This window comes from Pseudophryne corroboree, chromosome 6 (genome assembly GCF_028390025.1).
Source record: "Pseudophryne corroboree isolate aPseCor3 chromosome 6, aPseCor3.hap2, whole genome shotgun sequence".
In the NCBI taxonomy this organism is placed as follows: domain Eukaryota; kingdom Metazoa; phylum Chordata; class Amphibia; order Anura; family Myobatrachidae; genus Pseudophryne; species Pseudophryne corroboree.
Genome location: NC_086449.1, coordinates 367725226 through 367797314, shown reverse-complemented (window position 1 = coordinate 367797314; position 72089 = coordinate 367725226).

Genomic DNA, 72089 nt, shown 5'->3' with positions numbered 1-72089 from the left:
ATGGTGGCTTACAGCCAGGAAGATATCTGGCTTGCCAAGCTGAGGCATGCCGTGGGCACAGAGGTTAGCATTGCTTCCTCCCACAGTCCTACTTATAGTATGAAATTATTTTCGATTGTATAGTTGTAAGCTCCACTAGGGCCGGGGCTCAATAACAAAAAATTAATTGCACGGTCCTGCATAGTACTGTACCGAACCCACCCGAACTCAACTTGCCCCATTCAGTGCTGCTTTGAGGGCTCACAAGGGGCTGCTAAAATATCTAATGGGCTGCTTTATTTAACAATGAAATATGAAAAAAATAAACAAGACACACAGGTATGCTCACGTGCATTTAACTGGGTCACACAGGTATGCTCACATGCGTGTAAATGGGACACACAGATATGCTCACATGCGTGTAACTGGGAGCTGTGAAAAACAAAAATAAGGCATCTGTCACAAAATATGTAAATAAAAATGCATTAAAAAATGGAAAAAAGGAAACCCACAAGATTTTCGCAAAATTAGTCTCCGTGCTCCGTGGAGGGGAAAATATCCAGTCTTGATCCTGTGGTATACACCAGTTTATTTGCATCCCAGCATTAAATCTGAGATTATCTTAATCCCTGAACATGGAGAAGAAGGTACAAATTTGAAGGCTTTGGCCCCTAGTTTTTCAGTTTGTCCAGAAATGTGGTAATAATTAATAATTATATATTTGCTTGGTTGAAGTCCTTTCTGTTCCCCACCAATATAGGAGTGGAGGTAAAAGCCTGTGTGTTGTTCCTGATTGCGTGTGCCTCTCTAATTTTTAATCACATTCATGAAACTGTCCTCTTCCTTTTGCCTCTTCTCATAACGTGAAAAGTCATCAAAGACGGAGGTGGTATGTTTGTAGCTAGGTATGATTCAGAGACGTTGGCGAACTTTATCCAGGGGGACCAACTGTTGCTGAAATGATGGGTTTATTAAACTGTGCATGTCCTCTTTAAACATCATAAGGGTGGGTGGGAGGGCCTGGGTGTGTGGGAGGGCCCAAGACAAGTCTATCTTGCACCTCTTTTTCTTTGCATTATGTGCTCTTTGGGCCTATTTTTTAAAAGTGCCATCCTGTCTGCCACTGCAGTGCCACACCTAGATGGGCCAAGTGTTTGTGCCAGTTGTGTCGCTTAGCTTAGTCATCCAGCTACCTTAGTGCAACCTTTTGGCCTAAAAATAATATTGTGAGGTGTTCAGAATAGACTGAAAATGAGTGGAAATCAATGTTATTGTGGTTAATAATAAGTGGGGAGAGACCCAAAATTTCCCCCAAATTCTGTGATTTTAGCAGTATTTAAGTTTTTTTTTTAAATCATCCAGATCCAAAACCAAAACCAAAGAATCTACTAAAAAGTAGAACTAAAATTAGTCGTTGCAAAAGTCTTTAATGTTTTTATGCATACATTAAACATTAAACAGTGAAGACTTTTTTAACTACTAATTTGAAAAGTGCCTTTGTTATACTGGCTAGTAGATTCTTTGATATAATTGGGTTGACCCAATCTGAAGTGCACCCCAATGGATTACTCATTATTAGATGTGAGTGCCAGATAACATGCAAGTTTTATATATATATATATATATATATATATATACTGTATATATATACTGTATATATCTATCCATGCATTACATACATGTACGGAAACCCCCCTCAGGAAAATCATGTGTTTGCCACTGCTATTTTACACCATTGCAAAGCAAAAATTCTTGGTTTGGAAAAGATTGGGCAAATAGTGGCTGTACTATCTATCTCATCAGGTCTGAGGAATAGGAAGTACCCTACTGTATACACCTAACCCATACAGACTAATACAATTGGGGGGATGTTTACTAAAATGCGGGTTTACAAAAGTGGAGATGTTGCCCATAGCAGTCAATCATATTCTATTATATTGTAGAAGGTGCTAGATAAATGCTAAGTAAAATCTGATTGGTTGCTAAAGGCAACATCTCCACTTTTGTACACCCACTCTTTAGTAGGGTTCAGTATGGTATGCCGGCGGTCGGGCTCCCGGCGACCAGCATACCGGCGCCGGGAGCCCGACTGCCGGCTTACTGATAGTGTGGTGAGCGCAAATGAGCCCCTTGCGGGCTCGCTGCGCTCGCCACGCTATGGGCGCGGTGGCGCGCTATGCACGCCACGCTATTTTATTCTCCCTCCAGGGAGGTCGTGGACCCCCACGAGGGAGAATAAGTGTCGGTATGCCGGCTGTCGGGATTCCGGCACCGGTATACTGTGCGCCGGGATCCCGTCAGTCGGCATACTGAAAACCACCCCTTTAGTAAATATACCCCTTCAATGTGCTCAGTGTGGTAATGCTGTCAGTCTTTTTTTCTTACTGCACCCTGCTTGACTGCACACTGCTTACCAACTACTACAACAACAACAACACAATCAGCACTGCCCTAACAACTAATAATGATATAGCCAGCTATGGCACAATATAACAATTAGTGTCCTTTAATATCCAAACTAGCTATGCACATTAAAACCAGATTACAATGCAATCAGCAAAACAATCAGACAATAATATACTTAGTCTACCTTTAACATGATCTAAAAAGGGATTTTCTAATTGCAAAGGTAAAGCAAAGAGGATTTGGTACACTAGATTTGGTCCAATTACTTAAAAGGGGCACCCAGTTTTAGCAGGAAAAAATAGATTTTTTGTGGGAAGACAGGTATGGGACATTGCCATTGATGTAAGGAGCCCAGTCACAAAACAATTGAGGGACAACCTCTTGACATGCTCCAGGCCTAAATGCCTTTACCTGAGCAGTAGGCTCCATGCCTACTGTGGGAAGCTAGCGTACTGCATGTATTACAGTGGCTTTGGACAAAGCTGTGCATGCAGACTGGGGGAGCACAGTCACATTCCTCTGTGTTGTATCAGCAGTACTAGCATATGCAGAGGTTATGCATGTAACCTATACTGTAGATGTACAAAGAGAAAAAGCAGTTGTAACATGGGCCAACATTCCTCTTTACAACCATGCATGGACCTCTATATGATGCAAATTTCACGCATCCAACTTCATTAAAAAAAAATAACATAATAAAAGTACACATTGTGTATGGGAATCATTAACTTGCTTTTGTAAACCATATATAGTCTTTATTACTGTAACTGGCAATTCTACCTATGTTCACTGATTGTTTAGAGATAAAGTCAAAATAGTAAAGAATACATTCATGGGTATAAACTGCAAGGTGGACCTTAGCCCTACACAGCAACCTTAGAAAATCCAGTTAACTCAGATAATAGACCTCAGGCATTGTTAGAACACACACACAACGCCTTCATGCACAGCTAAATTGACAACCTTTTCCATTCCAGAACACAAAACGACTGCTCTGTTGCTTGTTTAGTTACAGAGAATGTTCCCGCTGATATGACTTAGAGATAGACAAGCTGTATGTTCAAGCACCAATGAGTGTCAATTTTGTAAAGCGTAACTTTCTTCTAAATCTAGAATAAAAATACTAGTGTAGTATGTATATATGTAGTAAAATGAATATATGTGTATTCTAGATATGGGCATTGTCTGTTATACGCAGTGGTTCCACGACTATGGAGTAAATTTACTAAAGCTTCTAAAACAGACAATTGGTAATGTTGCCCATAGCAACCAATCAGATCCTGTCTATCATTTCCTAAAAGATAAAAGAGAAATGATAGACAACATCTAATTGGTTGCTATAGGCACCATCAACAATTCTCTGTTTTAGGAGCTTAAGTAAATGTACCACTATGTGTCTGTCTGTCTGTCTGTCTGTCTGTCTGTCTGTATATATTTCATATACTGCCTTGAAATAAAAGAAGAAAGCTTCCGAAAATAAGTTCAAAGTACACGATTTCAGTAAAATTGATTTTATTTGATCAGTACATTTGTTTTGTGATGTTGCTATACTTTTAACTAGAGATGAGCAGGTTCGGATCTCAGAGATTCAAACCCCCTGAACTTCATGATCCGAGCCGGGAACTGAGTCCGGCTTGGGACTTCCCACCAGACTCGTATCCCAGAATGAGGCAAAACGTCATCATCCTGCTGTCGGATTTTCGCAGGTTTTGGATTCCATATAAGGAGCCTCATGTAACTGCCATTTTCACTCTGGACTTGGAGAGTGAGGGAGACAGACCATTGTCTCTCTGTGGGTGGTGGCATCGGGTAGGGTCAGTGTGTGCTCTTTAGGGGTGCTGTCCTGTGTTATGTTATGGGTGCTGTCCTAAAATAAAGGTACACTGCCCTGTCTTGTATGCTGTAAAATTACAGGGATGCTGTGAAAATAAATGTACACTGGCCCTGTCTTGTATGCTATAAAATTACAGAGGTGCTGTGAAAATAAAGGTACACTGGTCCTGTCTTGTATGCTGTAAAATTACAGGGGTGCTGTGAAAATAAATGTACACTAGCCCTGTCTTGTATGCTGTAAACATGTACACTGGCCCTGTCTTGTATGCTGTAAAAATACAGGGGTGCTGTGAAAATAAAGGGGCACTGTTCTGTGTGCTGGGTGGGTGGGAGGGCCTAAGGACAATTCCATATCTCATGTCTTTTCTTTGTCTGCCACATCATTCCAGCGGTGCTGCCCTATATGGGGTGCTGCCCCTCTACCCTATCAGTCCAGGGGTGTTGCCTCACTAACTTTTAAGTTCAGGAGTGCTGTTGCCTGTCTGCTGTGCTGTGTAATTTTCCAGGGGTGCTGCCTATGCTATATAAGTTCAGGGGTGTTGCCTATCTGGTGTATAAGTCCAGGGTTGCTTGCCTATCTACTGTATAAGTCCAGAGGCACTGCTATATAATTCCAGGGGTGCTGCTGTACTTTATCCTAGGTCTAAATTAAAGCCTAAAGAATATGAAACAAGCTTCAACATCACAGCCAGATTTATGAAAACAAATAGCCGCAAGGGTGGAAATGGAAATTGCAATTATGACTAGGTGTTTTTCAATAAATTGGAGCGAGACCACATTTGTGGCCAAAGTCAGTCAGACTCAGAAGAGACAGAATCATAATCCAGTGGAACGTGACATGGCAACATCTCCTACTTCATTTTCTCGGGCAACTGCCGGAGAAAACTAAATTTTCCAAACACACCTACGTCTATATGTTTGCCATATAATTCCAGTGGTGCCCTGTCTGAACCCGCTCATCTCTAGTAGATATATCAAGATATATCATCTAGAGTGCACTGTGTACCCAGCATTAGAGAGAGGTTCTTCACAAGTATTTCATGTTAGGGACTTAAATGAATCGCTCCAATTAGTCAACCTTAATTTTGATTTATTATTAATGTTCCGCATTTTGGGATTATTTACAAGATGCACATTTGTTGTACAGGGATCTTTTCCTTTATTTTGTAAATGTTTTCTCCTTAATAATTGTACAATGTAAGGACAATTCCATCTTGCGCCTCTTTTTTTTCTTTGCATTTTGTGCTCTTTGGGGCCTAGTTTTTAAAACTGTCATCCTGTCTGACACTGCACTGCCACTCCTAGATGGGCCAGGTGTTTGTGCCACCCACTTGTGACGCTTAGCTTAATCATCCAGCAACCTCGGTACAACCTTTTAACCTAAAAACAATTTTGTGAGGTGTAAAGTGTTCAGATTAGACTGGAAATGAGTGGAAATGAATGCTATTGAGGTTAATAATACTGAGGATCAAAAATACCCCTAAATTCTCTGATTTTAGCTGTTTTTATGTTTTGTTTTGTTTTAAATCCAGATCCAAAACTAAAACCAAAACCCGATAGGGTGGTTTTGGCAAAACCAATCCAGATCAAAAACACGAACGGAGACCCAGATCCAAAACCAAAACACAAAAGTGTCCGACACACATCTCTACTTTTAATGTTTGCAAATAGTTTGGGTTTTGCCTGTATGAAAGTATTACAAATAATTTGAAGAAATGCAGAGTGCTGCTAATATTATGGTGAATGTGTTTAAATAGGTCTGAAACTCAGCCTACAGTATGAAGTAGATTGTGAGTTTACTTTGACACCAATGTTTACAGTTATTATGGACAATATATGGTTGTTTTCATAGAAGAATATCAGTGGCTGTTGTGGCTTGACACTGTACAGTAGGTAGTTCTACTACTTTTAGTATGTCCCTTCCCCTACTGTTATAGAATTCAGTTTCCCTTACCCCCACTACCTCCACTACAGCATCTCTGAATAAAAAGTCAACTATATGAAAGGGAGCACAGGCTGACCAGTGGGCGCACCGTTGCCACACGCTCACTGAACAAGTAACCCATAAACCAGGGGTTAAAGGAAAAAAAAAATTATCAAGGCTTTATTCACATCAAAAACCAGCACATGCAGGAGAAAGTGGCACACAATGTTATTACATTTACCATATCAGAAACCAGGGTATCTCGCTTTCTATCATATGGGCACCTCAGCAATGCTCCAGGAAATAGCATCTGTTGCAAGAAATGGAATCAGTTTCCATTGTAGCAGGTGCAGGGCATGCCGCTGCATTTCCTGGAGTGTACATACTTACTTGCTATAACTCGCTTCCCTTTTTCTTCCTCCAAACAATGATATTATGCCACCTCCATTATGACCAAAGTCCCCCCAGCTGTGCTTTGACTGAATAAGCACAACACTGCCTCCAGCACCTTCTGCATGGCTTTGGTGAACAAATCTAAGGCAAAGTCTGACAGTTGTACAACATTGATGCTACTGTATACAGTATAAGCATGCACACTTTGGGCCTAATTCAGTAAGGATTGCAAATTCTGCAAATTTAGCGGAATTTGCAATCCTTTTGTTCTCATGCTGGGGGCCGCTCATCGCAGGGCAAGGCCATCAAGCATGCCGACCGCTGCCTCCCCCTCCTCAATCAAGCAGAAATTGTGATCTCAATCCTGCCGGCACAGCTTAGCTGCGCCCACAGGAGGCCTGCTGCCATGTTTCTGATCACGGCGGCTGCATGTGATGCCAGGCAGCTGCCGCTATCACTCCCACACTACACCTCCTGTTTCACCGATGCCGCCCACATTTGGCCACCTCCACCCCCGCAGTGGTCCGTCTTATTCCCACCCTGCGCCTCCGCCCCCCGCCCGCCTCTGCCTGATTGACAGGCAGAGGCTATCATATTTTCTGTGGCTCCCCGCAGAAAATGCGGGCACATGCGCAGGAGGGTCTGGGACTGAGGGTCGACAGCACAAAGGTCGACACACCTTAGTTCGACGCCAATTGGTCGACACACCTTAGGTCGACATGGACAAAAGGTCGACAGGAACAAGGTCGACATGGAAAAAGGTCGACATGAGTTTTTTATGGGGGGGTTTGTGTCGTTTTCTTCGTAGTGCCCGGGAACCCCAATTAGTGCACCGCGTCCCCTCGCATGGCTCGCTTCGCTCGCCATGCTTCGGGCATGGTGCCTTCGCTCCGCTACCGCTTCGCTCGGCACACTTTACCGTTCCAATCTTAGTCCACGTGGATCGTTAAGTATGAAAAGGTACAAAAAAAGAAAAAAAATCGTGAAAAACTCATGTCGACCCTTTTCCATGTCAACCTTGTTCCTGTCGACCTTTTGTCCATGTCGACCTAAGGTGTGTCGACCAATTGGCGTCGACCTAAGGTGTGTCGACCTTTGTGCTGTCGACCTGGAGTCCGGATACCGCGCAGGAAGGGCACTGCGCATGCCCCCGCACCCTTTTAGCAATTATTGCGGTTGGATCACTTACTGCGATCCAACCTGAATTAGGCCCATTGTAAAAATGTTGCTGTGTACTGTATGCATGCAGTACACAGCCAGAGGAAGCAATGAGTTTGCTAATGGTTAACTCTTTTTCTTTTCCCTTTTCAAAGCCCAAACCCCTTTTATATCTCACCTAGACAATCTTGAAATGATATTTGACAATATTTAGGTAACAGTACTTCAATGCTTCTTCATGCACACTACATCCTACTGGATGCTCTTAACCAATTCCAGGTATTTTGTTATTTTGCCTCATCCCATCTAAAATCTTGAATGCAACTATTGAATGTTTCTGTGAACTGATATCTAATCAATGGAGATGCACAAGGAAAACCATATCCCCTTTGTTCTGGAACCCATATAATGATCCAACACTGCTACAGGTCATACTATTGTATCTGAATTTTTTCCACTGTCACTTGCTTGTGAGCAACTACATTTTGGATATCATTCCTGGTCCAACTAATCATTATAGTGTGCACTATAAAGCCTTTGTTACATGTGCCTTGCAATGCAACCTGGCCATGAATGCCAATAGTGCTTGCAGGGAGTTCTTACTCACAATGACCTTATGGACATAATTTTAATGTATCTTTTCCAGGCTTAGCCACAGGCTCTCCATATGTTTGGCACCATGGACTCAATGCTAACTCCCTGACTGTCTTATCTGAATAAGATATGAGGATTAATGGTATTCCCAAACATTGCAGAAGTGCGTTCTTCTAAATGTAAAGCTATGATTCAGGCATCTCACCACCAATCACCTCAGAAACTTGATGACTGCTAGGGATTATGGGGGACAGATTGAGAATGGTTTGCACCACCTTTTAAATTGGATCAAAATCTGGTGTACATTTTAGCTACCCTGTGCTGTCTAATTTGTATAGCCAATGTTAATGGAAACAACACTGGTCGGCCCACTTGCATCCATTTTAATTTTTCCACCATTGATTGCACCATTCCTGGTCTAAATATACCACTAAAATGTAGCCCCATCATTAGGGAATAGGTGCAACACCAAGTTAGGTGGTGTTGTGCTAGGCTGTGTACAAACATCTTTGAACTGCAGGAGGAAACTCTCCCAGATAAATAGGTCATCCATAGACTCCCCACTGATAGATATCAAGTAGTGCCTTCTTTTTAAGACCACCATGGCCCTATTCGACTTGGAATCATTCTGCAAGCAAAATTCATCAGCTGCAGTTAAAATGATATCTTTTCTAGTATGGCCTTTCTCGAACCTGACCATCTTGTCCAGTTTTGTCAATTTATAAAATGGGAATCTGTATTCTAGATTATCCATTTCAATCCCAATGCCTAGGTAAGACATGAAAGACATTAGGCCCTTTAAACTTGTTCAATGATAACTTCAAATTCCAAAAGCATGTGCTCAAGTTATTAACCTCATAAAAGCAATTGCCTTGTCTGCACCAAGTAATGCATTAAATATCTCAAATGTGCATGATACTGTGCAACTGATGAGCATGCACTTATCCCTGAAGGAAAACAATTCAAAACTGAAATCCATGAAATAAGTGTAATAATAAGAGTAAGAAGGATGATTCAATGTCCAATTTTGTCTTAAGGGCCCTTTTTATTTCATTCTAGTTGTACTTACAAAAATCATTGTTCTCAAATGAGATCATTGTTAACTGATGCCACTTCCAGGAAGGACAGATGATTAATAAGTCTGAATTTCACCACCACAAGGAGGTCTGCTTTTGTTGTATAATGGTTTGTATTTTAACCTTTAATTACAAGTCTTTAAGAAAGGAGAGGAATACAACCCCACACCACCCCCACAGTTGTTGTTTTTTTTTTTTTGGATTGATGTTAACCTATTATCAATTGGTTCCATTCCCCTACCTGGCTTTGACACCTTTGCCCTGATTTGTACTTAGAAATATCATTGTTCCATATTTTCATTTAAACATTGATAGAAATGTATGTGTTGAACATTACACAGAAAAAATAACAAGATTTTGAATTACAAACAAGTATCAAAAACTTAAAAGACTGCATGTACCCTTCAATCACCCAATCCTCTTTCTTCCTGTCACGTTGCTCATTCCAATCTCATCAAGAGATGTGTAGCCCTGCATTGGCTGCTTGTATGTTCCAGTTTTTTCTTTATGCTTGTCCAGATTTCTTGTTATTTACAGAAGCTAGTTTAATATCTTACTTGCTAATCAAATGTGTTTCCTAACTTCCCACTGTATGACACTGGTAAATAGTGTGATCGCCTATAAATATATATCTGCTGTTGTTATTATTATTATTATTATTATTATTATTACTACTACTACTACTACTACTGCTACTGTTACTACTACCATCAATAATTTTTGTTTAGCAATTTTACAAAATGGATACAATAGCCACTATCACTACTTGTCACCAATTCCTGGCATAATAAGCATTCTGCAGTAATGAGCTCTGAGTTTAATTATGTAGCAATTAGCAATGGGTAGTGATCTTGAAAAAGGTTATGCACTGTCTAGTTGCAGAATTGGAAGGCATGTGGTACAGAGTGGAAGTCTCCCACATTTGGGGAAAGGGTAAACCTTATCTGCCTCAGAAAAGAACTACACCCTTTCCTCAATTAAGAGGAGCTATGGTGATCTGTATGTCCTCCAGATTTTATCCTGCTAGTTAAACTGACATGGAAAAATTTGGCAAACAACTAGGAGTCACAAAACCTCTCTATAATCTCAATGCCCAAACTATAATCTTTGCCCTAGGCCAGGCATTCCCAACCATGGTCGTCAAGGTACGCCAACAGTGCAGGTTTTAGTGATATCCAGGCTGCAGCACAGATGGTTAAATCAAAATAACTGAGCTACTAATTAAGTGACCTGTGCTGAAGCCTGGATATCACTAAAACTTGCACTGTTGGTGCGCCTTGAGGACCGTGGTTGGGAATGCCTGCCCTAGGTGATAAAATCCTTTTATCGTTGTTTACCCAGGGAAGAAAGTTTCTAGTGAAGTGGCAAGGGTCATTTGAAGTAATCAGGAGGGTTGAAATAATCTATGAGATTGCCCAACCTGACTCCCATAGAGGTAGACGGATCTACCATGTTATTTTTTTTTTTTAATCATGGAAGGAACAGGAAGGTTTTTTTGTGCATCCTGGTAGTAGCAACACTAACTTTGGTCCACAGTTTCCCCAGTTAGATAGTAACCCACCTCCTGGATATCTTATGTGCACAAAAGGAGGCTCCCTTGGGAGATGTTTCTTCTGATATGTCAGGAAAGACCAGCATACTGCAATCTTGCATGACATAGTCTTGTGCAAAAAAGAACATATAAGCTTCTGCAGGAGAAACAAGAACAGATATTTAAGGAGGTGCAGGACATGTTGAAATTAGGGGTAACTATGTGTTATCGAGTGACTGGTCTTGCCCCATTGTTCTTGTTCCAAAACCAGATGGCTCAACAAGATTTTACATAGACAATTGCAATGTTAATGACATATTAAAATTTAAGGCCATTTAAGAATTTAGAAAAGGTTCTGTAGTTTGCTGAGACCTAAAAATAAATTTTAAGCCAAAATTCAAAGTGATTTGGGTGCTGCAAACCTAGCATTGCTATTTTCTACAATGAAGTATGATGGTGGTAGCTGTGGATGTGCTGCTCATCAGCAGGGACTGAGAATCTTATCATAAATGACCCAGTCAAAATTCTGGCCTCAATGAATGTGAAAAAAATACTCTATTTCTGTAGGTATGTAATCAAGGGGACACCTACTTAAAAAAATTCTTATTTTGTACTTGACTACTTTGCTGGAATGTCCAGTAGGCATTCTCCCAGACTCACAAAGGAGCAGGCCACCCTCCTGCATCCCAGCCATGTCCTTACTTCCATAGAAAAGTGGGCAGGATGGGGCATTATGTGATTATTGTCATCATGGTCCCTTCCCCCCAGCTACAATTGTGACCTGGACCTACACTCCAGGATAATACGGAGGGTAGGTAAAACATATTGGCAAGCATGACTTAATTATTTATATAGCCTATTGAGATGGTGATCACCAAGGTGCACAGCAGATGTTAAAGTAACTGTTAGGCTACAGAGAGAGTCCTTAACCTGGCTGCTACTATAGGTGCAGTATATTGGTAAACAACAGTAATAGGTTATGCAGAAACACAATGTTAATGCAGGGGTTAAAAACAGTGGTCATAACAATGGTACATGGCAGGTATTAGATGTCTTATCTAAGATGATAAGTACTGTGTCTCTGCACAGCACTGTATCACTCTACACAGTAAAATGGCTGCAGTCTGCACATGTGCAGTAGCACACTAGGTCGTAGGTTGCAACTGCCTGCAGACTATGGGTCCTAGTGCCCATAATGTATTCACAGAGACACAGTGCTGTTGTTTCAACATTTATGTGGTTGTTCACCTTCAGACTGTTGGAGATGGAATTAATAAATAATGAATTACTGGCTGACAGTTTTATTTTCCTAGTAATATTATATTCAGTAGTATAATCTAAGACTTGCAGCAAATATAGTTGTAAAAGTGTGTTCTTCACAGTTTTTTGGCCATTTTATGCAGGTACATTTATACTCAATACGGCCCATTTCATCATTTAAAAAAAGTTTGCATTCAAGCTCTTCAGACAACTCCTACTTACAAGGGCCTGTGTTTGCCCTTGATATGCTGTCATGTAGATCATTAGTAGAATTTACTGAGAACAAAGGGGCAGATGTATTAACCTGGAGAAGGCATAAGGAAGTGATAAACCAGTAATATGTGCAAGGTGATAAACGCACCAGCCAATCAGCTCCTAACTGTTGATTTACATATTGGAGCTGATTGGCCGGTTAGTTTATCACCTTGCACTTATGCCTTCTCCAGGTTAATACATCTGCCCCAAAGTCCCTATTGTTATGAATTGAAATAATATCTGCTCAATGTCATGTTTGTAAATCATAGTTTGTCTTTATCAATTGCAAACCCAAGCTAAGTACAGTATGATTTCAAATGCTAGGACCAAGGTTTGTATTTAGAATATATTTGCTAACAACAAATACCCTATTGTTTGAAACAATGTATGAAACCTCCATTAAATATGAAGCCTCCATTAAATATACAGAAACTGATTTGTCTTTGTGAGGCAAATGTTTACTGAAACTATATACAGTTATTTTGTTCATTATCTACATAGATGACTCTGATTTATTATAGAATACAGAAAATTTAAGTGGCTCTATTGGATGTGTTTGCAGCCTAAATATCCCCCAGTCCTACCCTTGAAACAAAAAGAAGATAACCAGCAACATATTATGGGTAATATTCTAAGGTGCTCACATTCATGTATAATACATATATATATATATATAAAATATAAATTCTGAAAATATATACTATATCAAAAACCTTCCCTTAAAATCTTTCTAGTCGGTCACTTATTCAATCACCAATCCATATAATAGAAAATAGAATATAATCAACAAATACCTGTAGTGCAATACTGTTTTACCATTTTATATTATAATACATTTTATGTATATACTGTAGATGAAAATAGGACTTTTCTGATAAGCATCCCTTCAATAAAGACTTATAATCAACATGATGTTATACAGTAGTTCTTTTGATGAAAAATGGTCTCAATTTCTGTTCCAAATTTTCACAAAAATGTATGTACATCTATAAAGTTTTCAAAAGGATTATGTGATGTGGTAGGGCATATTTAAGGCATCTTGACAAAACTTAGTTTCCTATCTGTTTGGGTTTTGCTACTCAAATGTAATGTAAGATATTTTTCAATTTGTTTGGTGTATCCAATAACAGGTATAATTTTGTTGGAAATGAGGTTAACCATTTTGGGTAGGGTCTTTTTCTTATACTGTACTTCGCCCTAAAAAGGGAAATTTTTTACATAGTCATCTTCCTCCAGATATATGTATATGTTAGAGGTTGCTTTTGTAAATGTACTGTGTCTTCTCTCATTTCTCAGATTCCTTCTTTGGAATTATTTAGAGTAAACCATTCTTTTTCTTCATTATTGTACTTATCCATACCACAGCTACTGTATAGCGTCACTCTCCATTTTTTTGAGACTCAAAAGGGTATTTATTTCTACATGTTCCTAAATCTACTTCATATTCCTCATTATCACTCCTACACATTTTCTTATTTTTTTCCAGAGATTTAGGTTCAGTTTCATGTTGATTGTCAGATTTTTGTGTTTATTTTTGGTTTATTTTTCTCCTGTCTTTTCTTGTTCAGCAAATCTTTAGAAATCATAATATCTTTGTGTTTCTTTGTTTTTTTTTCTATTAGTTTGTTTGTGTTTCTTTTCATTTTTAGTTATATTCCTATTTGTAAAATAAGAAATTCTGGCATGCTCTCAAATGGCTGAATTAAAGTTTTAGATATTTCAGCTTGTTAATTGTCGTCACTTAAATTTTTTCTCCTTTCTTTTACAATGATTTTGAAAATATAAGGAGCACAAATGTAAAATATTACACCATTATTTTTTAAAGTCCTCACTGGAATCATTAAAAAAGGGAGCTTTTTTATTCTAAATGACGTTGGGATTACTTGGTCGGAGAGACACTTTTTCAAAGTGGCCATATCCCATCACAATTGATTCTCTTTAATTAGCCATATTGCCTTGCAGCATTAAATATTTAATTGGTCAAACTAGCTTTACACTACTGCTATTGATTGAGCAGTTTAGTGCTTTTCCCATGAGATTATATGAATATATGCTTTTATGTTATTTATTTATTTATTTATTTAACTTGATTTGAGCTATTCTCTTCTTAACCCTTTAAAATTAAAAACACCTCTACCAATTATTTATGGGACTGTACATAATATACCAAAGCATTTTGTGACATATATATTTTTAGTATGACCTTTGTAATTGTATTTTGTTACAATTTACCAGTTCTCTAAATGGGATTACACTGTACTTATTGGGGAAAGAACTGTCTGGTTGCTTCGCAACAATATATTTCTTAGGCTGATGTAAACTATGTAACACATGTATGTGCTATATAATCTTTGTGATGTATTTTATGTCACACATATTTCATCAATCCCCTTGTAATTGATAATCAACCCATTTTATTGGCAAAAGAGCTGCATGATTGCTAGCAACAATCTGTATCCCTCAGGTCTATGTTTGTTTTTTATAAGTAAATATCAACTACAGTATGTCTTATGTGCAATGTGTCATTTATTACTAAACTATACCTTCCCCTTTTGGACATTCAGTAAAATAACGAAAGGTTTTGGTCTCAGACCCACTTGCTTTTAAACAAACCCATGTGAATGCAGGTCTTTCAGTTGCTTAGCATAACTGACATAACTGCCACTGATGGAGCTGTTCATTTCTCTCCCACACTGCTATGACTGCATAGGATAATGGAAATGTTGTTGCCTAACAGCAGTAAATATTGAATTGGTCAAATTAACTTTACACTACTGCTACTGATTAAACAGTTTAGTGCTTTCCCCACTGCCACATAGGATGTCGGGCTTAGCAACAGAAAACATGTTACCTGATTGGCTAAGCTGGCCCTGTACTACCTCTATTGATAAAGTGGTTTAGTGTTTCTTCCACTACCTGAATGTCTGTTAAAAGAGCACAGTTACAAGTAATTTCTTAAACAGTCACTATTAATGATGACTTCTGTGCACAGATTAGTTACCATTGAAAGTGCATATAAATAAATATCCCTGACCAGATGATCACTCTAGAAGCTATGTTTTTATTGCTTTAAATATACATTATAATTAGTAATTAATAAAAGTCCTTTGAGGTTTATTTCCCATATGAATATTTGTTTTTAAATGTATTTTTCAACTTTTTAGTACAATTAATCTATAATCACTTTTAGTAAAATTAATGTATAATCACTTCTGTTTCATCCACAAAGAGAGAAAAGAGGAAGTACATTCACAGGGTTTAAAGGGAGACTTGGCAGATACAGACCACATTGCCTTGAGGATGAGCCCACATGGAGGCTTGAAACATATTGGATGTTATGGCCTTTATCTGCCACATTGGACAGCACAAGAAGGTTCCAATATTGGAAAAAATGATTTTTTTTTTTTATATTTGTTCTATTAAAAAATGCATTTTATAAAATTTAATGTACTATGCATCTTTTCTATTTGCATGAGAAACATCTGTAACAGAAACAGAAATTTGCATCAAAAGAACTATAAGACCTCTGCAATTAGAAGTCTTTATGGAAGTAAGCTTATAATGCTAAGGCATTTATTTATGTGTCACAGAAAAAGTCCTATTTTCCTCTATATACATTCAGTGATAATTATTATATAGATTGTTAAAACAGTATTACACTATTTGTTGTTTATTTTCTATTTCATATTATCTGGATTGGTGACTGAAAAAGACTAGAAAGATTTTAAGGGACGTTGTTTGATATAGTATTATTTTCATATTTTATATGTATATGTATTGTATATGAGTGTGAGCGCCATAGAATATTACCCATAATACATTGCTTTACTTTAATTTATTAGTTTCTATATGGTTGCATACTAAATTTCTAAAATACCATAGATTTCTAAATTCATTCTGTGTATTTCAGCCTTGTATTTAGACTTCCCTTAGCAGATGCACTCAGCTCCCACAGAGGAATCTCATGCTCTCTCTCTCTCTAGTGGTCCTGTATTCCATAGACTGTAATGGCTAATGAGATGACTATAGTATCAGCGCCAGGCTAAAAGCTACGTTTTTTCGGAGTTTGATCACTTGAACCACTGCATTCCCCACTGACAAAAAATGGGGACTGTGGTCTGCAATGTTTTCCTAATGCAGGAAATAACTCATATCGCCTGTATTCAGACTTGCTAGTTACTTAAATCATGCTGTTTCCACACGGGGAAAACAGGTTATTAAAGCAGAGCTGTTAAATGTCTTTATATTGCCAGAAGTGACAGCATATCTCTGCTGTTTTATCTGAATTTCATATAGTCGGATACAGTAGTAGTCTCAGAGTAAGGAAAATTATGATATAAAGGTATGGCTGAAGAACATAAGGAATCAAAGTGACAAATAACAGTGTAGTTTATACATGTTTCAGGTCAGTAAGTGTAATTCAAGTACCTCATATTGACTAAATGCTTTAAAATTGTACTGTGACAAATATTACTTATGGGATCTGAATACATTTGCAAGGACCATACTTCAGTTTTCTCAGATTATTTAAATGCTGACAATTAACAAATATATTCAACAGACATTCAAAATTGTATGAAAGTAACATTTGTAATCCAGTGACATTTGCAACCTTTCAAAGAGTGACTGTATATTTTAATAACTAGTCTAGAATATATCCCAAACTTACTCAACATTAATAAAACATAGCACTAATTCTGACTTTAGATAGTTGCCATGGTATGTGGTTTAAATGTGCTATTTAATGCTCCTTGTCCATGAAGAAGTTAGAGAAGCTTGTTTGGAGGCCAAAAAATGGATTTTGAAGTCTCTTGCATTAGAATTATACGCTTGACATTCTAGATAATTGCAAAGCTTTTCAAATAAGAAATTAATAGTGCCAGTTTTGCTGCCTATACCCATTAGGTGTGCTGACTTGAACTTCTGCATCACTTCCTCAAACTACCTAATCGTCCTACCTTTTCATGAAATTATTCTAATGCTTACACTGTCTTCATGAATTTATCTTTGCTTCTGCAGTTGATCAGGCAGTGCAGACACAGTGATACAATTTAAAAGGGATGAAGATATTTCGAAGGCGCTGGAGAAGACAGATACAAATATAAGCAAATATTTAACAACCTTAATTCTTCTTAAGGCGATCCTTTTTTATTCATATAATTGAAATACATATTAATAAAAGGGATATATATATAATGTGATGTGTGATTCTGTTATTTGTTGTAAAATGTTGGTAAATTTTGAGTCTACAAAAGCATGGAATACGCCGATGGTTCATTGTCCCTGATGTAGGAGTTTCAGACAGTTTCAGTTGACCCTTTGGTGTCCCCTAGTAGGGAATCTAGTCCATAGATGATAAATAACAATCATGGTACAGTGATACAGGTAACCAGTAATGAATTAATTCATTTATTAACACCTGTAAAATGTATTAACACATACAGACACTAGTATATTCACACTCTCATACTCACTTATAGCCATAATTAATTTAAACTCAGTCTAATTATAGTTGATTAAGTTATAATTAAAATATGAGGTTTTTACACTTAGCAAAAGATAAATAACAGTTTATAGGGAATAATTTAGTAATTTAATAATCACACACATGTACATAAAGTTCACAAGCATGGTAAAAATAGAAAACCATGCACTTAGGAAACTTAATTTGTTACTTATTGTATGAGGATCAGTCTAATCACATTATTATTATTATTATTATTATTATATACTATGTTAAATTGTAAGCATGGGGAACTTAGAGCACAAAGTTGATAATGCACTTCTTTCTTTACTAATATTCATTTATTAGCATCCAAATGTGTTTACTATTAGCACGGTCGCACTATGTGGTGAATTACTAAGAAGCAGGCCCTGTAGTTAGAATGCATAATGGACCGCAAGTGCCGTTAAAAACATCACAGAGTATCTGGCAAACAGAGAGCCACACCATGCATGCACCGACCTGAGAGGCGACAATAAACACAATAGAATTCAAGGTCATATAGATGTGTGGAATATACCACAGAAGCGTGTGGGACCGCTCCTGGAATGCACACCAGATTTATGTACTTAAACTGATAGAGGGGAGTTAATATCCACCTAATACTTCCATAATACAGTCAGTGCTAATATACCTTTATCACAAGTATTGTGAAGTTGAGCCGTCATGCAGTATAGATATGATATGGTGATTTTGAGCAGGTAATTGAACAAGAAGTGATGTAATGAGCTAAGGGGGGATAAAAAGGAGAACCTGAGCTCATCAGCTCATTCATCACTTGACCTGAGAAGCAAGCAGAAGCGCAATTTACCTTCAGAGTTATCTTGAATGAGTAAGTACTCTTTGACTTCTGCTGGAAATATTTTTATACATTTGTTTGGAATAATGGAATCCTTTTCATATAATTTACATGTTACTTTAATTGTTTAATTAAGAATACATGAAGGTCATTCAGACAAGACTGGTAAAAATTGGTGATCTATTTGATTTAAGTAAGTACGCTAATGATTGCATATATTTAGATAAAAAAGAATACTTAACCCCTATTCAATTTATTGTATAGGCTTCAGAGGAATCCATATCATCCTCTGATGTAAAGATTATGGGGTTTATTTACTAATATTCATGTTTGAGTCTGTTTGTGTAGAGTTTCAACTAATTTTTTATCGGGTGCATTTTCCTGCAACTTTTTTAATCCTGATACGGTCATTTACTAAGCTGCCGAGTTTTCCACATTCGTATTTTCCGATGTCGATGTGATTCGTAATGTCAGGCAGTGTTTTACGGCAGTGATTAGTAAAACACTGCCTGACGAAACACAAGGAAACCCGGCCGGATATGTGAGATCCGTGCAGGGATTCATTGTGTGCATTCTGAGAAGTGCAGAATGGGTTAAAAATGTAAAAAAAAAAAAATGCGGGGGGTCCCCCCTCCTAAGCATAGCCAGCCTCGGGCTCAACTAGTCAGAGAGATAATGTCACAGCCGGGGGACACTTTTATATTGGTCCCTGAGGCCCTGGCATTAAATCCCCAACTAGTCACCCCATGCCAGGGTACCCTGGAGGAGTGGGGACCCCTTAAATCAAGGGGTCCCCCCCTCCAGCCACCCAAGGACCAGGGGTGAAGCCCGAGGCTGTGCCCCCCATCCGTGGGCGGTGGATGGGAGGCTAATAGCCTTTAGTGTAAAAAAAAGAATATTGTTTTTGTAGCAGAACTACAAGTCTCAGCAAGCCTTCCCCACAAGCTGGTACTTTGAGAACCACAAGTACCAGCATGCGGGGGAAAACGGGCCCGCTGGTACCTCTAGTTCTACTACAAAAAAATACCCAAATAAAAACAATACACAGACACCGTGAAAGTAAAAGTTTAATGCACATACATGCACACTTACATACACACATACTTACTTATATTGACACGAAGCACTCGGTCCTCTTATCCAGTAGACTCCAGGTGTACCTGTAAATAAAATTATACTTACAAAGAATCCAGTGTAGATCGGTCCTCTTCTTAAAAGTTATAATCCACGTACGTGGCAAAAAAACAAACTGCTCACCCGAACCAAGAACTGAAAGGGGATCCATGTTTACACATGAATCCCCTTTCCCCGAATGTAGGGACCCCCCATGACTGCTGTCAAAGAGGGTCCCTTCAGCCAATCAGGGAGACCCATGTCATGGCACTCTCCTGATTGGCTGTGCGCGCCTGAACTGTCAGTCAGGCGGAGCACTATGGATACAATGTAGCGCAGTGGCGCTATATTATATCCAATGGTGGGAACTTTGCGGTCTGACCGCAAGGTTAAATGGGGCCAACCACAAGAGTGACCCCACTTAACCTCGCGATCTACCGCAGACCACAAAGTTCCCACCATTGGATATAATGTAGTTCAGGCGCGCACAGCCAATCAGGAGAGTGCCATGACGTGGCGCTGCCTGATTGGCTGAAGGGACCCTCTTTGACAGGAGTCACAGGGGGTCCTGACATTCGGGGAAAGGGGATCCATGTGTAAACATGGATCCCCTTTCAGTGGCAGATTTAGTGGGGGGGGCGATTAGGGCGAACACCCCCCCCTACACATACCGGCACCAGGATGGAGGCCGGGTCCCATCGCGGTGTTGGGAACGGGGTGGAGAGCGGTGCAGCGTGGCGGTGGAAGGGGAGAGAGAGAGAGCGTCCTGATGTGCATACAGCGGCCTCTGTTCTGACCACGCCCCCTCCCTCCTGTACGCGCATCAGGACCCTCTCTCTCTCCCCTTCCCCCGCCGCGCTGCACCGCTCTCCACCCTGTTCCCAACACCGCGGCGGGACCCGGCCTCCATCCCGACTCCTCATGCTGCTGCGGACTCCAAAATACGAGTAGGTGTTAATGTATGCCATGTCTCCTCTCCTCCAAGCTAAAGTGTGTGTGTGCCATATCTTCCAACCCCCCTTCTCCTCCTAGCTAAAGCGTCTGTGTTCCATGTCTCCCCCCTCCCCTCCTAGCTAAAGTGTCTGTGTGCCATTTCTACCCCCTCTTCTCCTAACTAAAGTGCATGATATGTCCCCCCTCCTAGCTAAAGTGTGTGTGTTCCACGTCTCCCCCCTCCTCCTAGCTAAAGTGTGTGTGTGCCACATCTCCCCCCCTCCCCTCCTAACTAAAGTTTCTGTGTGCCATGTCCCCCCTCTTCTCCTAGCTAAAGTGTGTGTGTGCCACGTCTCCCCCCTCCTCCTAGCTAAAGTGTGTGTGTGCCACGTCTCCCTCCTCCTAGCTAAAGTGTCTGTGTGCCATGTCTCCCCCCTCTTCTCCTAACTAAAGTGCGTGTGCCACGTCTCCCCCCCTCCACCTAGCTAAAGTGTCTATATGCCATGTCTCCCCCCTCTTCTCCTAACTAAAGAGCGTGTGCCACGTTCCCCCACCTCCTAGCTAAAGTATCTGTGTGCCATGTCTGTTCTGACCATGCCCCCTCCTCCCTGTACGTGCGTCAGGACGCTCTCTCTCTCCCCTTCCCCCGCCGCGCTGCACCGCTCTCCACCCTGTTCCCAACACCGCAGCGGGACCCGGCCTCCATCCCGACTCCTCATGCTGCTGCGGACTCCAAAATACGAGTAGGTGTCAATGTATGCCATGTCTCCTCTCCTCCAAGCTAAAGTGTGTTTGTGCCATATCTTCCAACACCCCTTCTCCTCCTATCTAAAGCATCTGTGTTCCATGTCTCCCCCCTCCCCTCCTAGCTAAAGTGTCTGTGTGCCATTTCTACCCCCTCTTCTCCTAACTAAAGTGTATGATATGTCCCCCCTCCTAGCTAAAGTGTGTGTGTTCCACGTCTCCCCCCTCCTCCTAGCTAAAGTGTGTGTGTGCCACGTCTCCCCCCCTCCCCTCCTTACTAAAGTGTCTGTGTGCCATGTCCCCCCTCTTCTCCTAGCTAAAGTGTGTGTGTGCCATGTCTCCCCCCTCCTCCTAGCTAGTGTGTGTGTGCCACGTCTCCCCCCCTCCTAGCTAAAGTGTCTGTGTGCCATGTCTCCCCCCTCTCTTCTCCTAACTAAAGTGCGTGTGCCACGTCTCCCCCCTCCTCCTAGCTAAAGTGTGTGTGTGCCACGTCTCCCCCTCCCCTCCTAGCTAAAGTGTCTGTGTGCTATGTCTCCCCCCTCTTCTCCTAACTAAAGTGCGTGTGCCATGTCTCCCCCCCTCCTCCTAGCTAAAGTGTCTGTATGCCATGTCTCCCCCCCTCTTCTCCTAACTAAAGAGCGTGTGCCACGTTCCCCCCCGCCTCCTAGCTAAAGTATCTGTGTGCCATGTCTCCCCCCTCTTCTCCTAGCTAAAGTGTGTGTCTGCTCTTGTACCGTCCCAGGCCCAAGTGTGTATGTCACCATGCACCTCCTCCCCCAGTATGTTTGTCACCAAATCCCTCTCCTGGCCCCCGTATTTGTCACTATGTCCCTCAAAGCCCCAGTGTGTATGTCACCATGTCCCTCCAAGACAGGGACAGCTCGACGGCCATTTGAGTGGAGTGGCGGGACACATGACTGATCTGGCAGAGGACCTCCAGTCCAGAAGCGGACCTCGGACAGTGAGACATGGGACAAAGATCCGCAGGCCCGCAGCTTGGGGTGAGATACTGTTTAAGCCCTTAGGCTGCAATACTCGGAGTAAAGTAGGGGGCAGGCTCCCCTGTGTTTTTTTTTCTCGCTGCCCCAGTGTAAGTTAATAAGGGGGTAGGTTTCCCCTTGCCTTTAGTGCCTGCATTATTTTGGCTCATTCAGTGTACTGTAATGTGAATTTCGTCTCATTCTGCGTGCTATAATGTGAATTTTGGCTCATACAGTGTGCTATAATGTGAATTTCGGCTCATTCTGCGTGCTATAATGTGAATTTCGGCTCATACAGTGTGCTATAATGTGAATTTCGGCTCATACAGTGTGCTATAATGTGAATTTCGGCTCATTCAGTGTGCTGTAATGTGAATTTCGGCTCATTCAGTGTGCTATAATGTGAATTTCAGCTCATTAAGTGTGCTACAATGTGAATTTCAGCTCATACAGTGTGCTACAATGTAAATTTCGGCTCATTCAGTGTGCTATAATGTGAATTTCAGCTCATTCAGTGTGCTACAATGTGAATTTCAGCTCATACAGTGTGCTATAATGTGAATTTCGGCTCATTCTGTGTGCTATAGAAACATAGAATTTGTCGGCAGATAAGAACCACTTTGCCCATCTAGCCTGCCCCTTTTTTTTACATTATTTTTTATCTCTAACCTTATTGATCCTTATTTATTTTTAAAGAGATCCTTATGTCTATTCCATGCATGTTTAAATTGCCCTACTGTCTTAGCCTCTACCACCTCTGATGGAAGGAATGGCGATTCGCCAGTCTGTATCACCAGTGCGCAGGGTTCTCTCCACTAACTGACAACATTTTAATAGTAATGGCAACAATAGGAAATTTTAGAAGCGAACGGGAAGGGCATTACTAAGTGGGAGGGGCTATGATTAGGGGGAGGAGTCATAATTCTTAAACCGTCCCCCCTAAAAGTTAAGTCTGGATCCGCCACTGTCCCCTTTCCTTTCAGTTCTTGGTTTGGGTGAGCAGTTTTTTTTTTTTGCCAAGTACGTGGATTATAACTTTTAAGAAGAGGACCGATCTACACCGGATTCTTTGCAAGTATAATTTTATTTACAGGTACCCCTGGATTCTACTGGACAAAAGGACCAAGTGCGTCGTGTCAACATAGGTAAGTATATGTGTATATAAGTGTACATGTATGTGCATTAAACTTTTACTTTCACAGTGTCTGTGTATTTTTTTGTAGTAGAACTACAGGTACCATGGGCCCGTTTTCCCCCCGCATGTTGGTACTTGTGGTTCTCAAAGTACCAGTTTGTGGGGGAGGCTTGCTGGGACTTGTAGTTCTGCTACAAAAAACAATATTCTTTTTTTTTACACTAAAGGCTATCAGCCTCCTATCCACCGCCCATGGATGGGGGGACAGCCTCTGGCTTCACATCTGGTCCTTGAGTGGCTGGAGGAGGGGACCCCTTGATTTAAGGGGTCCCTACTCTTCCAGGGTACCCCGGCCAGGGGTGACTAGTTGAGGATTTAATGCCAGGGCCACAGGGACCAATATAAAAATATACAACAAAAAATGGACAAAATCTGACTTTAGTAAATATACCCCTATGTATACACCACCACCTAATAACAAAAGAAGATACTGAGTAAGACCTAATTTGAAGGATTAATTTATCTACTTAAGGAGCTCTACAATTTACTAATGTTCATTTTATATATACTGTCATGTATATTCTGGATGTATATATTTGTAGGTATTTTTTATATATACAATGCTATAATGAATCAGTTTAATGTGTAACAATTTATAAATGATTAATGATATTTACTTTACAGAGGTAAAACAATTATGTATATTCAGTAATGACCTTCATGAAACACCTGTTTTCTTTTTTAAGACACCACTGAGTAAGTCGCTATCAATGAAATGCGGTGAAATGCTAAGTTTGACCAAAGTGGGCAGAACAAACTGTTTTAGTGAGCTCTCCTCTTTATAAAGGGTGACAACAAGGGCAATTAACATCTGACCCACAGAGGCCATGATTAATGATGATTAATGAAGACCTCTTTTAATGTTCTAATAAAGATTTTTAAGCTTTTGTTGTTTGAATAAAACTATGGATTGTTGCAAAGAAAACTAATTGATTGATTGACTGATTTATGATTTATAGGTGCATTTAGGTATGACGGTCTCATCTTAGATGAATCAGAAGGACTATTCTCCTACTACCTTATCTACATTGATTAGAAAAATAACTATTATTCCAAAGTCATTACCATTAACATTTGGCAGTAAATATATCTTTGTCTCCTCCCAAGGCTACCTTGTGTGTGTGTGTGTGTGTGTGTGTGTGTGTGTGTGTTAAATAATGAAGTATATATACATGTAAATAATGAACAGGACTCTAGTGGCAGCACCATAGCTGCCACATGGCCCCTGCATTTGGATGCAGGGTACATGGAATCCCAAAGTGCAGCCAGCATCTTTGTTGAAGAGCTGCCCAGTATATCCTTTAGATCAGGGGTGGCCAACCAGTCAGAGGCAAAGAGCCAGAAAAGATCTGTAGTCAAGGGTAAGAGACACTATCATACACGCGCCTAAGGTGGACATACAAAAATGGGGGCATGGCATAGTTGTCACATAGCCACACCCCATTTTTATGTGCACACCTTTTGGTATAACATTTGTAGGAGTATGACCTTGTGGCATAACCCCATTTTTAGTCATGTTGTACAGTGTCACATACAAATAATGCCCCTGTGGAGTGCCACGTACATATAAAAACACCAAAAAAATTAGTGCCTCCACTTGCTAGAAGCAAATATGCCCCCACAGTGCCAGATACACATATGTCTCACAGTGCCAGATATATATATGCCCCACAGTGCCATATACATTTGTGCCCCACTGTGCCACATACATATATGCCCCCAGTGCCAGATACACATATCCCCACGTTGCCAGATACATATATTCCCCACAGTGCCAGGTACACACATATGCCCAAAGTGCCAGATACACATGTCCCCACAGTGCCGGATACATATATGTACCCAGTGCCAGATACACATGTCCCCACAGTGCCAGATATGCCCACAGTGCCAGATACACATGTCCTCCACAGTGCCAGATACATATATGCCCCCCAGTGCCAGATACACATATGTCCCCACAGTGCCAGATACATGTATGCCCCCCAATGCCAGATACAAATATGCCCACCAGTGGCAGATACATATATGTCCCACAGTGCCAGATACATATATGCCCCCAGTGCCAGATACACATGTCCCCACAGTGCCAGATAAATGTATGCCCCACAGTGCCAGCTACACATATGCCCCCAGTGCCAGTTACACATGTCCACACAGTGCCAGATACATATATGCACCCAGTGCCAGATACACATATGTCCCCACAGTGCCAGATACATATATACCCCCAGTGCCAGATGCACATATGTCCCCATAGTGCCAGATACATATATGCCCCACAATGCCAGGTACACATATGTCCAAGAGTACCAGGTACACATATGCCCCCAGTGCCAGATACACATGTCTCCACAGTGCCAGATACATATATGCCCCCAGTGCCAGATATACATGTCCCCACAGTGCCAGATATGCCACAAGTGCCAGATACACATGTCCCCCAGTGCCAGATATGCCACAAGTGCCAGATACACATGTCCCCCAGTGCCAGATATGCCCCTAGTGCCAGATACACATGTCCCCACAGTGTCAGATATGCCCCCAGTGTCAGATACACATGTCCCCCCAGTGCCAGATACACATGCCTCCAGTGCCAGATACACATGTCCCCATACTTTGCTCCCCCCCAGTGCTGCTCACCGCTGAGCTGCTGCTCTGCTGTTTGTGAGTGGAGAAGAGCACAGCGTGAGCCTCTCCTGCCCATCAGTTTCTTGCGGCATTGTATCTCTCTAATTATGCGCAGCAAATCAGGAGTCTTAAGGCCCGTACACACTGGTCGATATATCGCGGGACCGTTGGCCAGTGTGTACGGCCGATACGTCTGTGAACTCCATCGTTCACAGACGTATCGCGTCGGCCGCACAGCACAGCCGACGGCCAATATATCTACCGATATACTGGCGCATCGCTGTGTGTGTACGGGGCGGTCGGCCGACCGCCCGTACACATGCTGCGGCGGCCGGCGGTGATTGATAGCTGAACTGGGCGGGCATGTGTACATGCCCGCCCATTTCATGACGTCAGTCCCCGACGGATCGGGCAGTGTGTATGCTGAACACACTGCTCGATCCGTCCATAAATATATCTGCAGATCAATTGATCTGCAGATATATCTATTAGTGTGTACCCACCTTTAGCTGCCTGTCCATAAGCTCTGATTGGCTCATGGACCGGCAGCTAAGACTCCTGATTGGCTGCTGGTCCACAAAATGTCGATCAGTAGGGATATGGCCAGCATTTGACCAATGGTGGTGATATTGCCATTAGGTGTTCAGCAGTGGTGATGTGGAAAGTATGTACCCAGTAAATTGGTCAGTTTGTACCTCTCCGAATCCCAGTCACCACATCCATCTACAAAAATCTGGCATATCAACAATATACGTCAAGATTGTACAACACTAAGCAACAAAGAAAACAAATGGAGAAACAACTGAAACAGTCCATTCTAGACAATTCAATAGAATAATGACAATCTGACACTCATTATTTATGAATGAAATAGAAGAGGAAGAATATGAACAAAAAGCAAGACAATCATATTAGATCAAGGGTGGTTAGACACGTGGTTTTACTTTAGTGAAGCAGAAAGAGAATCACAACATTCGAAGGGACCCTTAATCCACACAAAATTACAAAAACACCAGTAACATATCGTAGAGGAAACTATTTTTTAGATCTACAGTACAGACATGGCATAAAAACCTGCCAGGCAACCATGAACACAGCAACAAAAAGGAAACTAAAAGATCAAGAAGGTACTGTATGGGATGGCAAAAAAAGAGTATAACACCAGGAACAGATACCCTAACAAGGAGAGGCCTCTTCAAGCTCTGCAGGACAAGCCTAGGAGAAAAACTATTACACAATTGCTGGAAGTCTGCACCCAAAAACCAACTGAGTTGGAAAGTACCTAGATTTAGTCACAGATTCCATGTCTGGAATCCATGACTATTAACTATGCTCTTCAAACCTTGTCAGGTATCTTTGGCTATTAAAATTGCTCTCCAACCCTGGTCAGGAATCCGTGATTATTGTAATAACATTGTATTATTTTCTGGTTAAAACTTTGTGTCAAATTATTAAAGCAATAACAATAATAAAATAAAAATGTTTGTCTATGCAAAAAAGACCATCACCAATGCCCCCCAAAATACAGCCCCCTATGAAAAGAAAAGTGGTGCAAGATGGAATTGTTATTGGGGCCTCCCACCCTTACAGTATGTTGGATATTAAAAAGGATATGTACAGTTTAATAAACCATGCACATCAGTATGGTTTGTTTTGGCCCCCACAAATTTTTTTTTTGAAAGGTCTATCCCTGATTATTAATGAGCAGGTTGATGATGAGGGTGTTGGCGGTGGAGATTGCATGTGCAGACTACTTGTAGCTGATACTGAACTGCTTGTTATTATTTTACAGATTATTTTAATTTTGTTGTTCATGAACTCGCTGCAAATGACGTAACTGGGAGGAGGTGCCTAGATGGTTAATATCCCTACCTCTACTAACTGACATCACAAATGGAATAGATGCCTTCACAAAAGTGGTCAGTATTTGGCTTTCTTGGTCATCTTGCCTAGGCATGAGAATGGACTTCTTTTTATTACGAGTAAGAACTGCTGCCAGATGTTGTTTAAGTCATTCTCATTGACTGACTTACATAAACAACATCCTAATCATCAACACCCTCATAATCAACAACCTCATTAACATCAGATAGTACACAAATATCACCTTCATCCTTTTGCACTTCCACACTAGTATCCTCTATTTCTATTATGTCATCATCTTTACTTGTACTGTTCATTCCCACATTTGCAGAGCATGCATTAATAGTGGGAGGAGGCTTCTCTATGAATGTCAGAATTGTCAGACTCACACATAGCTAAAGTGGGACACCCTAGACTTTCCTCAGGGATTTATAAAAACAGTTTGTTCTTTGTTCTCAGTGTTCTTCTATTTTTTGGGGCACTGATTTGTCTGTTTTAAAGGTGACATATCTACCTCTTTTCTTTAACATTGTGAAATATTTAGATTTCAGGTGCCTTTTCTTAAACTTTCTGCCCCCTGAACCACCTTTAGTAGGTGTAGTACTATTGCTGCTCCTACTTTACTATCTACTGATCCATATCAACTCCCAGTAAAGTTAGTAACAGTAATGGTGGCACCTACTGAACATTTTTTTTATTTTTTTATGATGATGATTTTCAGTCATTGACACAGTCACAGTGCTGCATCCCACAGTCCTTCACTGATGACACTGATGATGAGTCTGAGGGTGACGCAGCATCCCACTGTCCTTAACCACTTACCTGGCATGGTCACATCAGCTGCAATCTCACCAACAAGTTCCTCATCTGATCTAGTCACACAGGATGCAACCAGTTAGATACATAGCGTGTGCAACTGCAGGGAAGAGAAACTTTCAATTGCTGCTACTATCAGAAGGACTAGGAGGTCCCACTGCCTTCCTGAACCCTCCTCCAGTGTTGATAACAGCTGATCTGTCAGCGCAGCAGTAGCCTCCACCAGGCGGCTGCAACCAACAAAAAGTGTAAATTGGCTGGGGAAGTATAAATTAACCCCCTCCACCCCCTCCCTGTGTACCTGTAGGTTGCGCAGCTGTCAAAATGAAAGTCCGCAGGTTGTATGTTTCTAATGTTCTGATAGAGCCAACTGATATTCTGTTGTTTGGGAAAAAAAAGGTTTCTGCAGCAGGGTACATTGGTTTCCACAGGGAAACATCAGGTGTAGAGTGGATCTTGATCCAGAGAGGCACCAACAGGCTAAAGCTTTAGGCAGTCCCAAGATGCATTGTGGGACCTCCTCTATAACCCCACCTCCATGCACTGTGAGCTCAGTTTTGAGTTGGTGCCTCTAGAAGCAGTCACTAACAGGAGGGCTGCACTGGGCAGCCCTATAAAAGCTTTTTCTGGCAGAAAATATCTTCAAAGCTGGGCTGTCAGCGCTGTATGTCATGGTGACACTTCAGCGCTGCAGCTCCATTACCTCCCAAGCGGCATCACATGCTGGGTACTTGCGGCGTAGATGCTCTGGCTCTAGGCACACGGTCGCAGACACTCTCCTGGTTCGCGTGGCATTCCTGTTGCAGTCTATGGAGACGGACTGCGACGCTAGCGTGGACACTGTAACTGAGCAGGGACCCCACTATATCCACCAGGGCATAGGACTAAGGTTGGATATACTAAAATCCATTTTAATAAGACTCCATAGTACCAGATGGTAAAGTCAAGCATAGGGGAACCGGCACTTGACCTTTAGCCTCTCCCCTGGCCCAGGGCGCCATCTACTGCTGGTATTCTCACCATGGAGCTGCCTAACACTCTTTCTCACTGCCTGATTGAGACGCTGGGCGCTAATTTCTAAAATGGATGCGGCTGGTCTCCGGAACTGCAGGGTAAGGTCTCCTTTGTAAACCCGCCTGTACATCAGCGCCGTGGTTTTACAAGCACTTAAGTATTCTACATGTCGATATTAAGACACCGTTAGTTAAGAACAAGTGCACCTGTGCCACAATATATTGTACGAGTATTCTGATATATACATCCGGTCTCAGAACGTGCATTGTTATATATAATATACATATACTAGTCCAGTGCAGTTTTATTGTATTACTAAAATAATTATCTGCATTGTCACTGTGATATACAAGATGGCTACCTGCATATACCTATTGCCATATCGCATCAGCAATATCTGCGGTTTGCTATTGGCAACCTTCACTATCATTTCCAGGCTCTGTCGTTTGGACTGGCCACAGCCCTTCAGATCTTCACCAAGGTTATGGCCATGATGACGGCTCATCTCCGTTGCCAGGGAGTAAGGATCCTGCCGTATCTGGACGACTTGCTGATCCTGGCAAACTCCCATGATGTCCTCCTCAGTCATCTGCAACTGACGGCAAACTTTCTACAATCCCACAGATGGCTCATCAACTGGAAGAAGTCATCGCTAGTCCCTGCTCGGAGCAGGGTGCACCTGGGGGCACTGCTGGACACACAGAGTCAACGGCTGTTTCTGTCTCCAGAGAAGGTCCTGAAGTTTCAGGACAGAATAAGATACTTCCTCTCTCGCCCGAGAGTGTCGATACACTCGGCGATGTAAGTAATAGGCCTGATGGTGTTGGCTTGCGACATGGTATAGTACGATCAATTTCATTCCCGCACTCTGCAGAGGTTAATCCTTTCCAAGTAGGATGGCCTACCTCATTGGATCAGGTCTCACATGATCTCCTTGACTCCGGAGATTCGTATATTGCTTACCTGGTGGCTACAGGACCAGCAGTTCAACAGGGGCCATCCATTCTGGATCCCCAACCGGGTCTTACTGACTACGGATGCCAGTCTGAGGGGATGGGCGCGGTGTTGAAGCAACACTCTTTCCAGGGTCGTTGGAACAGGAGGAATCACTTTTCCTGATAAACATTCTGGAATTGCGGGTAGTGTTCAATGCTTTGTCTCTTGCCCTGCCTCTGTTAAAGAACAGGCCTGACAACAAAGTATGGTTAGACAACGCCACCATGGTGGCATACATAAACCATCAAGGAGGCACTCGAAGCTGCATGGCAGTGATGGAAGTGTCAAAAATCCTTCTTTGGGTGGAACGTCATCTGCCAGCAATATCGACAGTGTTCATTCAGGGAGTCCTCAACTGGAGAGCGGATTTCCTCAGTCATCAGGACGTGCATGCTGGAGAGTGAAGTCTTCATCAGGAAGTCTTTCAACTCCTAGTGGACAAATGGGGCCTACTAGATGTAGTCCTGATGGCATCTCGACACAATCACAAAGTTCCAGTCTTCAGATCAGGAACCAGGGATCCTCAAGCAGCGTTCGTGGACATACTGGCAACTCCATGGAACTTTCGGCTGCCCTATGTGTTCCCTCCAGTGTCACTCCTGCCCAGGGTACTACGGAAGTTCAAACAAGAAGGAGGAATACTACTTCTAGTTGCTCCTGCGTGGCCCAGACGTTATTGGTTCTCAAACCTGCAGGGTCTCTCTCTCTCTCTCTCTCTCTCTCTCTCTCTCTCTCGAGAGAGAGAGAGCGTTCTCTTCTACTTCCTCAATGCTGAGACCTCCTCGTTCAGGGCCCTTGTGTCTACCCGGACCTGGCCAGACTGGCTTTGACGGTTTGGCTCTTGAAGCATCACTCCTGAGGGCCAAAGTATTCTCTGAGGCAGTTATCCAAACTATGCTTAAGACCCGAAAACTGGCATTTGCACGGATATATTACAGGGTCTGGAATTCTTTCTTCACCTGGTGTGCTGCTAAGAGTTACGATGCATACAAATTCGGAACTTCCAGAATTCTGGCTTTTCTGCAACAAGGCCTGGACTTCGGCTTTTTTCTGGCCTCCTTCAAGGTTCATATATCGGCCTTGTTGGTGTGGTTTCAGAGAAAATTGTGTCTATTCCGGATGTCCATACTTTCACTTAGGGTGTTTTACAGTTTCAGTCTCCCTATGTCCCTCCTGTGGCTCCATGGGATCTGTCTGTTGTCCTGAATGCCCTGCAAAAGTCTCCATTTGAACCTCTTGAGTCAGTGGACCTTAAATGGCTCACGGTCAAGGTCCTGTTCCTACTGGCTATTGCCTCTGCTAGGAGGGTGTCAGACCTAGGCGCTTAGTCCTGTCATCCACCCTTCCTGATATTTCACCATGACCTGGCAGTTCTTAGAACTTGCCCTGGTTATTTACCTAAGGTGGTGTCATCTTTTCACCTGAACCAAGAGATTGTGGTTCCGAACTTCATCTCTTCTGGTTTGTCCTCCAAAAAGCGGTCTTTAGATGTGATACAGGCTCTCTGTATATATACGTGGAGAGGACTGCCTCTATCTGGAGGTCAGATTCTCTTTTTGTATGGTTTGGTTTTCACAAATGTGGCTGGCCTGCAAATAAGCAATCCCTGGCCAGATGGATTAGAATGGTGAATGCACAAGCTTAAGCACATGCTGGACTCCGTTCCTGCTGCTATTATTGCCCATTCTACTCGGTCTGTTGGACCTTTTCAAGTGGCCCACCGTGGCACGTCCGCTGAACAATTGTGCAAGACGGCTACATGGTCCTCAGTGAACACGTTCATTAGGTTCTATGCCTCTGATACTTCTGCCTCCTAGGATGTTTCCTTTGGACGCCGGGTTCTCATACCTGCTAAGGCTCGTCCCCTCCCTTGAGGTACTGCTTTAGGACATTACCCAATGTTTCCCTGTGGAAACCAATGTACCCTGCTGCAGAAAAGGAGATTTATGGTTGACTTACCATTGTTAAATCTCTTTCAGCGAAGTACATTGGGTTCCACAGGGCACCCACCATGATGCATCCAGCTTCTATGGGTTTGTATGGCATTAGCTGCTGGTCCCTTCTCCTGACGTGAGAATGTGGTTCTATGTGACTAACATCTGCCTTCTCTTTTGCCTGCTCCTACATTGGACTAGTTAACAAAACTGAACTCACAGTCCCTGGAGGCGGGGTTATAGAGGAGGCCCCACAATGCATCTTGGGACAGAATAAAGCTTTAGCCTGTTGGTGCTTCTCTGGATCAACATCCACTCTACACCCGATGTTTCCCTGTGGAACCCATTGTACTTCACAAAAAGACATTTAACAATGGTAAGTCTACCATAAATCTAATTTTTTTTACAAACAGAATTTTTTTTTTTTAAACTCTGGATGAGTTAAAATACATGTTCTTCACCTAATTAACTCATGAAAAAATGACAATTTCAGAGTGTTTTCTTTTATAGATAGTCAATTGCTGTAAGTGGTTAATCACAGTCACAGTAGTTCTTCTTTATTATGAGGTATAATTATTAATAGTCAGTTCAGTCACAGAAGTCTTTACTCATACTACTGCTGTACACAACCCTTCACTGATGGCACACAGTCTGAAGGTGATGCTGTATCATACTGCCCTTTATCACAGTTACAGTGTCTCTTCATTATTATTATTATTATTAATATTATTATTATTATTATTATTATTATTAGCCAGTTTAGTCACAGTAGCCCCAATCACACTACTGCAGTCTACAGCCCTTTCACAGATGACAGAAAGTCTGAGGGTGACATTGTATCCCACTGCACTTAATCACAGTCATAGTAGCCTACAGAAGCCATTAATCACACTAGTGCAACCCTTAGCCCTTCACTGATGATGATGATGATGATGACACAGAGTCTGAGGGTGACACGGTATTCCACTGCCCCACAGTAGTCTTTAACCACACTGATGCTCACACCACACCCTCTCCCTCCAGTGTTCTGTGTGAAATGGCACCTGAACCATGAGGGAGATACTTTTATTGAATTCAAAACATGCAAGAGATCCGATGCTGGGAACATGCTGTTTTGCCTCATTTTTGGATCTGAGTCTGGTGGGAAATACCAAGATGGTACTCAGAAATTCTCACATACCGGAAGTTTGGGTGGTTTTGGTTTCCATGAAAACTGAACCACACATTTCTATTTTAATCCAAACCAAAATATGGGAGCCTGTGCTTTTATCTAATACAGATATGTTTCTGGAGATACCTGGATGACTTGCTGTTCAGAACTATGAACCTATGATAAAAATAGCTTGCTTCTAAGACAAACAATGACTTTGCCAAGTACTGTCAGTGGCCATAGGCTTAGAAGTACTTAAAGATATGGGATGTGGTTAATTTACCAGCTGCAGGAATCCCAGCGGTCAGGATACCGACGCAGGAATCCCAATAGCTTACAAAGCTGATGGACAGAATTCCGGCGCACCAGGACTATTCCCACTCGTGGGTGTCCACGACACCCATAGAGTGGGAAAAGATCCTCTATCGAGTGCAGCAAGGTGAGTGCAGCGAGCCCGAAAGGGGACTCTTAGTGCTCGCACTACTGCCAGCATACTGGCGGATGGGATGCTGCTGTGGGTAAAATATATGTAATCCAAAGACACAGTGGTAAATTTACTAAAGCTGATACTTGTCTAGCTGATGCTTGTCTGCAGATCTGAACATAGGAGTTGAAATGCAAAACTAGGAGTTTTTGAAAACGCACTCCATAACACATACTGTACACCTCATGGGCTTTGAAGTGTTCCACTTTTTCATGAGTTACTGTATCATGTAATATCACTATAACCACTTTATTGTAAAGAATTGGTCAGTTAGAGTTATTTTACAAACCAAGAAGCATCAGTCTTTCAGAATTGTGCATGGATGTGTAATTTAACAAGGAAGCAAATGTTACATGAGATGATGGGTTTGCCTAGGTGTATGGGTAGCATTACTTGAACCTGAATGCATTCACGACCTATGAATAGATTTTTATATGCTGAATGAGATATTTAAATGAGGAGGATGGATTGAAGATGTAGCATATTTTAAGGCATTCCTATTTTGAGGGATGATGTATCAGAGGACTTCTCATTTCAAAGTCCCAAAGGATCCTATTTATCAATTATCAGGACTTGGGCCTGATTTAGAGATTGACGGGAATACAAAGCCACTTGCAAGCAGGTTTGAATTTCTGTCAAGTTATAAGGAGGGACATGCAGGAGACGTCTCAGTAGAAGAGACACCTCCTGCATGTTGCTACGATCCCAGCACTATGACTGATGCCGCAAGCTGGGATCCAACATCGCGACTATTGGCCGTGATGCTCCACCCAACGGGCCAGCTGAGTAGGCCCCAGCTTATTCAGCTGACCAATGGAAGTGGGGGCCTTAGGAAGTCTCTCCCCTCCCAGAAAATGGGAGCAATGCACCCCTGTTCCTGGGAACACTGGCCTCCCACTGCTCACTCAAATGCCGCTGCCTGTCAAACAGACAGCAGAAGAGGGCAACTGTGGGGGACAATGCTAGGCCGTTCTGCACATGAGCAGAACAGACCATGCACAACCGCAGATTACCAATAGTTGGGAATCTGGGTGAGATGCAATACCTGCGTCCCACTCTAAATCAGACCCTTGGTCCAAAAAATTATAATTTCTAATTGTTGCGATAAGAAATTAAAACTCACTCAAATGTATTAAAAATACTTCCAGGGACAGGGGCTCTGATAGAAAATCTATAGAAGATGCTATTGCAATTACAAATGGCAATAGCATGCCTTACATTCATCATGAAGATGCTTAAAATTTGTGTGTATTACCACGTAAATTGATCTTTCTAAAGATTTCTTGCAAAATTGCTTAAATAAATTTGCCCAAAGACTCTGAATATCTAATAGGCATACATTAGGACCATGGGGACATTCAGGACCGGTAACAGGAGCATTTAGGCATGTTAAGTCTTGCTGTTGATTTGTGTGCTTGTTTACACATACTAAACATACTGTATTAGGAAACCTTTTAAAAGAAAACAAATTTGTTGTGCACAGATGTCATAAAGAAATCAAAAAGAATGCATTGAGGCCAATAATAAACTATTATGAAAAGTTACAAATGTCGGATTTCTTCATTTCATCTTCTAAAAGAAACTCGTAGAAATCCTGATCAGCTGTGCTCCAGAGTCATGATGTATAGTAAATCACCCTCCTTCTGCTCAGTTTATTGGAGAGTACAGTATGTATGGAGGAATTTATCACCATTTACTTTTCTTTTAGGCTATAAATGCCACATCTTTTGGGGATACAGGAGGTGCTCTTGCCTGCCAGCAGCCTGTGTAGAAAATACTGCCATCTTACCTTGAGGTGACAGCTGTGATCATACCATCTCTCCTCAAGCTTTTCACAGTGCACTGTGTGGCAGCATTGCCATTGACTTTGTAGCTAAGAGCATTTCATGCAGCAGCCTTTCCAGCCCCTGAGGTGAGACTGGAGGCATTTCCAAACAGATTAACATCAAGTGGCAAGATTTGCTACATAAGCACATTTACTTCTCTGTGCTACATCAGGCTTCCGTTTCAGTGACCTGCACTTGTATAGCTTGAAATTGTTGTGTGAGCACACAAAGCTGAGAAACTGTAAAAACACACACAACTGCTTTCTAGACATCATTGTAATGTTACAGTACAGATTCGACTCAGGCTCTCCTTCTGTGATGAAAGGAACTCATTTCAGAATCTTTAGTCATTTGGCACTAGCTATGGATAGATAATGTAGAGTAAGTTGCAGCAAATTGTACATTATGGCAGCAGAATCTTTGTTGTAATTAAATGAAATATATGAAGATGACATAGATAGTGTAGCAGCTGTGCCTTTGGACCCTGCTGCTGTATGGAAATATGCAAAAGCAGCAGGAGGCATCTTATGTAAATAGACGCCTTCTGCATGCTTATGTGATCTGCTGTTACGTCTGAAGACACAGCATCAGATCACTTTCGTGAACATTGGCCATCTGAGTAACCCACAGGTTACACAGGATGTCCAGGCTGTTCACGCTGCTGGGGCCAGGAAGACCCTGATCTTGTCACTTCTAGGAAATGGAGGTAATTCAGGAATGCTGCTAAGCTCTGCCCACTCCCTCTGCAAATGACAGGCTGTGGCTTGGGGGCACTCCATGTGATCACGCAGTACCCATTCGGCACATGCGTAGAACAGTAGTATAATGTAGATGGTTTCAACAAAGCTTCATATCAGTCTGGTTCTGAGGAAGATGTACAGTAGATTGGTGACTAATATCTGATCTATTTGAGTGAAATGATATACAGTACGGTAGGGATTCCCTGAGGGGTGGGATTTTTTTGAAGGACTTTAGTGCTCATAGTACTGGGGAGGATTATTTGGGTGCAGGGGATTGATTGATTGATTGATTGATTGATTGATCATTATAACATGTTCACATGTGCGGTGGGGATAAATGATAAGTATTGTATGGTTGGACTGAGTTGAGTACAGTTTCTGAAACAGTTTGTCTGATAGAGATACTCTGAGATTAAGAGATAGAAGAAACTGGTACAGTTGCAGAGATTGGCATAGAAATCATGAGTGATACAGTAGTTTGCAGGAATCTATGATCTGCTACCTTTATTTGTTCTAGGGAATGGGATTTGCACCTAGCATCAGCAGCATGCTTCTTGATCCACTGCAGGCAGGGAAAGTGTAACTTTTGAATAACTTCCCTGCTGACTAAACAGCAAAGCCGTGCATGTGCACAAGTGTGTGTGTGTGAGTGTGCACTGAATGTTAGGCTTGAGGTCATCAAAGTACTTTCTAGCTCTGCAACTGGAACTCAGGGCAAAAAAAGTTTATATCAGAAAATTTTTGAAAATTAATAACTTCAGGAGCAAGGCCTGAGAGGCTGGCCCTATTAAGCCAACGAATCCTACAGTACAGTATGTAAATTAGTTATGTAGTTAAATGTTTGCACTTTAAAGAGGGTTGCTGTTCTACCTACCTTGAGCAAAATAAGTTTAAAAGCCAGCAGGGACTCAACAGACGATATAGATTTGCCTTCTATTTCAGCCTTCAAATAAAGCAAGTATATCTGGTAAACCTGCATGACTGTGGAGAATCCACTCTATTAGAGCAGAAAAAAGGCAAGCTGAGTAAATTGAAATGCCTCAGAATTCTCTGACAAGGCCCAGCATGTGGAGCACAACTTAACTAGAATTCTTTTACCTGCTAGGGCTACATTAGCAATTTGAATGTAGGTCCATTCTACCATTTTTAGAATTGGAAGCTGAATGGACTACCATATCAGACTCCCAGTCTATCCGGAGAAGCTGGCATAATTTGGCATAGACCCTGTACATGCTTGGAGATGCTTTTGGAGATGCTTGAATGATTTGTTCATAATGAACTAATCTTCAAAGTGAACTAGTTCACTTTGAAGATTTGTTCTTTATGAACAGATCATTCATGAACTACCCATCACTAACAACAGAATACAGGGTCAGAAAAAGGTAAAGCAATAGAGAAGAGGAAGACTGCGATGGGCAGACACTTCAGAAAATCTTAATGCTACTTTCAATCAGAAGCAAGCTCCGCCTAGTGTGTGTACAGTGAGCAGATAGAACTGTCTGAGTTTCCATATCCTGGCTGCAACTTCAAGATTTCCTGATACCTCGGGGAAGAAATTCCCATCAAGGACTCAGGCAATATATCTATCACTTTGCATTATTTAATCTGTGAGCCCAGCAACCCATATTACAACTAAATGCGAGAGATAGACAGATGAAGCCAGAGTGGAGAGGAAATATGAATTGACGATGTGGAATTATGACTTTCTGTCTGAGGATCAAATTGAGTGTTCAGCATCCTTGATAAAGAAGGTCTTCACGGAATTATCCTCACATTTAAAGGTTGAAACAAGATCAGCGTGACACTACATTACCCTTTATTTTAACTTTATCTTCTTCTGTAAGCCCACTTGATGATGCAACACCTTCTTGCTCTGACTCTAGTCTAGTAGAGGTGTTATCTGTAAAACAGGCAAAGCAGTGCTAAGAAACCTCTAAGGCTGAAGAACAAATGGTGTGTTCACAAACTTCACAAATCTTTGAAGAGAGTCTAAGGGGTACATTTACTAAAGCTTTTAAAACAGAGAATTGGTGATCTTGCCCATAGCAACCTATCAGATACTGTTTATCCTTTATCTACTGCCTTTTAGAAAATGATAGACAGTATCTGATTGGTTGCTATGGGCAACACCACCAATTCTCTGTTGTAGAAGCTTTAGTAAATTTACCCCTATGGGTCTCTATTAGAGCTATGTGTGAGTCTGACATTTCTGGCACTGTATTCATAGAGTAGCCTCATTACACCATTTCTACATCCTCTGCAAATGTGGGGATGTGCAGCAGTGCAAGTACAGATGGTGAAATAGAAATTGAGGATGATACTATGGAAGTGCAACAGGCTGAGGTGGATATTTGGGTCTCTGATACTAATGAGGATTTTGATGAAGAAAATGTTAATGATGAGGTTGTTTGTGTTAAAGTGAGTCAGCCACCAGTGACAGCAGTTCTTGCCTGTTATAAAAAGAAAGCCATTGTCATGCCTTGACATAAAACCATAAAAGCCACTTCTTGTGTTGAATTATTTTTACTAATAATCCTGACAACATACAAGAAGGTGTCTCTACCATTAGTGACACCAAAATTAGCAGTGGTAGGTATGTTAACCATTTAGGCACTTCTCCCTGTTATGTCGTTTGCAGTGAGTTCATGCAAGTTAATTATCAAAATCTGAAAAAATCCTGTAAAATAATAATAAGCAGTACAGTATCAGCTACCAGCAGTTTGGTCTACCAAATGCAATTGCCACTGCCAATATCCTTGTCATCAACCTTCTCATTAATGACCAAAGGTAGTCCTTCCCAAAAAAAATTTTTTGTGGGGGCCCAAACAAATCAAGCACTTCGGCTACAAATGTGGCAGTGCCTGTTACTGAAGTGCTTGGCTTGTTAAACTGTGCATGCCCTTTTGGATATACAAAATAAGGGTGGCTGGGAGAGCCCATGGGCAATTCCATTTTGCACTGACTGTGGATTATCTCTTATACTCACACTCTCTGGTGCACTTCATAAATGTTCTACAGGAGTGTGTTACACAATTAGTAAAGTGGGGGTAGTATGGGCAACAGGTCAGCCTCCTAATAATTGTTAGTGTAAGATAGGCTTAGGAGTTTGCAGTACTGCAATGCAAACATTAATTTTATTGGCTTCTTTTTCAACCCTTGGCTATTAATATTGTATTCCTTTATGGCCTTTTCTCTTCTAAAAATAAATATATTTTCTAAATCAAAGTAATCACTTTAAATAAAATAATTTATAAATAATTAATCAATGCTATACCTTTCTTACACTAAATACTCAACCTCCATTTCCCTGTAGTGTCCTGGAGTTTTCTCTGTGGGGGTGTATAGTTTATTAAACTGCCATTTTGTCTACCACTGCTGTGCTATAATGTTTCTTAAATGTGCTACATTCTTAAAATGGGAAGCAGTTAACTAACCAATGGACGGGATACCAGCAGTCACTATAACGAAACCGGCATCCCAAAGTAGAACGCTATCCTGGTGTCAACATACCAATGCCGTACGGGATGACGGCATCACAATACCGACAGCCGGCATCCCTAACATCCTGCCATGGGGGTGGTTTTTTTTGGAAAGGCTGAAGAAGGAGGGTTAGGGTTAGAGGAAAGCACAGGGAAGGTTAGGGCCCGGGGAGGGAGGGTTAGTGTTAGGCATCAACCAGGGAGGGTTAGGTTTAGGCAGCAGAGAAGGGAGTGTTAGGGTTAGGCACAACTGGGGATGGTTATGGTTAGGCACCAACAAGGAAGGGTTAGGGTAGAAAAAGGGTGAGGGTTAGGGGATTTACTTGGTGACTGTTGGGATTATGATGGATGGGATGCTAGTGTTGGTATACTGACCACCGGCATCCCATCCATCGGTCATTCATACTGATCCCCTTAAAGTAACCGCTGTGTGATTGTACCGCGGCTCTATCACTTTGATTAGACAGCCAGCCTTTTGCCAATATTGGTAAACAATATTGTGAGCTGTGAGGTGACTGGAAAATGAATGCTATTGAGGTTAATAATACTAGAGGAACAAAAACAGGTTCAGATTACATGATTTTAGCTGTTTTAGCAACAAAAAAAAAAAAAAAAATCCAAAACCAAAACATGTAAGGGTGGTTTTTCTAAAACCAGAGACTAAAAGTAAAACACAGAGGATGGTCTTGGCAAGACCAAAACACAGGGGTAGGCGCACATCTCTTCTTTAATACAAGAAATAAGTCTAGTTACATCCCTTAATCCACAATAGTGAAACAAACAACACCTGTCTATAGTATATCAATCTGTATTTCCATTACATTGCAGTGTTTAAAGGATAAGTCCATTTAAATATGTTCATTCAAATCTTTATTAGCATTCTTCCTCCAGTGTATATAACATCATTGTATTATTTCTTATGAAATAGTAATAAGCCACAAACTCTTGAGTGGCGTACTGTATATTGCTAATAAAATAATAATTAGAAATTGTCAGGCTTGTTAAATAAAAGATAAATATCCCAAGCACACTAAAATGTGCATGTTGCTGAGTAGCAGTGTATGCATACAAAACACATTTAAATCTAGAAGAAAAGCATTAACCTGTCCTGTTGTAATTTTAATGACTCCCATGTGAACTATCTGTAAATTGGTCTCAAGGTTGCCCATATAGCAGTGCTTGGATTTACACCACATTTCCCAACTGCAAAAAACAGTATTCTTACCACTAATTGCTCCATCAGTAGCCTGACATGAAGCCCTTATACCACATATAAGCTCTTTTATGACTTGGAAAAGCTTTAACAGGCTTAGAACTGCTGACCTACTGCCCAGGCTCTTACTTTATATTGCAGTTTTGTACAATAAGCTTCTACACAGCAGAACACCATTATCATTTGGGTTCCACTGGGGCTCCTTCAGGAGCCATACAAGGTGTACTGGAAAAGGCCCATACTGGTTTTATCTTAATTAAGTCTAATTAGCTGGTTGAGTTAGGAAAAGAAAACTGCTTTGGCTTATTTGATGAACGTGACTTGAAACTGTAAACTGTAAATTGTCTAACTGCACAAAATGATGCAGCCGCACAGCACGAAAAGCCTCTTTCAAGAAGCAATAAAAGGAGTCTGCAGAATAGCAGGGGGCAGAATAGCTGCTCCTGCTCAGAGCAGTTGGGAAGCAGTTATAGATGTGGCAGCAGGAACACAATTCTCAAACACACATATGTTGTTTTTGACAAACTCATCTTTTGCTTTGTTTAAAAAGTAATAAAGCTGCACAAAATATATGGCAGCAATGAGATAGATGCTGTGGTGTGAGTCCCTGCTGCCTGCATTAAGGGAACATATCATATACCAGCGGAAAGACTTCTGATCTGTTTTATTACTGTTTCTAGATAACATTGCCACATTTTCTTATAGTCTTTTGCTGGAAAAGACTAATTCCACTACCATTTTAGCAGTTCTTTTAATAAGTCACTTCTGTTTACCTTGCCCTCCCTTACGTCATTGTGCGGTCTGATTTTCCTCTATTAATGTGTAGACAGCAAAATAGATGGCTTTTCCGAAAGTAAAATGCTATGCTTATATCATTACACGGGTAGCAGTTGATTTACAGACGGACACAATACCGACGGTCATAATCCCAACAGTCAAAATATCGACATTCATTATGCCGACATGTTCAAAATGCCGACACAGTCAGAATACCGACTTTTGAAATGCCAACATGTCAAAACGCTGACACACGTTTTTAAGTAATTTTTGCCAAAAAACAGACTTGTTCAAACTTTACCATCCCAGTGGACCTGGAGGAGGAAAATAATAGTGTGCTGAGTGCAGCGCAGTCTGACCACAGCCGCAACTAGCGGAAGAGGGGTGGCTAAGGGGTCACGTGCCCCAGGTGCCGGATTTGATAGGGCGCAGAGAACGCTGATGGCTCCCTCGACTAGCTATTCTCCCCCCGCGATCTCCTCCAGCCGCTGCAATATCCTCCCGTGTGTATGTATTATGTGTGTGTGTGTATATATATATATATACACACACACACATAATACATCTCCTCCGCTGACCTTTCCCACTCTCTCCTCACTCGTATTTCCAACTATCTCTCTGCTATTTCCTATTGGTTTTCAATATGATAATTTTCCAGCCCTTCCGAATACCTTCACCTACCACTGTTCCTCGCCTATTGTCTATTGATGGCACCACCGTGTCCTCTAGCCTGCATCTGCTCTGTCTTGGAGTTATCCTTGACTCCCTCTCCTTCAACCCACAAATCCAGTACCTCTCGCAGTCCTGCCAACTCAAAAATATCTCTAGGAACAGACCCTATTTCAACCTGGAAGCAACTAAGACCCTCATCCACTCACTCATCATCTCCAGATTGGTTTATTGTAACTGCCTCTTATCTGTTCTCCCTGATATCCACCTCTCTCCACTCCAATCTGTCATCAATGGCCCTATCCAAACAAACTACTGCCATACATCCTTTTCTCTCCTACAAGCCCTGCACTGGTTTCCCATCCCCTTCAGAACTCAATTCAGACCTCTGAAACACAGAAAGCCATCTTCCAGTACTCGACCATTTGCATAGCTGATCTCATCTTCCTTCATACTTGCACCTGCCCACTTTGCTTCACCCACTATCACTGACTCTCCCACTGCTTCATGTTCCTTGTTCACTATCTCCCCTACTGTGCCACCCCTGTCTTTATGCCTCTCTGCTTTAAACTATAAGCTCTCACGAGGGGGCCCTATTCTCTCATATGCCTTCTTTCCCTCCCTATTACCATCATCTCCTCCCTGCTGCTTATTTGTGTATTATTACTTGCAATGTTCTGTACTGTAAAGCTGGGAACATACCTACCCAATGGCATTTAATGTGTCAGCCCAATTGAGATGTCAGTCACCGGTGGTCCCTGCAGCAAGTGTATATACAGTATATCTGCCATCGACTACACTGCAGGGCTGACATATGTCTGTGAACAACGTCGTTGACATACATATCAGGGGTAGACATCCACCAAAGGGCTAGCAATATATTGGTCGTTCAATACATTAGACAACTTCTTTCTTGTTTTGTTCATACCATTTCTGTTTTTGTACTTTGTAAGGTGATGTGGACACCTTGTGGTACCATATAAATAAGGGATAATGATAATAATAATAATAATAATAATAATAATAAAAAACCCGAGGGATATCATAGCTTTTCAAGGTTTTAAAATGTGTAAATATGAAAGCAAACTCACACATTTACCTAGTTATTACGTTGTTGCTAATCTATAATTCTCTAGCAGTGCAACATAACAGTTCAGCATACATTTCTTTAATAGGCTATAAAATATATTTAAATAAGTCAGAAATACAATGTACCTGTACTTCCCCTAACTGAACCAAAGTTTATTCTTCAGCTTCCACAAATCTCATCTCAATTTACGATAGCCACAAGTAATTTAAAATATCTTAAGGTTTTCATCCCATCTAACTTAATTTTTATAAACTCAACTACTTTTAAATTATAGACAAAATCGACAAGCAACTGGGGAATTGGAAACATAAAAACAATCCTTGTTAACCAGGGCTGCAGTAATCAACAGCATAAAAAGTGGCCTTTTGCAAATGTTCAAAGTACAGTACATTTATTTGGCATAAGGCGCCCATAATTTTTTTTGCGATTGACATAAACACTTCTTTAAGCTAGCTTACCACTAAAATAACGACACACTAAAATAAAGACACGGACACGGTTAGCTGTAGTTAAAGGTCAGACGATATTTATTGATCGCTGACCTGTTCTTTAAACTATAATTGTAATTGAATTGATTTTATATTGGAGGATGGCAAAGGAAAAGTCGCTACCAGACACCAGCTCCAGTCATTTAGATTGAAAACACAAAAATTGAGGAGGGGACTAAACCACAACACCGCCTCCTCCCTGCATAACCCGCATTGTGCAGGCCTCACCACTCTTTTCTCTGGCAAACGTTTCGTTCCCGCAGGGGAACGTCTAAATGTCCAACCACAAGGTAAGGACACACCTGCCGTCCTTCTAAAGAGGGTGCCCCACAATGACCACGTATGCCCATCTGACCGCTGGTTGGTAGCGACTTTCCGCCAATCTGGCTGTCAAGAGCCCACCGAGAAAGACAAGATGCAGGAAAAAAGATAGTCAGGGCGGGCGGGAGGGCATTCCAAAATGGCAAGAGGAAGTCTGAGGCACATGACTGGGATTATATATAATCCTAAACCAACGCCCCTAAAACCTTGATGGACAGCCCATCAATCCTATAGGAAAAATTACCATAGAACCAAAAAACTACCTAGCAACTGCTTAGTCATAGACAACCAATCACAAAAAATTGGGCTCTTATATGGCCTCAGGCTTATGCAGCCTTCAGCTAATCTAAGGCGCCCATAATTTTATTGCGATTGACATAAATACTTCTTTAAACTAGCTTACCACTAAAATAACGACACACTAAAATAAAGACACGGACACAGTTAGCTGTAGTTAAAGGTCAGACGATATTTATTGATCGCTGACCTGTTCTTTAAGCTATAATTGTAATTGAATTGATTTTATATTGGAGGATGGCAAAGGAAAAGTCACTACCAGACACCAGCTCCAGTCATTTAGATTGAAAACACAAAAACTGAGGAGGGGACTAAACCACAACACCGCCTCCTCCCTGCATAACCCGCATTGTGCAGGCCTCACCACTCTTTTCTCTGGCAAACGTTCGGTTCCCGCAGGGGAACGTCTAAATGTCGAACCGCAAGGTAAGGACACACCTGCCGTCCTTCTAAAGAGGGTGCCCCACAATGACCACTTATGCCCATCTGACCGCTGGTTGGTAGCGACTTCCCGCCACAAAGGTTTAACAAGCCGCCCCGCCATCCAAACCAATAAAAACCAGGAAAACAAGATCGCCAACGGCAAGGACCAAAACCCCATTTAAGAAAACCCGAAAACTCCAGCTGGAGAAGACAAACCCCATCCTCCTTGTAGAACTGCCGCTGACGCAGTACCAGCAGAGGATGCCTGACAACTACTCCACCTAACAGCCGTAACAACAATGAAACAGCAGAATTACCATCTTGCGGGCTTTCTCAATAGCTGATAAATGCACCGCCCCCTCCAATGAAAAAACGCTGGACTAATTGACCACCCAAAACGAATATCCGGGCAGTGACAATGTGGCCCATGAAATCAGCCTTAATTAACACATTGAGGTAGATGTCGTAGACCCGACCCCTATCAGTGCCGCCCAAAATGCAGGACAATACCGCCAGGACGACCTCAACTATGCTCACGGTGGCAAAGGAGCTGTACAAATACCCCTCAGTATCCCTTAATCACGGACACCCATCCAACAAACCACCCTGACCAAAACATCAGCTGTCCTACGCGCCAAGGAATGCCCTGCCGCCCAAAAATTGTAAGAGTGGCCAACCAGCCACTCCTGTTCAAACCATCGACGGCTGCAAAAGAAAAACACCCTAACATCATCACACTGACATACATCACATAGGAAAACCAAGTGACAGAGAACAGAAATAACCCAAGTGAAGGAGAAAACGCAAACCTCCCGTGGACCTTTGATGAGCCAATTGTAATTAGGCCCCCTCGGAGGAAAATGTAAAAATTCACTTCACACCCTCGATTCCTGAACGCTACCCGTTCAAAAACCGACGGGTAAACAAGTTTTTGGGTTAGCGCAACAGGCGCAACTAAACATTATCCACATGCCGAAGGACTTATAATAATTATACCTCCATGGACCATCTCCTGAAAGCTGCCGTGGAGGACCCTATGGCCGCCGCATGGCAGCCTCCCCAATCCGCAAGGAACTAAGAAGTATACCTCCAACGGCCCGCTCCTGAATAGCCACCGTGGCGGACCCTGTGGCTGCCGCATGGTCAGCCGCCCCAATCCGCAAGGAATAGAACCTAAGAAGTATATCTCCAATGGACCAGCTCCGGAATAGCTGCTGTGGAGGACCCCGTGGCTGCCGCATGGCAGCCTCCCCAATCCGCAAGGAATAGGACCTAAAAAGTATACCGCCAACGGCCCAGCTCCTGAACAGCAGCCGTGGAGGACCCTGTGGCTGCCGCATGGTAGCCACCCCAAACCGCAAGGAATAGGGCCTAAGAGTACACCCCCAATGACCCTGCTCCTGAACAGCTGCCGTGGCAGACCCTGTGGCTGCCGCATGGTCAACCGCCCCATTCCGCAAGGAATGGGTACCGACCCCAAACACAGCAGCATACTGTAAATTAGAGAGAGGACCAGCGAGCGCCTGTATCAGCAACTGGTCGTCCCCCCCCCCCCCCCCCGGAGTCCCATCTATACTCTCTATACTCATGCGCCCGGCACAGCGGGCAGACACCCACCTCCTCCTGGGCCTCCAAGGACACCCAGCGACCCCCAGCTGCTTGATCCGATTTGGATCACACCATCCTGCAGAGCAACCGACCATCATGCAACACGCGTTACAGAAAAGGCCCCGGAATCCCGAAATGCCTCGCTGCTCGCCACCACTCGCTTACCCACCAAACCCAGAAGAAAGCCAAAGCAAGGGCTAATCTAAACAGGGGCCACCTCCAACACCGACTCGGCGACCGGAGGCAGCACACCCAGCAACTCCGCCAAAAGTTGCCACGTAGCAGGCCTATGGGTATCCGCAGGCGCGGGATGCACCCTAACCCCAACCCTAAAGCGCCCACGAAAGGGGTGAAAGACTAGGTGGGGTCCACCAGACCGCGCAGCCTAGAACGGAAGGAAATGCCCGCAAAGGCAGGATACATGGCTGCCTTGGACCTACCTCCCAGATAACGCTCGAACACGAAAACCATCAAACCATCTACCAGGGACACACCCGTTGCATCCAACCTACTGAAAAAACACCAGGACGCAGCAGACGCCCCAAACGAGGAAGGAGCCAATGCATGCCTAGTCCAAGTAGCCACCCGTACAATCCGCCCGACAGAGGACGGGCATGAGAAAACCTATGTCGCCACCCCCGGAACCCACTCACGGCACTTATCAAACTGAACGGAGACAAAACATCCGCAAACCCATTCCGACTCCGGGCGCGCAATGGTAAAACTGCGCCGCAAGCAGACAAACCGAAGTTGCAACAGTCGCAAAACCTAGGGGGACCGGAGGGAACAATGAAGAGGAGGCCCGAAAAACCTCCCCGTAACAAGACTATAGGAATGAAGACCGAATGCATGAAAACATCTCTGATCTCGCGGGAAGGGAAACTGCGCATCGCTACCTGGCCGACCCCGCAGCGGCCCGTAGGTTTCCTGCAAACTATGCCACCCATGGGGATAAACCTGCTCGCAACAAGGGGGGAGGAGCTGAACGACGACTGCACCCGCTAAAACCGAACTTCGCGTTGCCCCAAGCAGTGGTTAATAAAAACCAAAAGTGTCGGTAACTAGTCAGCGGGGAGGCGACAGCAACCCGCCATTGTGCCCAGTGCCAACCCCTGAAAACTCAGGCAACCGGTAGGGCCCTAGCAGTGCACCGGGGCAACGGGAACACCCAGGACCCCGAACAAGACCTGGCAACCTACAGAAGGATAGCTGCAAACCGAAATGTCTCCAAGACACTTGAAGAGAAAATAGTCCCGGTAGCGAGCACACCAAGGGGGGGCCGAAGACGGACAGTATGCACCAACGCAAGAAAGTGCCGCATTTCTCAAAGAGGCACATGAGACAGAAACCCTAGGGACATGCACCTGTCCACATAAAACTGGCACCTAATCGAGGCCCGAAAAATTGCAGGGGATAGGGGCGCAGGGGAAGAGGCGAAAACATGACCCAACGTATAAGTTAGCCAAAAAGGAGGTGCCCGGCCCATATTCACAAAACAAAACTCAGAGTCCCTAAAAGACTAATACTCACCCTGCGCACGGTCTCAGAAATGGAGCATGAAAAGAAACCCCATGAGGATAAGACAAATGTAGGATAAGGCGGAACTGGCCCAGGGTCCATGGGCACCAACCCCACAGGGAAGGTGCACAAGTCGGGAAGAGAGGAAAAAACGGCATAGAGCCCACACGAGCCCCAAGCCGGTTCTGCGTCCGCCTTCCGCCGAACCTGATGCGGGACAGCGTGAGCGGACATAAAACGCCGGCGTGCCACCACGGGCAGGTTACCCGCTCGTGGCTGGGACACCGTCACTGGACGGGTGCCAGGCCTCACAAATTTGCATGAGTGACGAAAACGGGAGTGGACGCCTCTGGTGTACTAGCCCCTGCCATAAGCGAAAAAACCCCACCCCTACCAAGGAGCGCAAAACAGAAGTGCCAACTGCGAGGGGCCTGCGACCTGGGACCCCACTGTGCGGTCCGGCCTGCCAGGTGACCCCCAACCACAAACTCAAGGAAAATACGACGTTCCCACCCCGATCACGATGGACTTCACGTCGTAATCTCCCCAAGTGGAAACCTAGGATTTAAATTGCGTGCGCTGACACAAAACTACACCATGTGGGGATACGCGGCAGGTCGCGACCCGGTGCCACAAGCCGTAAAATCCAAAACCGTAACCACAGATGAAAGTACGGAAAGCCGTTTCCCCAATGCCCCCATCCCCCCCCCCCGTCTGCCTTCTCTGCGAACCGCAGGGGGCGGAGAGAACAGCCGCCGGCGCCCTGCCTATCCAAGACGCCTAACGCCATGCGCCATGCAATGAGCCTAGCCAACTAACGCGGGCGCCAAGGAAAACCAGAGGAACCCTACAGAAGGTTAAAAAGTACTGTAACAATAAGGAGAAACAACAGCATGTTCACCGGCGCCTGGATGACCTGGAACACCATCAGCTGCCGCCACCGCCACTGATCTCGGCGGTGAGTCTTCCGCTGCTGCTGCTGCATCCCTCCTTGGCCTCCGGTTCCTCCGTGCTGACGCCCTGACTACCCCGGACCCGCAGACACCTGCGCAGACATAAACAGAGGGGACACCAAGCGCAGGAAGTGCCCGCGCTTCGACGACGAAACAGGAGGCACAGTCGGGAGGGGGGGCGCCCAGAGGTCAGGTGACGACCACGAGAGCTGAACCCCAGGGGCCAAAACTGAGCCAATAGGGTGAAAATTTGCAGGGGGTAGGAGCCAGCAGACCCGGGTGGCGCGCCACGGAAGATGTGGTAACCGGCTGCGCCATGGGCCAGGGACGAGCTCCGGGTAAAAACTGCTGGAACCGACCCCCGGCAAACCCAGCCGCTGTAGAAACAAGGAACAGTGCCAGGCAGGTGGAACGATGCCACCACAGGCGACTGCGCCGCCACCCTCCGCACCATCGTAGCCCGGCACTATGGGGGCACCTGCAAGCCGCGACACGGGGAGGGCGCAGGACGGAACAGCCCCGTGCTAGAAGGGGGGGGCTATGCAGGAGAGACCCCTGCCGCGAGCCCAACGGCAGGCGACCCCAGCTAAAGGGGCCACCCGCGGCACGGCACCCCCCACCGTAAACCCGTCCCCAGAACCAGGGTGCCTGGGCCATGATCCCCCACCCACCCCCACTGAGGGACCCCACAACCAGCCCCCCAGCCTGGTGGCACACCCCAGCTGCACCTAGTGCAGCAGAAACCATGACACGTTGAAACCGCCGCTGCCCCATCCCCATCCTGGCCATAGGACACGCCCCCCCCCCCCCCCCGCAGCCAGCCCCGGGCCGACCGCCATCACGTGGGCTCACAGGTCCACAAACGGGAGGGGGCAGGGGACGCACCCGGAGCAGCCGGGCCGGAGGAGAGAGCCGCTCGCAGCCCAACAGTCGCCGGGGATGACCCCCACGACCGCGGCCGCCAAGCACCAGCGCCCGCCGCGGTAGGGGCACCACACCACCCCGTCCAGAGAAGCAGCAGGGGGAGAAGTGGGGGCCGCAGCGGCACGACCCCGCCATGCACGATCGGATGCCGGGATGGAGACAGGGGAGGCCCCGCTCCGGGGACGGCAGCGCCGAAAGCCAGCGCTGTAGCCAAATGAAGGGGGGGGGGGACCAGCAGGTATGCGGGCAGAGGAGCGAGGGGAACAGGGACACAAGGACCATATTGAAATAAATAAAAAACACGTAGGGAAGGGGGGGGCGGCAAAAACAGGGCCAAAAGGAGACACAAAAAGAAATGACTTAAGACAATATATATATGCAATCTGTACTCAGCCTTCCTGGGCCATTCCAAAATGGCAAGAGGAAGTCTGAGGCACATGACTGGGATTATATATATTCCTAAACCAACGCCCCTAAAACCTTGATGGACAGCCCAACAATCCTATAGGAAAAATTACCATAGAACCAAAAAACTACCTAGCAACTGCTTAGTCATAGACAGCCAATCACAAAAAATTGGGCTGTTATATATCCTCAGGCTTATGCAGCCTTCAGCTAATCAAATGAAAAACCTAAAGAAGTTAGAAACAAACAAATACTACATAAGTGGCATGGGAGATGAAGGTTCTGATATCCTGCCTTTCTCCTGCACTGCCTACTTAAGATATGTCTTGAACGGGCTCTTGGATTGATGCATTTAGAAGGCTAGAGAAAGGACCAAAATCTCATACACGGCATTATTTTTTTTACAGATTGTTATATTAAAAGACACTTAGGGGAAGAGCCGGATTAAGGCAGGTGGGAGCCCAAGGTGACAGAGGTTGCGGGGCCCCCACTACCTTTGGCAAAGCGCCCCTCTCAATACACGTGCAAGCACGCACATGCACACACCACACTAACACACACACACATACACAACACACACACATGGACAGCGCACCAGAGCATACTCACCTACCCACCTCTGGAGCAGAGCAGCGGTGCAGCAGCATGACAGCATGCTGGAGCACACAGACTGTCTCGCGGGATTTCCCCTCACGATCCCGTGAGACTGCATGTTCATCAAGGAGCTCCACAACAGCCGCTGTTAATGAACAGCTGAGCCGCCGAAGGGGACTCCTCCAATTAAAAAACAGAATGTGTGGGGACCCCTACTGTGTGTGTGCCCCCAGGACGGCCGCCACTATTACCCCTAGCTTAATCCGGCTCTGCTTAGGGGTATATTTACTAAAGTGTGGGTTTATAGAAGTGGAGATGCTACTTATACTGTAGCAACCAATCAAATGCTCCTTGTCATTTATCTAGCACCTTCTAGAAGATAATACCTAGAATCAGATTAGTTGCTGTGGGTAACATCTCCATGTCTATAAACCCACACTTTAGTAAATATACCCCTTACAGAGCTGGGCTCTCATCAAATAAAAAAACCCTCAATATAGTAAACATACCGTATACCTATTTGTGGCAATACTAACTCTCCACCACCTACACACAATGCAAATTTACAAATTTGGATCAGAAATGTACCATAATAATAGAAGATGTGTATCATCTGGGTGGCACTGTATAGTTTTCAACATTTAAAAGAAAACTATCAAACCCTGATTTCAAATTTTTACATGTCCCTTCAGGTATTCCATTACATATATGGCATGTGTCATCTTTCTATGTCCTCCATATTCAGACAAACTGGATATGGTATTAAACTTCTCTTTTGAAAAACAATGTACTATATACTACTGTATATTTATATTTTTATTGGGAGACTTGCAAGCTCACAACAGCAGGTGGGTATAGGCAGAAAGCCTCCCGTTGATATGCTGCCTCAAACCTTTGAAACACTTTCCTGTCAATGGAGCAGCAAAGCTGGAGTCACATGCACGTCGGGCCTAGCAGCTTTGCTGGAATCCGGATTCTTCTTCAACGCATAAGAATGAGAACGCTGTGTCTGACTCCCTGCGCCTCTCTCATATTAAAGTCAGTACAGACCCTAAAGACCCTAACAAAAGCTGGGTTGAGGTATACCGTTAGCCCTCTTTATTAAAGGAAATTATCATTAAAAGAAAAAAGTTGTCTAAAATGATATCCACTCAGAGAGAAATTTGTACTAAGGCAAAACATGACTAATATAATAATTACACAATTTCGCAGGTAAGGAGATTGAGTTTTGGAATTTCTTCAGGTGAAAAACATGCAAAAAATAAAAATAAAAACATATTTTTCTGTCATGCTTTCTCAGTTCAGGCACACCACTACATTTCCCTTGTATTGTCCTTAGCAGGCAGGCACTTATGGTCTGTAACACATTACATACAGAGGTGTGTCCTCTTGTCTTAATACGCCATGCAATGGGAGATGCCTGGCGTGCCTCAAGTTGAGCTAGCAGGTCTCGTGCAACTTCGTAAGCATCAATCATCTTCTTTGACGCAAGTGCAAGCAGACTCTTATATGCATCATTCCTATATTCTGTGTGCGTCTGTGGCTGTATCTGCATATGAAATTGTACGTTCCTATAAACACTGTATCTTATGCAGATACAGCCATAGTCTCACACAGAATACAGACATGCCCCATATAATTTTAATCAGCATAAGCTGCGTGTGCATCATATTCGTATGGTTTTGTGAATAAGATGCATTTTAATGGAAAAAGTCACACAAAAAGAAGCTCAGGGCTACTGAGTCACTCCATGGCATAGCGTGACTAGAAGGGCTGTATAACGGGCCAGGAGGCCAGATGTACAGTATGTGGACATATCTGTAGTCCTGCCCACAGCAAGCATAATGCTCAGGACCGTAACTGGCATTTCTCGAAGGCCTGTTATTAGGGGAACTCCAAGGACATATTACTAGATCCATCTCATGTAATGGTGACTTTTCCTGACAGGCATTCAAAGGCAGTTGACTGGGAGTCTGAGGAGAGAGTCTTTTCAGCTTCTTCTACTAAAAAGAGAGGCTTAAGCAACATTGAAATGGTTAAAGTAACCCTAGCAGATAGAACCACAAGAGCAAAGCTGTTGTCCACATGCTTGGCCTTGTCAAAAAATTTTGAGGTACAGTTTTTAACTTTACTCAAGTTAGCATTCTGATGAGTGGACTTTCTGTAGTCATGTGGGTTTGCCAGAAGTAGAAGCATTATTTTTACGCCCGGTATAGTCCCTTTCCTGAATGCCCTGCTGGGAGATAAGGTCACCCCTTGCACAAAAGATAAGACCTTATGCTAAATTCATTACAAAATTGCAGATGCCCCTGGTCCTTGTTACAGATGTGTCCTCTTGTATCTTTACCAGTGCTGCAGCAGGCATGCTGTGAAAAATTTCTCTCTAGGCTCTCATAGGATCGCATGATGTGAATGGTGCCGCAGCATGTTGTACTGTGTTGCAGGCATGTGCGGCAATTCATGATGTGCAGGTATGTTTGCCATGCTGCCACCAAAGATACAAGAAGACACATCCCTCCAGACAGAGGAAGGACCACCAGTGACTGCTACTTCTCTCAGTATATCAAATGGGTCCAGGTAACTTCAGGCATATGGTTGCTGAAAACTATTCAATTTGGCCTACAGTAAATCTGTCTTTAATTAAAGGTCCAACAACAAAAAATTGCAGTTCTAGTTTAGATGTCAAATTAGAGACAGCCTTTATTCAAGAAAAGATAGAACTTGAAGGTCCTTGTAGGAAAGGTTGGACAAGCCACAATTTCACTATCTTAAAACAGGATGGTTCCGTACCTCCAGTCTGAATGTAAAGGCTCTAAATGGTTTTCTAAAGCACAAAAAGTTCTTTATAGAATGTTTACAGGATCTTCATTTTCTTCTTACCAAAATTGTTTTGGTGTAAAGATTCAGTAGACCTCAAAAAGGTCTTCCACTCATTTCCCATCCTCCCAAATCACAGATGTCTGTTACCATTCAGGTGGAAAGAGCAGCTGTTCCAGTGGATGGTGACAGGTTTTGGCTTAGCAAATGTCCCTTATTCCTTCACCAAAATAATAAATGCAGCCATAGCCCACCCCTATCAGCAGGGCATACATTGCATGCTTTATTTAGATGACATCCTTTTATTAAATTCAGACATATAAACTCCAAAAGTTCATCAGAATATCATGCTGTCTCTTCTAGTAGGTCTAGGTTTTACTATCAATTACCAGAAATCAATTCTTAACCCATCTACAGTACTCATATTCAACTTTTAGGGTTTCTCCTCGATGCCCATTGTTTTTTTTTTTTTTTGAGCATTCCTCTGGAGAAATGGAACGGTGTGCAGATTATCCTTTCCGCCTACAAGCAGATATCTCTCAAAGACCTTGCAGCTATTCTGGGGAATCTGACGTTGCTCTCCCCAGTTTATTTTCATGTTCCCCTACTTTGTGAAGGAGCTCAAATATTCCTGATCCTGTTTATACACATATCACTGCGAGTGGTCAGACACATTTCTCCATCCATTTTGAGTTACTCAAGGCCTACAGGATTGAATCACTTTACCTATTGTGACCCCAAGGCCCATCACACTACCTTCCTCAGTCCTCTCCAATACATCAAACACTTCCCTTTAAGTTTGGGAAGCCTTTTCTCGGGACACAGCACATAGGGGAGAATGGTCTCCAGCAGAATTCTTTCTACACACCAATAGAATGTTATATCTATTGTCACGATCCGGGTATTTGGACGCCACTTCTTACCCATCAGATGCCTCCTAAGGCTGGCTCAGCGCTCCAGGACCGGATCCCATCTGTTATCCTAATGTTCACATCCCTGCATCCTCTCCTGTCTCTCTGAGACGCTGTCACAGTAACGCTATAATACATCTGGCATGGCGTCTCCCGCGGCCTCCGCCGCCGTCCCTGAGCTTCTGCATGCAGAGTGTCAGAGTGGCGATTACGTCAGCCGCGGCCTCCGCTGTGTCCGCGTGGTTGGATGTGCACTTGTCAGCCTGGCGTCTCCTGTCTCCGGTGGCTGGCGCCGCCATTACTGTCTTCATTACCACATGGATTACAAACCAAACTTCCCTCCAAGTGTCTGCATGGGCGCAGCCATCTTGGATGTTGTCAGCTGATCATTTCCACCAATCCATTGTCTGTATTGTTAATCTGCATAATTGCCTAGCCAATCCCTTCCTTGCTGCAGGTATAAATACACTGTGCCTGAGCAAGGAAGGCGTCAGTGCTTTGGTTGTCAAACCTAGTTCCTGTTTGTCTCTCTCCTGTGATTGTCTTCCAGGTTCCAGCTCCTGTCTCAAGACTTCCACCATAGAGACCCGCACCAGCATTCCACCTGCGGTGTAGCCTGACTCTCCAATCCATTGTGGATTCATCTGTTTCCAGCTACAACATTACCTGCTTCCAGCTCAGCTTCCAGCAGAGTACAGCTTCCCTTAAAGGGCCGGTGTCCTTTCTACACTTTACCACTCTCCACCGGTATTATTATTTCTCCGCCCTCAAGTTCTACATTTCAGTTCATATTTCATCGCTCCCAAGTTCATTTATTATTTAACTGGTTCCAGCCAGTATCCACTCCGTGCTAACAACAGTCTGGTTCCAGCCAGTATCCACAGCAGCTGTTTTATCTTCAGCAACCCAGCTTTTCCTGGAACACCAGCTGGCACAATCCTGGGTTATCTCCATTGCTACAGTCGGGCCTGGTAAGGACTTTCCATCTAGAAGATCATAAGAACTATCTCACACTACCAGTGCCCTGTGGCTCCTGCCATCCTGTAGTACCCAGGAACTGTATTTATTCTTTGCTGACTTTTACGTTTTCTTTTACTGCTGCTGTGTTGCGGAGTTGTCATAATAAACATCATTGACTTTTATCCAAGTTGTCGTGGTCACGCCTTCGGGCAGTTATTATTCATGTTACTTACATGTCCAGGGGTCTGATACAACCTCCCAGGTTCCGGTACATCTCAGCCCCTACAACTGAGGCTGCCTCCCGTCAGCTCAGGCCCTCAGTTGTGACAGTAAGCACTGACCTAATGAATCCAGCCGGAGACCAGGATCAAGCGGCCAGGCCGATGCAAGAACTGGCAGCCCGACTAGAACATCAGGAGGCTGCACAGGGCCACATCATCCGCTGTCTCCAGGATCTCTCTACTCGGCTGGATGGGATTCAGACAACTCTCCGTGGATCAGGCGCGTCTGGTGCGTCAACCACAGTGACTCCAGCTATAACCCCTCCCACCTTACCCATTTCTGCTCCACGTCTTCATCTTCCAACACCAGCAAAATTTGACGGATCTCCAAGATTCTGCAGGGGATTTCTCAACCAGTGTGAGATTCAGTTTGAGCTACAACCTGGCAATTTTCCCAGTGACCGTACAAAAATTGCCTACATTATTTCTCTTCTCAGTGGCTCAGCCCTTGATTGGGCATCACCGTTATGGGAGAGGTCCGACACCCTGCTATCTTCCTACACTGCCTTCGTGTCAACATTCAGGCGCATCTTCGACGAGCCAGGCCGAGTAACCTCAGCTTCATCCGAGATTCTCCGTTTACGCCAGGGGTCACGTACTGTAGGACAATATCTGATACAGTTCCAGATCCTGGCATCCGAACTGGCATGGAACGACGAGGCCCTGTATGCTGCATTCTGGCATGGCTTATCTGAGCGTATTAAAGATGAGTTAGCTACCAGAGACTTACCTTCTAAGTTAGATGAGCTAATCTCACTCTGCACGAAAGTTGATTTACGTTTCAGAGAGAGAGCAACTGAGCGTGGAAGATCATCTGCTCCAAAATCTTCTGCTACTCCTCCTCGTCAACTGTCACCATCTAAAGATGAGCCCATGCAACTTGGCCGTTCCCGTTTAACTCCTGCTGAGCGCCGAAGACGTCTCTCCGAGTTTCTCTGTCTCTATTGTGCAGCTCCGTCTCACACCATTAATGCCTGTCCCAAACGTCCGGGAAACTCCAAATCCTAGCTCGCCAAGGAGAGGGCCGGCTAGGAGTAATGATCTCCTCTCCATCTCCTCAAGATTGTAATCTCCCAGTCTCGCTTCAAGTTGCTCAACGTTATCGGAACGTCATTGCCCTCCATGATTCCGGAGCAGCTGGGAACTTTATTACCGAAGCCTATGTTAAACGGTGGTCCCTACCCACCGAGAGACTTCCTTCGTCCATTTCTTTAACTGCCGTGGATGGCAGCAAAATTTTTGATGCAGTTATTTCTTTAAGGACTCTACCAGTTCGTCTGAGAGTGGGAGTTCTTCATTCCGAACTTATTTCTTTTTTAGTGATTCCAAGAGCCACACCTCCTGTGGTCCTGGGCCTTCCATGGCTCCGTCTTCACAATCCTACAATTGATTGGACGACTACGCAAATCCTGGCATGGGGTTCCTCCTGTGCTGAGACATGTTTGTTTAAAGTATTGCCTGTCTGTTCTTCCTCCCCCAGGTCGTCTGATGTTCCACCTCCTCCATATCAAGATTTCACGGATGTGTTCAGTAAAGCTTCTGCTGATATCCTTCCTCCTCATAGAGAATGGGACTGTCCGATTGATCTCGTTCCAGGGAAGGTTCCACCTCGAGGCCGAACTTATCCGTTGTCTCTGCCTGAGATGCATTCTATGGAGGAATATATTAAAGAGAACCTAGAAAAGGGGTTCATTCGACCTTTTTCTTCTCCAGCCGGCGCAGGCTTCTTTTTTGTAAAAAAGAAAGATGGTGGTCTGCGGCCGTGCATCGACTACAGAGGTTTGAACGACATTACCATCAAGAACCGTTATCCTTTACCCCTGATTACTGAGCTCTTTGACAGAGTTAGCGGAGCTACCATCTTTACAAAGCTGAACTTGCGAGGTGCATACAATCTCATCCGGATCCGTGAGGGTGACGAGTGGAAGACCGCCTTTAACACCCGTGACGGACATTATGAGTACCTCGTCATGCCCTTCGGATTGAGCAATGCTCCAGCTGTCTTCCAGCATTTTGTCAATGAGATCTTCAGAGACATTCTATACCGTCATGTCGTGGTCTATCTAGACGATATCCTCATTTTTGCCAACGATTTAGAGGAACATCGTTTTTGGGTTAAAGAGGTTCTGTCCCGTCTCCGTGTCAATCATCTCTATTGCAAATTAGAAAAATGCGTCTTTGAAGTCAAGTCCATTCCGTTTCTAGGGTACATTGTGTCCGGTTCCGGACTAGAGATGGATCCTGAGAAACTACAAGCAATCCAAAATTGGCCGGTACCCTTAACCCTCAAAGGGGTCCAGAGGTTCTTAGGGTTCGCCAACTATTACCGAAAGTTTATACGAGACTTTTCCACCATTGTGGCGCCTATTACTGCTTTCACTAAGAAGGGTGCTAACCCGTCCAAGTGGTCTGAAGAAGCCATGCAAGCATTTCATCTTTTAAAACAAAGGTTCATCTCTGCGCCTGTTCTGAAACAGCCTGACATCGACTCTCCTTTCATCTTAGAGGTGGATGCCTCCTCCGTTGGAGTAGGAGCGGTGTTATCTCAGAGGGCTAAAGATGGCCATTTACACCCTTGCAGTTTCTTCTCCCGGAAGTTCTCCCCAGCTGAGCGCAACTATGCCATTGGCGACCAGGAGTTGCTAGCCATCAAGCTCGCTCTAGAAGAGTGGAGGTATCTGTTGGAGGGAGCTTCTCATTTAATCACCATACTTACAGACCACAAGAACCTTTTATACCTGAAGGGCGCACAATGTCTCAACCCTCGTCAGGCCAGATGGGCACTTTTCTTTTCCAGGTTCGACTTTAAACTCCAGTTCTGTCCGGGCTCTCAGAATCGCAAGGCCGATGCCCTTTCCCGCTCATGGGAGCAAGAAAATGAGTCAGAGTCTTCAGACAAGCATCCTATTATAAATCCGTTGGCATTCTCCACGGTAGGGATGGACTCTACGCCCCCATCAGGGAAAAGTTTTGTGAAGCCGATGCTAAGGAAGAAGCTCATGCATTGGGCCCATGCTTCCCGTTTTGCCGGACATACAGGTATCCAAAAAACCCTGGAGTTTATCTCTAGGTCCTATTGGTGGCCAACTCTGAAAAAGGACGTCTTGGAGTTTATTGCATCTTGCCCAAAGTGTGCCCAACATAAAGTATCCCGCCAGTCGCCTGCGGGGCAACTGGTTCCACTATCCGTTCCCCGTCGACCATGGACCCACTTGTCGATGGATTTCATTACAGACTTACCCATGTGCAACAAGTTCAATACCATCTGGGTGGTAGTTGGCCGGTTCACCAAGATGGCACACTTCATTCCTCTCACCGGTCTTCCGTCAGCTTCCAAGTTGGCTCAAGTATTCATACAAGAGATCTTCCGACTCCACGGTCTTCCTGAATAAATTATCTCAGATCGAGGAGTTCAATTCACAGCCAAATTCTGGCGAAGTTTATGTCAAGTCCTCCAAATCAAGCTAAAGTTTTCCACGGCTTACCATCCTCAGACCAATGGTCAAACCGAGAGGGTGAATCAGGACTTGGAGGCCTTCCTCCGCATCTATGTGTCCTCCTCTCAAGATTACTGGGTTCAATTACTTCCCTGGGCCGAGTTCTGTCATAACAACCAGTATCATTCTTCATCTGCTTCAACACCATTCTTCACTAACTTTGGATTCCACCCTAAAGTCCCTGAGTTCCAACCGCTTCCAGCAACTTCTGTTCCCGCAGTGGATATCACCTTGCATCAGTTTGCCAATATCTGGAAGAGCGTACGATCAGCTCTGCTCAAGGCATCGTTCAGGTACAAGAAGTTTGCGGATAAGAAGCGTCGAGCAGTTCCTGCTCTCAAGGTGGGTGATCGGATATGGTTATCCACGAAGAATTTGAGGTTAAGAGTTCCCAGTATGAAGTTTGCACCTCGCTATATCGGTCCTTTCAAGATTGAACAAGTCATCAATCCTGTTGCTTACAGACTCCAGTTGCCTCCCTTCTTAAAAATACCCAGGACATTCCATGTTTCCCTGTTGAAACCGCTGATCTTGAATCGGATTCATTCCTCACTTCCTCCAACTCCGAAAGTCCAAACTCAACGAGGCGTTGAGTATGAAGTGGCCAAGATCCTGGACTCACGTCAGCGTTACGGTCAACTACAGAATCTTATTGACTGGAAGGGTTATGGCCCTGAGGAACGTTCATGGACCAATGCTTCTGATGTCCATGCTCCTGCCTTGGTCCGGAGATTCCATTCCAAGTTTCCTCAAAAGCCAAAGAAGTGTCCTGGGGCCACTCCTAAAGGGGGGGGTGCTGTCACGATCCGGGTATCTGGACGCCACTTCTTACCCATCAGATGCCTCCTAAGGCTGGCTCAGCGCTCCAGGACCGGATCCCATCTGTTATCCTAATGTTCACATCCCTGCATCCTCTCCTGTCTCTCTGAGACGCTGTCACAGTAACGCCATAATACATCTGGCATGGCGTCTCCCGCGGCCTCCGCCGCCGTCCCTGAGCTTCTGCATGCAGAGTGTCAGAGTGGCGATTACGTCAGCCGCGGCCTCCGCTGTGTCCGCGTGGTTGGATGTGCACATGTCAGCCTGGCGTCTCCTGTCTCCGGTGGCTGGCGCCGCCATTACTGTCTTCATTACCACATGGATTACAAACCAAACTTCCCTCCAAGTGTCTGCATGGGCGCAGCCATCTTGGATGTTGTCAGATGATCATTTCCACCAATCCATTGTCTGTATTGTTAATCTGCATAATTGCCTAGCCAATCCCTTCCTTGCTGCAGGTATAAATACACTGTGCCTGAGCAAGGAAGGCGTCAGTGCTTTGGTTGTCAAACCTAGTTCCTGTTTGTCTCTCTCCTGTGATTGTCTTCCAGGTTCCAGCTTCTGTCTCAAGACTTCCACCATAGAGACCCGCACCAGCATTCCACCTGCGGTGTAGCCTGACTCTCCAATCCATTGTGGATTCATCTGTTTCCAGCTACAACATTACCTGCTTCCAGCTCAGCTTCCAGCAGAGTACAGCTTCCCTTAAAGGGCCGGTGTCCTTTCTACACTTTACCACTCTCCACCGGTATTATTATTTCTCCGCCCTCAAGTTCTACATTTCAGTTCATATTTCATCGCTCCCAAGTTCATTTATTATTTAACTGGTTCCAGCCAGTATCCACTCCGTGCTAACAACAGTCTGGTTCCAGCCAGTATCCACAGCAGCTGTTTTATCTTCAGCAACCCAGCTTTTCCTGGAACACCAGCTGGCACAATCCTGGGTTATCTCCATTGCTACAGTCGGGCCTGGTAAGGACTTTCCATCTAGAAGATCATAAGAACTATCTCACACTACCAGTGCCCTGTGGCTCCTGCCATCCTGTAGTACCCAGGAACTGTATTTATTCTTTGCTGACTTTTACGTTTTCTTTTACTGCTGCTGTGTTGCGGAGTTGTCATAATAAACATCATTGACTTTTATCCAAGTTGTCGTGGTCACGCCTTCGGGCAGTTATTATTCATGTTACTTACATGTCCAGGGGTCTGATACAACCTCCCAGGTTCCGGTACATCTCAGCCCCTACAACTGAGGCTGCCTCCCGTCAGCTCAGGCCCTCAGTTGTGACATCTATTTACTATTTACTATAAAGTGTTAAAACAACATGAACATATCTTCATTATGTATTAACATAAGTGATGAAAAAGTGTTGTATATGTTGTCAACATTCATCATATCAAGTTATCAACATGAGAATTTTGACATGGTTGTAATGTCGAAGTGCATATCAACAGTGACCATATCGACATTTATCATGTCGACACTGATGAAATGTCGGCATGATCAAAATGTTGATAAAATATCCCTGGTGGTCTAGTGGTGACTTACCTGGTATGGTAGTCCAGCAGCTCCAGCAGTGTCTATTGGGTCCAATGGTGGCATCTGGATACTTCAGATGGATCCTGCATGACTTCAAGTGGTGAGTTTTGTTGGAGAGAGCAGTCAGGACTTCCTCTCCTCTGTGCTTTGCCTCCAGGCACTAGGACCTGGAGTTGCTACCAGAAGCACAACTTCCAACCTTCCAACCTGGCTACTGTGCATTTGCGTCAGTGTCTTTATTTCCAGCTCCGCCCATTCTAATGGACGTGCTTCTAGGTGTTCCTCCAGGCAATATACTGAACTACAGAGATACCAAACTATCCTATATCACCACAGCTCTGTACTGTATTATATAAATCTCGCTGTCACTACTGCAGTATACTGCATGTGCATAGTGTGTACCACAGTTGCACTACAACACACAGCATACCCTGTGCACTCCTGGCTGCAGCTGGGATTTCTCTACATCGTACACCTGTTACTGTTATCCTGGTGTTATCCTGCTATCTGCTTCAACCAGTTAATAAACCAATTCTCTGGTTATGTTTATCTGCCCTGTGGCCTGACCTCTATTGCATGCAGCTGCCACCTATTACCATCATAGGATCTGTCAATAAGTATTACTAATCCTAACCCCTAATCTCTATCCTCCTCAAATGCAGTCTAACCCTATTTCAAATGCCAATATTGTGAACATGTCTAGATTCTGCAGGCACCAACATGTTCAATGTCACCATTTCAACAATATCAGCATCATAAATTGACATCCTGTGATGAATGTGTCAAAGAGCCTGTCTGTGTGGCCTGCAACCCTACTCTATAATCCCGCAGAGAGTATGGAAGCCACATGGACCATGGTTCTAAGGATGTGGGTCCTCCTCACTTCTGCCTCTCTTTTCCACATTCTTCACCGCATACCTATGGGGTCTTCCAGCATTAGGCTGTCTTGTCTGCCAGGGCCAACTATTTTGTTTGGCTTTTTTACTGGAAAGTTTTGTGAAACCGCAGATTAAAATATCGGACAATTTGTTTCCCAAACATTGAAAAATATGACAGTGATTTGCATCATGTTGATAATGGTTTGCTATATTGACCATTTAGTGTCCATTAGCTTAAAGCACAGTAAAATGAATCCAAAAAACTAAAGAGCCAGTGCTTGGCTGCAGCCAGCAACTCAATGGCAAAAAGAGAAAAGGCTACAGGTGTCTAACTCAAATTGCATTTTCTGAAAACAAACATGATAAGAACATTTTGTATTTTACACCTGATTTATATCATTACTGACATGAAGTGCATTTCTTGTGTAACTCATTGCTCCAAAGGCGATACTCTGCTTTTTGATCTCAAGTGATTTTTAAAATTGTTCGGTTAACAGAAAGATATTACATGTTTTATCTTTACAGCAGTCACAGAAAGACTAGACACTGAGAACAGTGTATTTAACGCTGTCTAAATTGATTTAGAAAAATGAACAGTGTAACCTAATATGTAACTTAATGAAGCAAATCCACTATTTTTTTGCAGTCCTTTTGCATAGGGAGATGCTTCTGTGTACATAAATAATGCACTGTATTATACATCTATTGTCTGCTTAGCATTACAGCCATCAATGGAGACTAACGGAAAATAAAGACGTTCTGCACAGGTGTCAGAAATAAATGTCTGGGGATATTTCAAACACGTTATTTTCATTTTCAATAACTAGTTTATGTTACTATGGAAACAAAATTGTTATTGACATTAAAGTCTATTTTCAAATAAGAAGATTAACACCATTGGTTTGTGAAATCACTGATGTTTAGCCCAATGATTTTGTGAAAGGTCACATTCTCTGCAAGATGTGTTATACATTTGGTGTACAGGTACTGTAGGTTTACATTCACATAACTTCTTATTTTCAGAAGTCAACTCCCTGGAATATTTAAAAGGAATGTGAAATCTGTAAGAAAAATTGGGGCAGTGTGAGTCTATGGCACAATGGTGGTCATTCCGACACGTTCGCACGCTGTGGTTCATTGCAGCGGTGCAAACGGGTCAGTTCTGCACATGCGCGGCAGACGCAATGCACAGGCACGTCGTTGCTCAGTGACATCAGTTGCTAGGCAACGACGCCGCGAACGAAGAAAGCGGTCGCAGCGCAGACCGCAAGAAGATTGACAGGCGGGAGGTGGATCTGGGCGTCTACTCACCGTTTTCTGAGCGTGGAGATCCAAACGCAGGCGTGTCAAGGTGTTTGGAGGGCGGATGTCTGACGTCAATTCCGGGACCTTCATCGCTGGATCCATTGCACAGGGTAAGTAACTGTGCTAGTCTTCTTTTACACAAAACATTTTTAGCATAGCAGGGCTGCACAAGTTTTCGCAGCCCTGCTATGCTAAAATATACTCCCTCATAGGCGGCGTCTAGTTGATCGCACGAGCAGCAAAAAGTTGCTATGTGCGATCAACTCGGAATGACCCCCAATGTTATATTCAGGCTGGTTTTGTTACTGTATTTATTCCATCTGACCTATTTATTGACGGAAGGTATGTTGATCTACAATAATTACGGGTATGGGTCATTTGTCGACATGCAGTAGGTCGACATGGTCACTATGTCGACATGTACTAGGTCAACATGGAAAAAGGTCAACATGAGGTTTTTTTTTACTGTTTTTGGTGTTGTTTTCTTCGTAAAGTGACGGGGAAACCCAATTAGTGCACCGTGTTCCCTCGCATGGCTTGCTTCGCTCACCATGCTTTGGGCAAGGTGCCTTGCTCTGCTACCACTGCACTCAGCACAGGTTACCATTCCCAATTGTAGTCCACGTGGATCATAAAGTATGAAAAAGTTCAAAAAAATAAAAAAAATTTTAAAAACTCATGTCGACCCTTTTCCAAGTCGACCTATTGTCCATGTTGACCTAATGCGTGTTGACCAATAGTGGTCGACCTAATGACTATCAACCTAAGTGCTGTCGACCTAATGACCGTAAGCCATAATTACAAAAGATGAGCGGGTTCGGTTCTCGGAGAACCGAACCCCCCCCAAACTCCACGTGTTTTACACGAGTTCGAGGCAGGCTCTGTATTTGCCGTCTGACTCGGAAAACCCGAACGAGGCAAAACGTCATCATCCCGCTGTCAGATTCTCGCGAGATTAGGATTCCATATAAAGAGCCGTACGTCGCCGCCATTTTCACTCATGCATTGTAGAGGGTACAGAGAGGACGTGGCTACGTTCTCTCAGTGGCAAATCTCAATATCAGTGCTCAGTATCAGTGCTTATTGCTGCTCAGTAATACTAGTACAGTGTCTCTCTTGTGCTGCATCTTGCTGCTGTAGGGTGCTGTGGTAGTAGTGTCCTGTCACTGTGTATCATTCATCATCATTCCAGTCACAGTGGTATCTGGGGGGTGACAATTCCAGAGTGCTTTTGTGCTGCTCAGTAATACTAGTACAGTGTCTTGTGCTGCATCGTGCTGCTCAGTGTCAGTTCTCCGTAGTATCATCAGTGCTCAGTATCATCAGTGCTCAGTATCAGTGCTCAGTATCATCAGTACTCAGTATCATCAGTGCTCAGTATCAGTGCTCAGTATCATCAGTGCTTAGTATCAGTGCTCAGTATCATCAGTGCTCAGTATCAGTGCTCAGTATCATCAGTACTCAGTATCATCAGAGCTCAGTATCATCAGAGCTCAGTATCAGTGCTCAGTATCATCAGTGCTCAGTATCATCAGTGTTCAGTATCAGTGCTCAGTATCATCAGTGCTCATTATCATCAATGCTCAGTATCAGTGCTCAGTATCATCAGTGCTCAGTATCAGTGCTCAGTATAATCAGTGCTCAGTATCTGTGCTCAGTATCATCAGTGCTCAGTATCAGTGCTCAGTATCATCAGTGCTCAGTATCATCAGTGTTCAGTATAATCAGTGTTCAGTATAATCAGTGCTCAGTATAATCAGTGCTCAGTATAATCAGTGCTCAGTATCTTCAGTGATCAGTATCATCAGTGCTCAGTATAATCAGTGCTCAGTATCATCAGTGCTCAGTATCATCAGTGCTCAGTATCAGTGCTCAATATCAACAGTGCTCAGTATCAGTGCTCAGTATCATCAGTGCTCAGCATAATCAGTGCTCAGTATAATCAGTGCTCAGTATCATCAGTGCTCAGTATAATCAGTGTTCAGTATAATCAGTGCTCAGTATAATCAGTGCTCAGTATAATCAGTGCTCAGTATCTTCAGTGATCAGTATCATCAGTGCTCAGTATAATCAGTGCTCAGTATCATCAGTGCTCAGTATCATCAGTGCTCAGTATCAGTGCTCAATATCAACAGTGCTCAGTATCAGTGCTCAGTATCATCAGTGCTCAGCATAATCAGTGCTCAGTATAATCAGTGCTCAGTATCATCAGTGCTCAGTATGATCAGTGCTCAGTGTCTTATGGTGCTCAGTAATACTACATTACTAATACTAGTACAGTGCCTTGTGCTGCATCTTGCTGCTGTAGGGTGCTGTGGTAGTGTCCTGTCACTGTGCATAGGTCATCATCATTCCAGTCATAGTGGTATCTGGTATCCAGGGCCGGTGCTACCCACTCAGCAAAGGGATGCAAAGCAGGTAGGCGCCTGGCTGGAGAGGCACCCTTCCTGCTTTGCATCCCTGCTGCTGCGCCGCCCTGTCCCCTCTGCAGCCGGCTGCTGTGCCTGCACCAGCAACTTGAAGCATACTTGCCTACCTGACCCTCTCCATGAGGGAGAAAATGCTCTGTTCCTGGACTTTCCTGGTAATGTATGATTGCCATCACCTGTGGTGAAACACCTTTCTTATCAATTAACTAGCTCACCACAAGTGATGGCAATCTTACATTACCAGGAAAGTCCAGGAACAGAGCATTTTCTCCCTCATGGAGAGGGTCAGGTAGGCAAGTATGACTTGAAGCCTCCCACTACCCCCCTCCTCCAGTGACAGTGATCGCTGAAAAGGGGGCGGAGCTACATGGATGAAAATGGGGCGGAGCCACACTGGACCACCAGGCTGAGGTAGGGGTGTGTGTTGGTGAAGTTCAGCCCAGGATCACCACTGCAGCTGCTTTGATGGGAAGGGGGGTTGCAGTTTGATGGTGGGGGGAGATGTGGGTTGCTGGTGGGTGGTGGGTAAGGAGGTAGTGATGAGCACCGGAAATTTTTCGGGTTTTGTGTTTTGGTTTTGGGTTAGGTTCCGCGGCCGTGTTTTGGGTTCGAACGCGTTTTGGCAAAACCTCACCGAAATTTTTTTGTCGGATTCGGGTGTGTTTTGGATTCGGGTGTTTTTTTCAAAAAACCCTAAAAAACAGCTTAAATCATAGAATTTGGGGGTCATTTTGATACCAAAGTATTATTAACCTCAATAACCATCATTTCCACTCATTTTCAGTCTATTCTGAACACCTCACACCTCACAATATTATTTTTAGTCCTAAAATTTGCACCGAGGTCGCTGGATGGCTAAGCTAAGCGACCCAAGTGGCCGACACAAACACCTGGCCCATCTAGGAGTGGCACTGCAGTGTCACGCAGGATGGCCCTTCCAAAAAACACTCCCCAAACAGCACATGATGCAAAGAAAAAAAGAGGCGCAATGAGGTAGCTGTGTGAGTAAGCTAAGCGACCCTAGTGGCCGACACAAACACCTGGCCCATCTAGGAGTGGCACTGCAGTGTCACGCAGGATGACCCTTCCAAAAAACACTCCCCAAACAGCACATGACGCAAAGAAAAAAAGAGGCGCAATGAGGTAGCTGTGTGAGTAAGCTAAGCGACCCTAGTGGCCGACACAAACACCTGGCCCATCTAGGAGTGGCACTGCAGTGTCACGCAGGATGGCCCTTCCAAAAAACACTCCCCAAACAGCACATGACGCAAAGAAAAAAAGAGGCGCAATGAGGTAGCTGTGTGAGTAAGCTAAGCGACCCTAGTGGCCGACACAAACACCTGGCCCATCTAGGAGTGGCACTGCAGTGTCACGCAGGATGGCCCTTCCAAAAAACACTCCCCAAACAGCACATGACGCAAAGAAAAAAAGAGGCGCAATGAGGTAGCTGTGTGAGTAAGCTAAGCGACCCTAGTGGCCGACACAAACACCTGGCCCATCTAGGAGTGGCACTGCAGTGTCACGCAGGATGGCCCTTCCAAAAAACACCCCCCAAACAGCACATGACGCAAAGAAAAATGAAAGAAAAAAGAGGTGCAAGATGGAATTGTCCTTGGGCCCTCCCACCCACCCTTATGTTGTATAAACAGGACATGCACACTTTAACCAACCCATCATTTCAGTGACAGGGTCTGCCACACGACTGTGACTGAAATGACGGGTTGGTTTGGACCCCCACCAAAAAAGAAGCAATTAATCTCTCCTTGCACAAACTGGCTCTACAGAGGCAAGATGTCCACCTCATCATCATCCTCCGATATATCACCGTGTACATCCCCCTCCTCACAGATTATCAATTCGTCCCCACTGGAATCCACCATCTCAGCTCCCTGTGTACTTTGTGGAGGCAATTGCTGCTGGTGAATGTCTCCACGGAGGAATTGATTATAATTAATTTTAATGAACATCATCTTCTCCACATTTTCTGGATGTAACCTCGTACGCCGATTGCTGACAAGGTGAGCGGCGGCACTAAACACTCTTTCGGAGTACACACTTGTGGGAGGGCAACTTAGGTAGAATAAAGCCAGTTTGTGCAAGGGCCTCCAAATTGCCTCTTTTTCCTGCCAGTATAAGTACGGACTGTCTGACGTGCCTACTTGGATGCGGTCACTCATATAATCCTCCACCATTCTTTCAATGGGGAGAGAATCATATGCAGTGACAGTAGACGACATGTCCGTAATCGTTGTCAGGTCCTTCAGTCCGGACCAGATGTCAGCATCAGCAGTCGCTCCAGACTGCCCTGCATCACCGCCAGCGGGTGGGCTCGGAATTCTGAGCCTTTTCCTCGCACCCCCAGTTGCGGGAGAATGTGAAGGAGGAGATGTTGACAGGTCGCGTTCCGCTTGACTTGACAATTTTGTCACCAGCAGTTCTTTGAACCCCAGCAGACTTGTGTCTGCCGGAAAGAGAGATCCAAGGTAGGTTTTAAATCTAGGATCGAGCATGGTGGCCAAAATGTAGTGCTCTGATTTCAACAGATTGACCACCCGTGAATCCTTGTTAAGCGAATTAAGGGCTCCATCCACAAGTCCCACATGCCTAGCGGAATCGCTCTGTGTTAGCTCCTCCTTCAATGTCTCCAGCTTCTTCTGCAAAAGCCTGATGAGGGGAATGACCTGACTCAGGCTGGCAGTGTCTGAACTGACTTCACGTGTGGCAAGTTCAAAAGGTTGCAGAACCTTGCACAACGTTGAAATCATTCTCCACTGCGCTTGAGACAGGTGCATTCCACCTCCTATATCGTGCTCAGTTGTATAGGCTTGAATGGCCTTTTGCTGCTCCTCCAACCTCTGAAGCATATAGAGGGTTGAATTCCACCTCGTTACCACTTCTTGCTTCAGATGATGGCAGGGCAGGTTCAGGCGTTTTTGTTGGTGCTCCAGTCTTCTGTACGTGGTGCATGTACGCCGAAAGTGTCCCGCAATTCTTCTGGCCACCGACAGCATCTCTTGCACGCCCCTCTCGTTTTTTAAATAATTCTGCACCACCAAATTCAAGGTATGTGCAAAACATGGGACGTGCTGGAATTTGCCCAGATTTAATGCACACACAATATTGCTGGCGTTGTCCGATGCCACACATCCACAGGAGAGTCCAATTGGGGTAAGCCATTCTGCGATGATCTTCCTCAGTTGCCGTAAGAGGTTTTTAGCTGTGTGCGTATTCTGGAAAGCGGTGATACAAAGCGTAGCCTGCCTAGGAAAGAGTTGGCGTTTGCGAGATGCTGCTACTGGTGCCGCCGCTGCTGTTCTTGCGGCGGGAGTCCATACATCTACCCAGTGGGCTGTCACAGTCATATAGTCCTGAGCCTGCCCTGCTCCACTTGTCCACATGTCCGTGGTTAAGTGGACATTGGGTACAACTGCATTTTTTAGGACACTGGTGAGTCTTTTTCTGAGGTCTGTGTACATTTCCGGTATCGCCTGCCTAGAGAAATGGAACCTAGATGGTATTTGGTACCGAGGACACAGTACCTCCAACAAGTCTCTAGTTGCCTCTGCAGTAATGATGGATACAGGAACCATGTTTCTCACCGCCCAGGATGCCAAGGCCTCAGTTATCCGCTTTGCAGCAGGATGACTGCTGTGATATTTCATCTTCCTCGCAAAGGACTGTTGGACAGTCAATTGCTTGGTGGAAGTAGTAAAAGTGGTCTTACGAGTACGACTTCCCCTCTGGGATGACCATCGACTCCCAGCAGCAACAACAGCAGCGCCAGCAGCAGTAGGCGTTAAACGCAAGGATGCATCGGAGGAATCCCAGGCAGGAGAGGACTCGTCATAATTGCCAGTGACATGGCCTGCAGGACTATTGGCATTCCTGGGGAAGGAGGAAATTGACACTGAGGGAGTTGGTGGGGTGGTTTGCGTGAGCTTGGTTACAAGAGGAAGGGATTTACTGGTCAGTGGACTGCTTCCGCTGTCGCCCAAAGTTTTTGAACTTGTCACTGACTTATGATGAATGCGCTGCAGGTGACGTATAAGGGAGGATGTTCCGAGGTGGTTAACGTCCTTACCCCTACTTATTACAGCTTGACAAAGGCAACACACGGCTTGACAAATGTTGTCCGCATTTCTGTTGAAATACTTCCACACCGAAGAGCTGATTTTTTTGGTATTTTCACCAGGCATGTCAATGGCCCTATTCCTCCCACGGACAACAGGTGTCTCCCCGGGTGCCTGACTTAAACAAACCACCTCACCATCAGAATCCTCCTGGTCAATTTCCTCCCCAGCGCCAGCAACACCCATATCCTCCTCATCCTGGTGTACTTCAACACTGACATCTTCAATCTGACTATCAGGAACTGGACTGCGGGTGCTCCTTCCAGCACTTGCAGGGGGCGTGCAAATGGTGGAAGGCGCATGCTCTTCACGTCCAGTGTTGGGAAGGTCAGGCATCGCAAACGACACAATTGGACTCTCCTTGTGGATTTGTGATTTCGAAGAACGCACAGTTCTTTGCTGTGCTTTTGCCAGCTTGAGTCTTTTCATTTTTATAGCGAGAGGCTGAGTGCTTCCATCCTCATGTGAAGCTGAACCACTAGCCATGAACATAGGCCAGGGCCTCAGCCGTTCCTTGCCACTCCGTGTGGTAAATGGCATATTGGCAAGTTTACGCTTCTCCTCCGACAATTTTATTTTAGATTTTTGAGTCCTTTTTTTACTGATATTTGGTGTTTTGGATTTTACATGCTC